Raw genomic sequence first — 72,089 nt, forward strand, 5'->3', positions numbered from 1 at the left:
GAACCAGACAATGTGCCCGATGATGATGATCTCTGCCGGGTCATTGTCGATGCAAGGACGCAATGCGAAAGTCAAAAGGAGAAGCTGAAGTTCGATCGCATGTTAGAGGACCACAAAAAAGGGTTGTACCCCAATTGCGAAGATGGCAACACAAAAGCTCGGTACCGTACTGGAATTGCTGCAGTGGAAGGCAGAGAATGTTGTGCCTGACAAAGGATTTGAGAAGCTACTGAAAATATTGAAGAAGAAGCTTCCAAAGGATAACGAATTGCCCAACAGTACATACGCAGCAAAGAAGGTCTGTGCCCTCTAGGATTGGAGGTGCAGAAGATACATGCATGCCCTAATGACTGCATCCTCTACCGCGGTGCGTACAAGGATCTGAACGCATGCCCGGTATGCGGTGCATTACGGTATAAGATCAGACGAGATGACCCTGGTGATGTTGACGGCGAGCCCCCCAGGAAGAGGGTTCTTGCGAAGGTGATGTGGTATGCTCCTATAATACCACGGTTGAAACGTCTGTTCAGAAACGCAGAGCATGCCAAGTTGATGTGATGGCACAGTGAGGACCGTAAGAAAGACGGGAAGTTGAGAGCACCTGGTGACGGGTCACAGTGGAGAAAAATCGAGAGAAAGTACTGGGATGAGTTTGCAAGTGACCCAAGGAACGTATGGTTTGCTTTAAGTGCGGATGGCATTAATCCTTTTGGGGAGCAGAGCAGCAATCACAGCACCTGGCCCATGACTCTATGTATGTATAACCTTCCTTCTTGGATGTGCATGAAGCGGAAGTTCATTATGATGCCAGTTCTCATCCAAGGCCCTAAGCAACCCGGCAACGACATTGATGTGTACCTAAGGCCATTAGTTGAAGAACTTTTACAGCTGTGGAATGGAAACGGTGTACGTACATGGGATGAGCACAAACAGGAAGAATTTCACCTAAAGGCGTTGCTGTTTGTGACCATCAACGATTGGCCCGCTCTCAGTAACCTTTCAGGACAGATAAACAAGGGATACCACGCATGCACGCACTTTTACTTGACACCGATAGTATATACCTGGGAAGCTGCAGGAAGAATGTGTACCTGGGCCATCGTCGATTTCTTCCGACCAACCATCAATGTCGAAAGAAAGGCAAGCATTTCAAAGGCGAGGCAGATCACCGGAGGAAGCCCGCCATGCGTACGGTGATCACGTACTTGCTATGGTCAATGATTTACACGTAATCTTTGGAAAGGGTCCCGACGGACTAGCTGTTCCGGGTGACGCTGGGGGACACGCACCCATGTGGAAGAAGAAATCTATATTTTGGGACCTACCCTACTGGAAAGACCTAGAGGTCCGCTCTTCGATCGACGTGATGCACGTGACGAAGAACCTTTGCATGAACCTTCTAGGCTTCTTGGGCGTGTATGGGAAGACAAAAGATACAGCTGAGGCACGGGAGGACCTGCAACGTTCGCACGAAAAAGACGGCATGCCTCCAAAGCAGTATGAAGGTCCTGCCAGCTATGCTCTTACCAAAGAAGAGAAGGAAATCTTCTTTGAATGCCTGCTTAGTATGAAGGTCCCGACTGGCTTCTCGTCGAATATAAAAGGAATAATAAATATGTCAGAGAAAAAGTTTCAGAACCTAAAGTCCCATGACTGCCACGTGATTATGACGCAACTGCTTCCGGTTGCATTGAGGGGGCTTCTACCGAAAAACGTTCGATTAGCCATTGTGAAGCTATGTGCATTCCTCAATGCAATCTCTCAAAAGGTGATCGATCCAGAAATCATACCAAGGCTAAGGAGTGATGTGGTGCAATGTCTTGTCAGTTTCGAGCTGGTGTTCCCACCATCCTTCTTCAATATCATGACGCACGTCCTAGGTCATCTTGTTGACGAGATTGTCATTCTGGGCCCCGTATTTCTACACAATATGTACCCCTTTGAGAGGTTCATGGGAGTCCTACAGAAATATGTCCGTAACCGCGCTAGGCCAGAAGGAAGCATCTCCATGGGCCATCAAACAGAGGATGTCATCGGGTTTTGTGTTGACTTCATTCCTGGCCTTAAGAAGATAGGTCTCCCTCAATCGCGGTATGAGGGGAGACTGATTGGAAAAGGCATGCTTGGGAGGGACTCAATAATATGCAGGGACGGATATTCTTGGTCTCAAGCACGCTACACAGTTCTACAGAACTCTACCTTGGTGACCCCGTATGTCGATGAACACAAGAATAGTCTGCGCTCCAAACACCCAGAGCAGTGCGACGACTGGATTACATGTGAACACATCAGGACTTTCAGCAGTTGGTTGGAAGCACGTCTCAGAGGTGACAACACTGTTTGTGATGAGCTGTACTTGTTGTCCAGGGGACCATCTTCGATTGTTACGATTTGGAAAGGATACGAGATAAATGGGAATACATTTTACACGATTGACCAAGATCAAAAGAGCACCAACCAAAACAGCGGTGTCCGCTTTGATGCAACAACCGAGAGGGGAAATGACACATATTATGGTTACATAGTGGACATATGGGAACTTGACTACGGACATGATTTTAAGGTCCCTTTGTTTAAGTGCAAATGGGTCAATCTGTCAGGAGGCGGGGTACAGGTAGACCCACAGTACGGAATGACAACAGTGGATCTGAAAAATCTTGGGTACACTGACGAACCGTTCGTCCTAGCCAATGATGTGGCACAGGTTATCTATGTGAAGGACATGTCTACCAGACCGAGAAAAAGAAAAGATAAGGAAGCGAATACATCATATGATGAGCCAAAGCGCCACATAGTTCTTTCAGGAAAAAGGGACATCGTGGGAGTGGAGGGCAAGACAGACATATCTGAAGATTATGAAAAGTTTCATGAAATTCCTCCCTTCAAAGTCAAGGCTGACCCCAGCATCCTGATAAGCGATGAACATTATCCATGGTTACGGCACAATAAGCAAATGACACAAGCGAAGAAAAAGTGAAGACTTTCTCCCACAACTATGATGATGATACCATGCCAACTTTGTAACACACGAGTATGATACCATTATCCGTTTTGTACATGCACATGCTATGTGGGTGAATTTATGATACCATGCCAACTTTCAACTTTTTCATAGTTCATTTGAAATGCTTTAATGTCTTATGGTTCGGCCCTCGTAATAATTAAAAATAGCAACAATAAGTATTTTGTTGTAAGTAGAAACAAAATAAAATAAATAAAGCAAGAAAGAAAACAAAAAAACAAAAAATGTTTTCAAATTTGAAAACTAATGGCACTAACAGAAAGTTTATAATTTTTCTAAAACTAAAAGAAAAAAGAATTAAAAAATACAGCAAAAAACAAAAGAAAATAAATAATGCAGAAAACAAAACAAAAAACAATTAAAAATAGCAACAATAAGTATTTTGTTGTAAGTACAAACAAAATAAAATAAATAAAGTAAGAAAGAAAACAAAAAAAACAAAAAAAGTGTTTTCAAATTTGAAAACTAATGGCACTAACAGAAAGTTTATAATTTTCCCAAAACTAAAAGCAAAAATAATTAAAAAATAAAGGAAAAAACAAAAAAAAAATAATGCAGAAAACAAAACAAAAAACTAGAAAATAGTTAAAAATAGCAACAATAAGTATTTTGTTGTAAGTAGAAACAAAATAAAATAAATAAAGCAAGAAAGAAAACAAAAAAAATTGCCTCCTACTTGGCCCCCACGGCCTGAATACGACTAGAAACCCTACCATGGGCCAGGATTCAGGCCCGCAGTAGGCCCAGCAGGCCCATCAGGCAAAGCAGTAGCAAATAGGCCCGCAAGCCTACCACTACTAGGGAAAACCCTAGCAGCAGCGCGGGTTTTGTGCTCACTAGTAGCGCGGGAGTGCGTGCTACTAATAAGGCGCTATAGCTATTGCTTAGCAGCAGCGCGTGCATGCCCGCGCTACTGCTAGGACGAATAGCTGCAGCGTTTGTTTGGTACCACGCTGCTGCTAAGGTAACTACTTGCAGCGTGTTTTCTGTCCATCGCTACTAGTACTTTTTTTTTCCATTTCTAGTGTATTTATGCGCCATCGTACAAATATTGATACAATACCAGTTATGAGGTTTACATCATTATGTCCATAACAGTGTGTCAAATGAAGGTGGATTAGGTTCAAGTGGAGGCAATATGTGGTGCATGTCAAAAGTATACTACTAATCCAAACTTGATCTAGTTTGGACTAGTAGTACTTTTGATGTGCACCACATGTTGCCTCCACTTGAATCTAATCCGCCAGCACAAGCTATTTAATCATCCTCATAGTCATTACCACCAACAGTATTTATTTTTGTCTAAAAAAAGTATTTATTTAATCACCACTAACACTAGCTAGTAATAATCATCATAGTAATATAGTGTAGCACATCATCATCCTGAAACTCATTTCTAGCTAGCTAATCACTCCTGCTGCTCTCTCTGAGGTAAAATAACATAAAACATGTATAGCTCTCCTCCTTGATCAAGCTGGAGCATGCATATGAACCTGTCTCCTAATCGTGGGTAGCACATCTGTTTGCTGCCCCCTAGTACTTCTCTGCGCTCCCCATCACATATTTGGTCCAGTCTTGCACTATTAAGCATCCGTCGCTAATCTTGAATGCACTAAAGTAATCTGTAGGATATCTTGGCCGTAAGCTGATAATACTCATGGTACCTTTAGTCTCGATCCCATAAGGCACAACATTCATCGGGAGTCCCTGTTGAAGAACATCGTATGTTAACATACTTAGCAATGAAGTTTAGTTTCAAAAATAATGTATGGAAAAGATGCACTGATGACAAATAGTAAAAATCTTACCATCCTTCCTAAATAGATGTGACCGTAGTTCATTACGAACACTATTGGTCGCACATTTTCAGTACTAACATTTCTAAATGCAGGAAGAAAATTTGTCTTGACAGTATCAAGATCCTCAAGCCATGAAACATAATGACTGAGCTCCTCGCAGTTGAGTTCAGCCCCAGGACAGTATATGGTCCTATCTACCAAGCGCTGGACATGTTTGCTTGCACTGAAATAAGCTGACAATACAAATTAGTTGTCAACTATTTTTGAATAAACAATATCGATCAAAGACATAAATATGGTTGAGAAACTTACATAATGGTATAACTGGAGGCGTCTGCACATCGACCCAGATGTCGGTATTACCTTCAATACCATCTTCCGGACGAATATCAAAGGTGATAACCATATCAGGCTCAAATGCATAAGTCTTGCATAGTGCTCGCCATGTTTTGCATCCAAAATAGGTGTAGTCGTCTGAATTGTACAATTTTGCATGGAAAATATAACCATGCTCGGTCTTCAAGTAAACTTTCTTTTCCTCCATACTATGACTGAAACCTATCTTATCCAATACAAAAACTCTTGCATGGAAGGGGATACGCTAGTAGAATAGTAAAAAAATATAAGTGGAAGCAAATGAAGCAGATGTCATGCTTGATTACGAAAAAAGACTTGTCGCTGTGACTTACTGTATCCACTTCGAAGTTCTCGTCCAGCTTGATGCTGAAGTGCCTATCATCAACTAGGAAGATTCCGTCGCACAGGCCGCGCTCGTCTTCGCAGTATTTGCAAATACCGAAATCCTTTTCGTCGTCAGACATTTCCTATGTTCATAGTTAAAACATTAATTGAAAATCGATTGAAGACAACTACCAAGATACTCAACACACAAATCCGGGGCACTCGATATTTCCTACATATTCTGGCACAAGCCATGCCAAAATTCACGGAAAAATCCGGCATGACCTTTGCTAAAATAGGACATATCGAGCGCCTGAAATTTGCCGGAACAGAAATGAATCAACACTCCGGCAAAACATAGGCCACTCGGAGGTGTAACCTGCAAACATGACGGGCCACTTGGATATTGAGCAACACAAGATATACATTTCAAAATATCTTATAGGACTCAAATTAGCATGCATTCAATAAGCAAAAGTAAATCATCTCATACGTTCGTACATCGTCGAATATTATCACTAATACATCACGAATAGTGTCATACATATAACATCACTAATACAACTAAAACCCTAGCACACGACGGGTATCGGCGCGGGCGGTGGACACCCACAGAGAAGGAACCATCACGGGATCATAGCTCCAGTGAGATCCCCGGAGAACCTGCCAGGTATTGGAGAACGGCCTGTGCTCCAACGCAAACAAGTAGCGACGGACGTGCGCGTCCTCCTCACTGACACGGTGACGCACCACCTCCGCGGAGTCCTCGAGCCTCTCGATCGTCACTGGCCCACGCGACCACCACCAAAGAAGGTTCGGGTCAACGACAGGCTGGCTCCTCACCAACCTGCACCCCTCGGTAGGTAGCGCCTCCCAGTACCACCCCGGCGGAGCCCAGTCCCGGACATGGCCGATCTGGTCAAGTAGGTGTCGTCCTCCGCCGACTCGATGACGAGGATGCGGGATAGGCATCGTCGACATCGAGGCGGGAAAAATTGCTTTAACTAAAAAATATAAACAAGTTCTTACTAACTAGTTCTATTAATTCAACTAGTTATTACTAAAAATAAACTTAATATAAATAAAAATATTCTACTACCTAATTAGTATCTAGTTCTTAATATGCAACTAAAATAAACTTACTATAAATAAAAATAAACTTAATATGCAACTAAAATATAAAGAAACCCTAGGCAGAGGTAGGGGAGAGGGAGGAGCGGGCGTGCTCACCTCGGGTGACTGCAACGAGGGAGGGGCAGGGCGGCGTCGAGGTCAGGGCGGCGTCCGGGACGGTGTTGAGGTCGGGGGCGGGGGCGGGGGCGGCGTCCGGGGCGGCGTCCGGGGCGGCGTTGAGGTCGGGGGCGGGGGCGGCGTTGAGGTCAGGGGTCGGGGCGGCGTAGAGGGTGCTGAGAGCGCGCGGCGGCCGACGGGCGACAGCGGCGGCGAGAGTGGAGAGAGTTGGATTTGGGGGAAAGTGGCATGGGGAAGGACGAACCCCGTGGTTAAGTCAGAAGTAGCAGTAGCGCGTTCCGGGAAAAGCGCTGCTGCTATCTTAGCTACATCGCGTTCTCTGATACACGCTACTGCTACTCCTTTATCTTCTTTCCCTTTTCCATTTAGTTTTCTTCACATTTTATTTGTTTCCTTTCACCTTATTCTATTTCTTTCATTTTCAATTACCTTTCCATTCTCTTTCCATTTAATTTTATAACCTTTAGCAGTAACGAGTTTATATTAAAACGCGCTGCTACAAACGACGTAGCGGTAGCGCGGTTCGTCATAGATCGCTACTACTATGTGTAGCCTATGGGCTAAGCCGTGGGAATTTTAGTAGTAACGTGTGTTCAGCAAGACGCGCTACTGCTAGATCTTTGTCTGCAGCGTGGTTTCCTCTGGCGCGCTACTGCTAATTAGCACCAACGTGCTTTTCTGACCCACGCTACTGCTAAAGTTCTGTGTATAGGGTTTTCCCTAGTAGTGTACGGTGAAGAGGAGCTCGAGAGGGGTGCGGTAGTGGGGCTTATAAACCACTATGCGCCCCTCTCAACTAGCGAGGTGGGACTAAACTTTGGCCCCGACGCTGGCAGCACAGGGTCCTTTGGTACCGGTTCGTGGAACCAACCGGTACCAATGCCCACCCTTTAGTCCCGGTTGGTGCCTCCAACCGGGACCAAAGGTCGCCGCTTCCCGCCCGTTGGGCTGCTGAAAAGTGGCCTTTGGTCTCGGTTGGTGGTACCAACCGGGACTAAAGGGGGTATTAGTCCCGGTTGGAGTCATGAACCGGGACCAATGCCCTTGCTATATATACAGCACTTAGGAAAATTTGACGAACACATCACCAGTTGCCCCCGGCCCGCTCGACGACGCCGAGCTCATCGACATCGCCAGGCTGCCCAGATCGACGCCGTCCGCTGCCCGCCGCCCAGACGCCGTCCATGCGCCGCCCCGACGCCGTCCGCGCGCCCCCGACGCCACCCGCCGCCCCGACGCCGTCCGCGACCCCCGTCGTCGCCCCTTCCCCGTCGCCGCCAGGCGCTGCCCCGACGCCGCCCGTCGGCCGCCCCCGCCGACGCCGTCGTCGTCGCCCGCGCCCGTCGTCGCCGTCACCGTCGCCGTTGTTGCCGGCCACGCCCCTGCCCCGGCCCGCCGTGGTCGTCGCCGACGCCCTTGCTGCCGCCGCCGTCGCCCTCGCCGGCCGCCCCCATTGTGAGCCGCCGCCGTCGAGGCTCTATGTTCAGTGCTTTTTTTTCATATATACATGTGTATTTTTTTGTTCATTGCATTTTTTTCATATATATAATTAATGTATATATGTATGTGGTAGCTATATGATGAATGGTTGTGGCTATATGTATGTATGAATATAATGTTCATAGCATTTTTTTGTTTATATATGTTTTTTCATATATGTATTAACTTTTTATTTAGGTTGTTAGTAGATATCGATTTTAGGTTAGTGCATTTTAATTAGGTTAGTGTAGAGGAAAAAGTAAAATAAGGAAAAGGAAGAAAAGAGGAAGAAGGAAGAAGGAAGAAGAAGAAGAAAAAGAATGAGAGGAAAAAGGAAAATAAGAAGAGGAAGAAAAGAGAAGAAGAGGAGAGGAAAAGAAGAGGAGAAATAAATAAGAAGAAGAAAAAAGAAGAGAAAGAAGAGGAGAAGAAGAAAAAATAGAAAAAAAATTATATTTTTTCTTCTTGTCCTCTATTCCTTTCTTCTTCTTCTTCTTCCTTCTCTTCCTTCTTCCTCTTTTATTCCTTTTCCTTAATTATTTTCCTTTCTCGAGGGAGAAGAAGAAAAAGAAGAGGAGAAGAAGAAAGAAAGGAATAGAGGAGAAATAAATAAGAAGAACAAAAAAGAAGAAAAGGAAGAGAAGAAGAAGAAAGGAATAGAGGAGAAGAAGAAAAAATAGAATTTTTCTATTTTTTCTTCTTCTCCTCTATTCCTTTCTTCTTCTCCTCTTTTTTTTCTTCTTTTTTTCTTCGATCTTCTCCTCTATTCCTTTCTTCTTCTCCTCTTTTTATCTCTTCTTCGTTTTCTTATGTTTTATCGGGTCTGTCGCCGTCAGGCTGCTCGCCTTCGCCCTCGCCGCCCCCTCGAGATAACTTCGACATGAGGGGCGGTCGATATATATACCCCCTCTCGACCGTGATAACCTATACAACGGCAGCACCCCCTCGGCCCTCTCGCTCGACCAAAACTCTTGAGGCCACCCAAATTTACCAAGTTAAAAGAGCGTTGTCGTTGAGGCCACCCCAAACCCTTGAAGCGTTGTGTCGAGGCGATCCCAAACCCTAGAGAAGCAGCGTCGAGGCCACTAACATGATTCCTTATTGTGATTAGCTAGCTAGTTCTACGTTTGCCACTAATATATATCCATCTGTACCATGTTTGAATAATAATTGACATGTTGTAAATATTTGCAGAAACTATGGAGCACTACCGAGACGAAGCAACAGAAGCGATGTTGGGGGAGATGATCGCAGAAGGAACTGATGTTGTTGCGTCATTTTTCATCGACGTCGTTGGTGAGGAAGGACTGGGTGAAGAAGAGGGCTATGTTCATGATGGCTCCGGCCCATTAATGCCGGTACAAGAAGAGGGCTATGTTCATGATGGCTCCGGTGATGACCCAATGGAGGTACAAGAAGGAGACCGTGCTGACTGCTCCGGTGACCGAACCGAGTCTGGCCAGGTATATATATATATATATATATATATATATATATATATATTAGTTAAGCCCGTGCTGACTAGTTAATTGATGCATTCATTGTTTTGGTATATGTACACATATTAATTGCTCTCGTCTTTCTTCCTTTTAATTTCTAGCCCTCCGGATCGAGCACAACTTCGGTAAGGAGACGAGGCCCGAAGAAAAAGTTGAGCTCGGATGAAAGGTTTGAGATCATAGAAATCGCGTCCGATGGCGAACCGATTGAACCCATCCGGACAAAGAACGCATTTTCTGCTCAGTGCGGGGTTCTTGTTAGGGACAAGATCCCGATCAGCATCCAGCAATGGTATAAGCCTAAGGACGACCCTGAGGTGTCTTATGTCAATGATATGCAGAAAGAAGATCTTTGGACTCAGCTGAAGGCAAATTTCACCCTACCGCCAGAGGAGGATCCGGAGAAGCCAGTTAAAGAGCAATTAATCAAGTCTTGTGCTCTTAAGAAGATGGCAACCCTATCCAGGAGGTGGAGGAAAGAGTTGAACCATTTTGTCGAAAAAAAAGACACCAAAATTCATCGGCAAATATGAGAAGATCAAAGATCACTGGACCGCATTTGTGGCCCACAAGACATCGGAAAAGAGTAAGAAGATGTCGGCGAAGAACAAGAAAAATGTTGCGAAGAAGAAGCTTCACCATCGCACGGGGTCAGGTGGCTACCTCAAAGCCCGGCCTAAGTGGTCCAAGGCTGAGAATGATCTTCTTGAAAAAGGGATCAAACCAGAGACAATGAGATGTCCAGATCGTTGCCGGACTTGGTTCTTCGGGGCTGGCGGAACCTTGGACCCTGTATCAGGGATGTGCCGTTGGACGGACGAGCAACTGGAAATATCAGTCAAGAACCTTCGACACTATATCAATGCAGCGTAGAAAGGGACGTTCGTACCAGACAGGGAGAAGGACGAGCTCACAATGGCCCTCGGGAATCCTGAGCACCCTGGACGGACACGAGGCACGCCAGGCTCCATTCCGTGGAAGGTTGGTTTTCCGGACGCAAGGGGTTGCAAAACCCATGAGAGGAGGAAGAAACTGGAGCAAGGCCAACTTCAGGCGCTGCACGAAAGGGTAATGGGGCTAGAGGAACGAGAAAGGAACGAGAAGCAGCAGATCGCAGCAAACGACCTGCCGAAGCTTCCCCCGAAGCTACCCCGCCATCTCAGCGGAGGAGCAGCGTGGCTTCCTCCGAGCTGCTTCAGCCGGAGCATGTCTTGACGGCTCCTGCCAGCTATCCTGTGGATGCTATCACGGAGTCTCAACATTGCCACATTATAGCACAATGGATGAATTTGAAGGTCAAGGCGGCTGTTGGCTCTGTTTATCCTAGTGGATTCGGAGCAACTTATCACTGCCGGCCGATTCCAGAAGGATATGCTAAGGTGATGGTGGATGAAATAACGGAGGGATTTGAGGACCTCGTGCTTCACCACCCTACCGGTGAAGGGGAGACTAGGATGGGTTCTGCTCTGAAGACTCCATGCCTATGGCGGAAGGAGCTCATCAACCTTCCGAACTGGACGCCTCCGCCTCCTCCTCCTCCTCCTCTGGTGAGTCAGGGCACTCCGCCTCCTCCACCGCCTCCTCCTCCGGTGAGTGACGATCAGGGCACGCGTGGCGGCACTCCGCCTCCTTCTCCGGCGCGTGGCGGCACTCCGCCTCCTTCTCCGCCTGCGCCGGCGCTCCCGAGCAGCCAACAACCTCCTCCTTCTCCGCCTCGCCAGCAAGGGCGGAAGAGACCCGCCGCTGCCCCGGCTGCTCCGGCGCGTCGTACTCCTTCTCCTCCGCCTCATAAGCAAGCACGAAAGAAGACAGACGCCGCAGCCGCTCCGTCTGCTCCGATGTCTAACAGCACAACCAGAGGCGGGAGGCAATACAGATAAGGTCCACCTCTCAAGCCTCTAGAGAAGTTACCGTACGAGAGGACCGAGGAGGAAAATGATACGATTGTGCGGACCCACGTGAAGGAGTTCTTTGAAGGAGTGAAAGCAAAGAGACATCCACCTCCGGAGGAGAAGGTAGATCCGGTGAAAGCAAAGCGCACTATCGATGCCCTGAGGAAACCACCAAAGTCTCCACTGAGAACCAACTATGAGCGCATTACTGAACAAACATATCTCAAAGCCCAGCGGTCGGGAACTACTGTTAGTGCTAAAAGGTTAAAAGAACGAGCAAAGGGGAAGAAAATTGCCCAGCTCGGCGAACAAGCACAGCAATCGTGCCCCCCGCTCAATGTGTCTAATGCTCCGGGGACGGTGGACGGTTATGGCAATCTTGCAGATTACCTGCCTGACGATCAAGATTTCTTGGAGGTGGACGAACACAGATACGAGTACGGGAAGCCTCTCGTCAAAGATGAAAAATCTCTGACAACAATGATGCGAAGATTCCATAATTGGTACATGGAAACCTGCAGAGAGTCTGGGGGTACGAATGCTTTGTATCTGAATATTAAAGAGGAGCATGACCTCGTTGCAAATGATCTGTTGACTGTTCCATTTGATGAGTTCTTCGCGTTCTTCAAATAAAAGGCCCTCGATAAACTAATGGTCTTTTGCTACTGTCTGTAAGTACTATTTCCGTCATTAAGTCTCTCTACATAGCTCGGCTCTTTCATTTCATGTATTTATAATTAATTATCCTCAATATATTATGCAGATTGAAAATCGTCGAGTGCAAAAAACAAGAAATTTATGATATTGGGTTCATTAACACAAATATCATAGATGAATTTCTGGTTAAAAAGGACGTCAAAGAGGCCGAGGACAACGTGCTACAATCGTTGATCAAAAATCAAAACAAAGATACCATACTCTTTCCTTACAACGGCAAGTGAGTGTTACTGTCGTGTGCATATTCGGTTTCCCTTATTACTCGAGCGAGGTTATAGTAATGTAATTGATGAGTTATGCATGCATGTGCAGGTACCACTATATTCTTCTGGAGATTAAGCTTGAGCGTGGACTAGTAACCGTCTTAACTCGAGATGGAAAGATCCCAAAACCTATGCGGACATGACTGAAATGCTCAGCAAGTAAGTTCAATCGATCATTATCGCACCATATCGGCAACTTTTTGTTCATTTCCTGATATCTCAAGTAATAATAATTATTTTCTTTGTCTTGCGGGGTTTGGAAACAGTTCACCGCACAAGCTCCGGGACTGCCGAAGGAGCTGCGATATACATACCCGAAAGTAAGTACTACTGGCTAGCTAGTTGCGCGCATCTCCCGTTGATTCTATAGCTATACTTTCATCAATGCCATTTCTAATGCTTCATTATCCATTTGATTGACCTCTATTTCTCGTAAAGTGCTTGTGGCAGGAAGAAGGGAATGATTTCTGTGGATACTACGTGTGCGAGTTCATCCACAACGCGACTTTGAAAAACAAGCGGGGCTACTCTCAAAGACAATATGAAGTGCGTAAGCAATAATATTCACAATTTCATTTTATTACACCATCATTTCTATTGAGTTTCATTCATATATATGTATTAATTAACCCCCTTCTTCAAATTAGACGTGGCAGATGCGGAATGAACTCCTAGAACCAGATCGCATGAAAGCAATTCAAGAGGAATTGGCGGGATTCTTTCTTGACCACGTCATCAATAAAGCCGGAGAATACCATGTGGAAATTGATTTCAATTGCTAGGGGGTTGTAATTAAGAGATCTTATACATATTGTACATGTATGTAGCCAGTAGCGTCGGATACATGATATACGAAAACTTATTGTTCGACCAATCTCTCGGACAAGGAGAGGTCGATCGATCACTTCTCTCGGTATGCATGACGAACTTCTGTACTCAATGGTTCTCTCGATCACTTATGTATATATAGTACGTAGCGTCGACCAAGCACGGACATAAGAGAGGACACTTCTCTCTATTAATTAGCTAGCTAACACAATATATGAAACACCTAAATTAACCCCCCAAAACCTCCAACCCCCCCTCCTTTCAAAAAAAAAACAAAAACCCCAGCCACTGGAAGGCTGATGCGTGGATGCGTTTTGGTCCCGGTTGGTACCACCAACCGGGACCAAAGGCCCCCTGACTGGGCTCGGCGCACAGGGCCACGTGGAGGCACATTGGTCCCGGTTCGTGTTTGAACCGGGACTAATGGGTGGAGGTATTAGTAATGACCCATTAGTCTCGGTTCATGAACCGGGACTAAAGGCCCTTACGAACCGAGACTATTAGGTGTTTTCTACTAGTCGTCATGTATTGGAGATGCTATTAGAATTCCACTCAGGTTAACGTTGTTCGTTGTCTCTCTTGTCCTGCTTCAGCCTCGGCATCGTACAACCCACCGGAGCTGCTCCAACGACGAAACCCTCCATAACAGCGGAGCAGTACCTCGGGCTCCATCTCCAGACGCCTAAGATCTTCTTGCCCTCCTCCGATAGCAAAGTCAGCCGGAGCATCCTCACCGGCCAACCCAATCACACTGAGATCGACATGGCTTCGCCAAAGAGGTTGTACACTTGTTGCATCTCTTTTTTACTCTACATGTTATATATATTGTCCACTGAGCAAACGGATTTGTTCCTTTAGTGTCTCCTTGAAAGAAAAAACATAGAGATTTTAATTTTCACTTGTCCTCCTTTTCAAATTCCTATTCATGAAGCACAAGACTAAGAGATAGTAGAATGATAGCATTATAACCGTACATTTTCTTGTGGTCTGACTTAATCTCACCATGCTTCTTTGCATCCTGTGATCTTCTAATTGTTGTGAATCAAACACCCAGATTGGCAGAAATCATGTGTTTTTAAATTCTCTGTTTTGCATGTGCATTCGTATCCTATTCCTGTCTATTTCCTATCCCTGCATTGTTGGAATCCTCCAATTCAAACGAGCCCTTACAGAATTACTTCTCTTACAAATAGTTGTCAAAGAAAACCTTGCATGGTTTGTCCCGGTCCTACTGCGCCATCGTCCACCCCAGCTCAGCTGCTCCAACGACAGAAGGGTCCAGCAGAGCAGGGATCCGGCCTCCAGACTGTCTTTCGCCGCTTCAGATCTTCTTCCCCGCCGTTGGCAGCCATGAAAACTGCATTACCATCATCAACCGAGAAGATGACCTCGAGGACTACACGGGTCCGCAAGAGAGGTCGCACTCTTTTGTGTCTGCTTATGTTATGCATCGCTTAATATTACATGCTACTTTATCGTCCTGTTCACCGATTAGACTCTGAGTTAGCTCCAAACTAATGGTCAAACTTGAGTTTTTAAATGGTTGTGGGGTACATATCGGGGCCGCTATCAATAGTATCTATCTACTATCTGGTTAATCTCCGGTGTCTACTATGAGTTTCATGTTGGGTGGGAAACAAACAGTAAAGAAGCCATTATCTGTATTTATTAACTGAAGCCATTATCTACCTGCTATTATTGGTTTTGGGTCTATCCACAGGTTGCTACCATCACTCTGGATTTCTGCATGCACTCCTTACATAATCTCACTATGTTTTATTCCTATGCATGACAGTTATTGTAAACAATGGAACTGAACATGTAGAGCAAAAGAGACGAGCCTTGCGTGGCAATATAATTTCATGCAGATGTCTCTCCATGGTAGGTGCAAAGGCAATCCCCCCTCCACGCATTTCGGATTGTAATCGAGAGGAAGATATCTGTTCTGAGGGGGATTCAGAAGGAGAAGATAACTCCTATTTACCCCCAGAGGTCTTCGCTCTAACTTGGCATGCTGATGTTGGTTATATCATGCATATGGTGTCTTGCATTGCTTACTTTATACATCAAATAAGTCATCTGCTTAGTTTAGACATCCTTTGTGCGAATGCCATCTGTTTAGTTTATTCATCGTTTATGTGAATTATGCAATGCCACCTTGTTTAGCCAGGCATCATATATGTGAATTTTGCAATGCCATCCTGCTTAGCCAGTCATCTTATATGTAAATTATATCAAGCCATCTTTTTTTTCGTTACAAATTACATTCGTCAACAATGTTAGTACATTCAACTGCTCTTCGTGTGCATCAGCCATTTGACACGGTGATGGCAAATTCTGGAGTGAAAATAAGGTCATCTGAGCAGACTATGCTATCTGACGAAGCACATATCTCACTGGTTACGGATAGCTCCTCAGAGGAGGATTTAGAGACAGATGACCAGTCCTATTCCCCCCCCCCCCCGAGGTGTATGCTCTAACTTGGCAGGGTTATGTTGCTCATATCGTGTGTATGGTGTCTCGCATTGCTATGCCATTTGATTAGTTTAGACATGCTTTGTGTGAATGCCACCTGTTCAGTGTCTAATTACCATATATGTGAATTATGCATTGCCAACTTGTTGCAAGACATTATATATGTGAATTATACAACGCTATCTTGTTGCAAAGGCATTATATATGTGAATTATGCAATGCCATGCTGTTTAGCCAATCATCATGTATGTGAATTATATCATGCTATCATTTTTTTGTATTACGTGTTCCATTTGTCGACAACGTTTGTATATTCAACTACTCTTCCTGTGCATCAGCCATTTGAAGCGGTGATGGAAGTATCTGGAGTGAAAACAAGGTATTCAGAGCAGACAATGCTACCTGCTGAAGCAGACATCTTGCTGGCTATAGAGAGCTCCTCAGAGGAGGATTCAGAGACTGATGGCCAGTCCTATTTCCCCCCTGAGGTCTATGCTCAAACTTGGCAGGGTTATATTACCCATGTCATGCATGTTGTCTTGCATTGCTTAGTTTTTACATCATATATAGATTGCCATCTGCTTACTTGCTTACTATATAAATCATATATTTGAATTATATCATGCCATCATGTTTACATAGTACATACACATCATCTATCTGAATTATGGCATGGCAACCCATTTAATAAAGACATCATATAGTTATATCATCTCATCCTGTTTAGTGTTTACAGTCATCATATTTAGAATTATGGCATTCTATCCATGAATGTATGTGAATTATGGCATGCCAACCCATTTAATAAACACATTATATAGTTATGTCATGTCATCCTGTTTACATAGTCTCATATTTTGAACTATGTCTTTCCATCTTTTTTAGTTAGCCATCATAATGTGAAATTGTGTCATGCTATCCTGTTTAGTTAGCCATCATATATGTGAAATTGTGTCATGCTATCCTGTTTGGTTAGACAACATAAATATGAATTATTTCATGCCCTCTTTTATTCCCCACTATCCATTGCACCTGTCTATCATACAATGTCTATACTTTCAATTACTTTTCTTGTTTATTAGCCATTTGAATTGGAGAGCGTGATGGCAGTATCTAAGGGAGTAACAACACGGTCTTCAGAAAAGATAGTGCTACCAGTTGATGCAGATAGAACCACGGTTGTACTTGCCCAAGGACCAGATCCACCACACATAACCCAGACTCTCGCAGATTGTACCCCTACCCAGTTGGACAGAGAACCAGCTACACCCCTTTTAACCCCAACCCCGGCAGATAGTAACCCAGTTCCAGTTGACACAACACCGTCTCCACCACAGAGCACCCAAACACGAGCGGTTAGTAAGGGAACTACAGTGCCCAAAGCATGAGGACCACCACTCCGAATCCCAACTCATTGCTTAAAGGAGAAGAAGATTTGTTCTCAGGTCAGGTTCTGTAGCTATGGTTCATACTCCTTTGCTCTTGCATTACTGTATTTACTCATACCAACTATTTTCAAATTTGAAGGATGGAATTGAAACTCCAATGGCGCAACAGGTATGTTTTAAACCTGTTTCTTTAACTGGTTTGCTGTTGTAAACTGCTCTATGTTGATTTCAGTTTCAATTGAAGAAACAGTTATGTTCTCATGTCATGCACATTACAAGTGTTGTTATTGCTCTATAGTTACCCACACTTATATTATGTCTATTTTGCTTTGTCTTGAACAAATATTATTTGAACCATGTCTCTATCTTGATTTGGCAACAAAAACTAGAATGATATAGACCATAAAGTGACCATGGCACATAGATAGATGTTTGTTTCATGCTGTTATCCTGTCCACTTTACTACTGAACTCATTTACCAAAATGAGTTTCATATACAACATGGTAAACATGTGATGTGTCTGCTTGTTTCTCTTTTAGGATGCGGACAAAATATTGGAGAACAGTACCGCGTTATCCAATGGTAAAGGAAGTAATGCAGATAAGGTTCAAGATAGTGAGACATCCCTGTTGGTCTCCAAGAAAGCTGATAAAAACTATCTTGACGACAGTGAGGGAACCCAAAAGTCTTGTCTTGATGTAGTGTTCGAGTTACTGGCCACTACTGCTAGCATAAGCTCTTCGAACTCGCTGCCTGAATCAGTTCATCTTCTTGAGTCTCAACTTCAAGTTGAAAGACATCGATCAGATGAGGACTGAGGAAGTCCTTGCAGAATTCAGATGCATATTTTCTGGTGCAACAGCAAGCGCTGGAGGATTTAAGCGCCAAACAAGAGAAAGTTAATAAGCTTGGTAAGCATCTTGCGAGCATTATGGGTGCCCAGGATATTGTTTCTTAAGATCTTCTGAAGTGGTTTTAGTTCTGGATTTGTTTTGCTGCGGCGTTTATTTGTGCTGGTCGCCAACTTTGACAACCAGTGTATATGCTATGTTGCTTTGTTCCCTATATTTGCACTGGTGGCGAACTTTGATGCCCAGTGGATGTAATGTGTGTAACAGCCGTGATAGCCTAGCATAAGTTGCTTGCTTATTTATTTCCTTGTTGTCTTGTTTATTTGTTTGCTTGTAGTCAGTGCAGTTCTTTTGAAAATTAGGCCACAATAACCATGGGCTAATATTTACTGTAGTGACACTGGGCCTCCTATGGGCCGTAGAAACAGTGGGCCTTCTGCGGGCCGTAGAAATAGTAGGCCTTCTACGGGCCGTAGAAACAATGGGCCTTCTACGGGCCGTAGAAACAATGGGCCTTCTACGGGCCGTAGAAACAATGGGCCTTCTACGGGCCGTAGAAACAATGGGCCTTCTACGGGCCGTAGAAACAATGGGCCTTCTACGGGCCGTAGAAACAATGGGCCTTCTACGGGCCGTATCATCAATGGGACTTATACGGGCCGTATGACCATAACGGGCCATCGTTAATAGGCCGTATTTGATGATGCTATGAAAACGGCCCAACGTATTAACGGACCGCAAACGGGCCGATGTAACCACGGGCTGAATTTGGCCCACAAGCAGAAAATGATAGTAACGGGCCGTAAGTAAACGAATGATGGAAATGAGCCCAAGAATGAATGGGCTCTGAGAAGGCCGAAAGATAACATTTGCTGGAAACGGCCCAACTGAATAACGGGCCCTTAATGGGTATAAAGTGATATACTATTCATTACGGGTCAGTTTCACCACGGGCCGTTAGTGGGTGTAAAGTGATACACTGTTCATTGCGGGCCAGTTTCACCATGGGCCGTTAATAGGCCAAGAGTTACATAGGGCCTCATATGGGTTGAAAGACGTCATGGGCCATACATGGGCCAGAAGTGAAAACGGGCTGGAATCATATTGGATGGCCCAGATGACGCTACTGGGCCTAATTCGGATAGGGCGTAACGGGCCTTGGGTTAGTGGGCTGTAAATGGGCTATATGCGAACATGCCGTTAACAGGCTTTCCATGGGCCGGCCCGCCACCTTTTGACCAAGTCAAACGGGCCGGCCTTTTCACAGGAATGGGTCTCTGTTGGGCCGTGCCATGTGTCGACATTTCATAGGCGCCTTCTGTCCAATGAGTGGATGACATCTGTCCCAACAGTGAGCCGACACGTGTTTCCTCCAGCCAATGATGATTTTACACGTGGAAAATCCCCATTGGTCGGGGCTGTTAACGGGTTATCGGATCCAAAACCCGACCAGATAGCTTAACGGTGTTCCGTTACGGTGGATGCCACGTGTCGGTCACCCTTGACGAAATCAGTTCTGTGACGCGCGATTTATCGTCATGGAAGTGGACACTTCCGTGATGATAACTTTGGTAATGTCATCGAACACTTCTACGACAGCACAAGTATGACTATCTTGATTCTGTCATAAATTTGTCATGGATGTACATGCATGACAAAAAACGCGACCTACTGTGACAAACATGTATCATCACGGAAGTGTATTTTTTTGTAGTGAAATAAAGTTACCGATGAACGAAGATGAAAGAGGGGATGCCATCTGGGACATCCCCAAGCTTAGGCTCTTGGTTATCCTTGAATATTACCTTGGGGTGCCTTGGGCATCCCCAAGCTTAGGCTCTTTCCACTCCTTATTCCATAATCCATCGAATCTTTACCCAAAACTTGAAGACTTCACAACACAAAACTTAACAGAAAACTCATAAGCTCCGTTAGCGAAAGAAAACAAAACACCACTTCAAGGTACTGCAATGAACTCATTCTTTATTTATATTGGTGTTAAACCTACTGTATTCCAACTTCTCTACGGTTTATAAACTATTTTACTAGCCATAGATTCATCAAAATAAGCAAACAACACAATGAAAACAGAATCTGTCAAAAACAGAACAGTCTGTAGTAATCTATAACTAACGCAAACTTATGGCACTCCAAAAATTCTAAAATAAATTGGTGGACCTGAGGAGTTTTCCTAGTAATCATCTTCAAAAAGAATCAACTAATGTCGGGGAAATTGATCCACGAACACCTATGGGGCCGGCGGACCGAGCCCCTTTCGGTTCGGCGGGGGGCGGAGATCGTACGAAGAGCAGATCGAGGCGAAGCACACGACAGTTTACCCAGCTTCGGAGCTCTCCGGAGAGATAACACTCCTACTACTGCTTGTCTGGTTGTATTATGTTTTTTGCTCGCGAGAGCTAAGCATTTTCTGGCTTACGAATGAGTCGAACCTCCTCTACGTTGCGCATGGGCCCCCTTTTATACGCTAAAGGGGTCACCGACAGGTGGCAACGCAGAGAAGGGTACAAATGTAAAAAGTGAGGTGGTTGGTACAGTTACTTGTACAGTGCACCCTACCTAACCCTGACGGCAGGGGACAAGGGCATTAAATGCCCGTCTGAGTCGCCCAAACAGTGCAGAAAAGGACCGTTAGGGGCGCCACCATTCGCCACGATGGCGATCTTGTCAGCTTCGCATGCCACTGCGCACCGCTGGCTGCACATCCTCCTGCCACACGCGCCTAGAGAGGCCCCCAGAGCGACACGTTGGTGGATGCGCTGGAGCGTGGGCACAGAGTGGCCGCCTGCCGCGGCAAGCGCCTTACCGCTGCCGTTATCTTGTCGGGTCCAGAAGCTTGTCGCTCACCGGGCCTCGAGGTACTTTGGTTGGTCTTCCCGGCAAGCTCCTCTTGCCGGGGCCTTGTTGCCTCGCCGGAGCGCGTGGCGCGTCGCGGCAAGTTCCTTGGAGTGCCTTGGTTGGCCTTCCCGGCAAGCTCCTCTTGCCGGGGCCTTGTCTCCTGAGCTTAAATACTTTGTTCTTGAATGGCTCCAAGGGAACCACAGAGGATCTTGGCGTTCGCCCGACAAGTCTTGCCGCGGGGTGCTGCAACTGCCCGTGCACAAGTTCGGGGTACTAGGGTACCCTTATTCTAGTACACCGACAGGAGCCCCCGGGCCTGGGCCAGACACGGTGCCGAGCGCTGTTGGGCCAGGCCCAAGACAGGGCACGGGCACACGCGGACCGGGCCACGCCGAATCTCGCTCCGTATCCACCGCGCTCTCCCCTAACGGCACGCGTTGAATGCGGCGTCGTGGGAGAGATCGTGGGTGGTTCTTCTTCTTCTGATTTTCTTCTCTTGGATTTTTGATTGATTTTTCTCCCTTCTTCGTTCTTCAGACCCATCTGCTGCTGAGCCAATGGAGACAGATGGCGCCGGCGAGGAAGGTGCGTATGGCAGCACTGACGATGCCGCCGCCAACGAAGAAAGGGCCGGTGCTGATGAGACCGCCGGCGAGGAGGCTGCCAAGGCTGCCGCAGAAGCCGGCGAGGGGTCGGGCGATCGCACTGACGACCCTGAGGCCGCAGGAGCGCCAGACGCTGCGCCGACTGCCGATCCCTCTGCCGCTGCTGCGGAGCCGGGCTCCGAGGAGCCCCAGCCCGGCGCCTACTTGAAGGCCGGCGACGATATCTTCATCAAGCTACCCTAGGCGTCGAGCTCCAGGGCGCCGGTCAAGGGGGAAACTTTCGATGGGGAGGTGCTCGCCTCTGCTGGACTGTCGTTGGTCGACGCGCCCAGCAGCAGCAGTGGCGAGCCAGAGGAGGAGCAGCTGCTGCGGAAGCTCCTGTCACTCTACCGCGCACGGCAAGCCAAGCTGGCTTCCCGGGAAGCGCTTGTCGCGAAGGCGGGAGTTGACATGGAGAAGCGCGCGGAGGAGCACCGGGGCCACAATCAAGAAGCCCTCCGGTCCCTGGCACAGGAGCGGGAGCGACTCGACGAGGAGTGCACGGCCTTCCTTCTCGAGAAGGCCGAAGCTGAGGAGGAACAAAGGCTGGCCGCCGAGAAGCAGTCCGCGCGAGAAGGCGAATTGGTGCAGCGGAAGGCCAACCTCGACAGCTACGAGGAGGAGCTCGCCGAGCGCGAGCAAGCACTTGGCGGGGCGCTCAAGGAGGCAAAGGACGCTGCCGCAATCGCAGAGGCTGCCAAGAAAGAGCTGGAGGAGAAGGTGGCGCAGCTGGAGCCCAACATCGGGAAGAGCGGCGAGGAGCTTGCCGCACTCAAGCGTGAGCGTGAGAAGGATGTTGTCGCCCACGGTGAGCTGCAAGGTCTTCTCGCTGAGAGGGGCAAGGAGCTCAGCGCCGCCAAGGATTCCAATGCAGACCTGGAGTTGAAGCTGGCCACACTGACGCAGACGCTGGAGGCCGTCAAGGAGCGGAAGAAGACCTTGTCGGAGAAGGTCAAGGCTGATAAGGCGCTGCTGGAGAGCATCGTAGTTACCCAGAACTCGTTCAGAGATACTGTGGAGCACTGGACCGAGGGTCTGGTGAATATTGCCGTAGTCATCGACGAGGAGCTGGCGCAACTGGGAATGGAGGACTTTGGGTATCCCTCCGACGAGAATCTCCAACCCAGCGCCAAGCTCAGCCTGTTCTTCAAAGGCGTGGCGACGACACTTCAGCGGCTCCGGGAGAGGATCCCAAAGCAGCTGGCCGACGAGTCACGCAAAATCTGCGCCGGGGTTCTCCAGAAGGTGCTGATGAAGGTGGCCTTCCGCAATCCAGGCCTCAGCTTCACCAACGTCCTCAAGTCCTTGCCACCAGACGCCGATCGGGACGCACTCAAGGCCCTTGTCGCACCCATTGTGGACAAGGTAAGCGAGATCAAGAGGGTTGAGGGCGATCGCGTAGACTAGGCCGCCCATTTCTTCTTTTCCCTTATCGCTGCTAATCACGTTATGAAAACAGTCTGTTAGAGCTGCGACAAGGTATCTTGTAATATAACTTTATTTCTGTTATCAATTTTCTATGTTATTTCCTCTACTAGATTCCTTCCTTTGTATGTTTTTACCCTACGCTTCTAGGGAACTTGTCGGCGCAGGCACCCGAGCCGCGAGCGCTGAGTGCGGAACGTCAGCAGCCTGCTGGCGGCGCTGCTTCCGACAAGAAACCTTGTCGCGACTAGATGCAGCACACTTAAGTTGTTGAGCGGACTCGAAACAAAGTAAGGGCGCAACTAGCCACGAGTTGGTTCCTCCGCGCACAGGTTTTCCATACAAAGCAGGGTCGTTCGAGGAAGATAACTCAAAATTTTAAAAACTGATTGCTCAAACTTTGGCAACTTAGCTTTTCTGTTGTTTGATTCCCGGCAAGGCAAAACTTTGCTTGAACGATGCCTGGTCCATACCACAATCTTCTTCCTTCCCCCCCGGCAAACTTGTGTGCGGGGGAACCTTCTTTTCCTTCGTTGAAAAAGAAGAAAGAAGAGAAAATAATGATATGGAGCCCTTCGGCTTGTTATTGCTTACCGGATGTAGGTGCTGCACAAAGTGTCAGATAACGCATGCAAGAAAGAAACTAATGCATGAAATGGACAAGTTGTGCGGAGCACATGGGGTTCTATTTATGCACGGGATTTGCGCCCGGCTTTGTACAAAGGATTACATGCAACAGCGGCAAGACTTGTACAAAGGTGGTTGCGGGAACGGGTTCCGGCAACCGCGCCTTATGAGAGAAACTTACGAAGATGTTCTATGTTCCAGGAGTTGCTCACCGGAATGCCATCTTCGGTCTCAAGGCGGACATCGCCGGGCCTTGTGACTCGTTTCACCCGATAAGGGCCTTCCCACTTCGGCGTCAACTTGTTGGAATTCTTGGCGGACTGAACGCGCCGAAGAACAAGGTCGCCTTTCTCGAAGCTTCTGGCCTTAACTTTGCGGCTATGGTAGCGGCGCAAAGCTTGCTGGTATCGAGCAGCTCGTACAGCAGCCCGAAGATGATCTTCCTCAAGGAGCAGCGCATCGTCTTGTCGCAGCTGTTCTTGCTCAAGCTCATCATAAGCGAGCACTCGAGGCGATCCATATACGAGTTCCGTGGGGAGAACTGCCTCTGCTCCATAGACTAGAGCTAAAGGCATCTGGCCAGTGGCTCGATTTGGCGTCATTCTGATCGACCAAAGAACCACCGGCAGCTCCTCGATCCAGTTTCTTCCGCACTTGCGCAGCCTGTCGAAAGTTCTGGTCTTGAGCCCGCGCAGCACTTCAGCATTTTCCCTCTCTGCTTGACCGTTGCTTCTTGGATGAGCAATAGAAGCGAAGCAGACCTTGGCGCCAAGGTCTTGGACGTACTGCATGAAGGTGCGGCTCGTGAATTGCATGCCGTTGTCGGTGATGATCCTGTTAGGGATCCCGAAACGGCAAACAATTGACTTGAAGAACTTGACTGCTGACTGTGCTGTCACCTTCCTCACTGGCTGCACTTCCGGCCACTTTGTGAACTTGTCAATTGCGACGTACAAGTACTCAAAGCCCCCGATAGCTCGGGGGAAAGGGCCGAGGATATCGAGCCCCCAGACCGAAAATGGCCAGGATAAAGGGATCGTCTGGAGAGTTTGAGCTGGCTGGTGTATCTGTTTGGAGTGGAACTGGCACGCTTCACACTTGGTTACTTGTGCAGTTGCATCCTGGAGGGCTGTCGGCCAAAAGAAACCTTGCCGGAAAGCTTTGCCGGCAAGTGCTCTCACGCCAACGTGGTGGCCACATATGCCTCCATGTATCTCTGCCAACAGGTTTTGTCCATCTTCCCGGCAAATACACTTCAATTTCACACCGTTGAGTCTTCTTCTGTACAGTATGCTATCGACAAACTGGTACATACTTGACTGCCGGGCTACTTTTTCTGCTTCTTCTTGCTCTTCGGGAAGTTCTCCTGTCTGAAGGAAATGGACAATCTGTTGTGCCCATGCTGGAGCTTGTGGCTCGACAACAAGGACTAAAGGCACATCTGCTGCTGCGGGAACATCCGCTTCTACGGCAAGGACTTGTGGCCCTGCCGGAGCTTGATGTTCCCCGGCAAGCTTGCTGGAGCAAAACTTGTCGGGAGCGTCTGCTTCAACGGAACAAACCATAAGGCTTGCCGGAGCAGACTGCCCCTCAGCATCCTTGGTGTTGATTTTGGGGACTTTCTTGGCGGCGGCTTCGAGGAGCTCTGCCGGAAAGTAGTCACCAGAAACCAACTTCCTCTTCTTGCTATGTCTAGTTGATGGTGTTACGGATGGTTGAGTCAGCTTGAGCACAAAGATCCCTGGTTCCACAGGTAACTATAGTGCGGCGCACTTTGATAGGCCATCAGCAATGTCATTCTGAGTTCTTGGGATATGTTCCATCTGTAGGCCGTCAAAGTGCTCTTCTAGCTTCCTCACTTCATCAACATATGCTTCCATCAATGGACTCTGGTAATTCTTGTTCACTTGGCGGACGACAAGTTGTGAGTCACCCCTGACAATGAGCTTCTTGATCCCAAGGTCTGCTGCGATTCTGAGACCGGCAAGCAATCCTTCATACTCTGCAGCATTGTTGGTTGCTTGCTCCTTGGGAAAGTGCATCTGGACTACGTACTTGAGGTGCTCTCCGGTGGGCGTGACAAGCAGCACGCCCGAACCGGCGCCTTGCAGCGAGAAGGCACCATCAAAGTACATCAGCCACTCTTTGCTTGCCTCTTTGACGGGGATGCTCGTCTCTGGAATTTCTTCATCTGGTGTTGGCGTCCATTCTGCTATGAACTCTGCCAATGCTCTGCTTTGGATAGTTGAAGTGCTCCCAAACTTGAGGCCAAAGCTTGATAGTTCCAGCGCCCACTCGACAATCCTGCCTGTCGCTTCTGGATTTTGCAGTATCCTCTTCAGCGGAAAGTGTGTGACGACTGTGATCTTATGTGCTTGGAAGTAATGGCGCAGCTTTCTTGAGGCCATGAGGAGGCCGAAAAGCAACTTCTGCACACCAGAGTACCTTGATCTAGCCCCCTGTAGAAGGGAACTGACAAAGTAAACTGGACGTTGCACCATTCTCTTCTGCATCTTATCATGCTCCTGCGCAGATCCATCTCTGTCGGGACCAGAGCTTGTCGGCGAAGCCCCCTGCTTGTCGCTGGATGCATCTGCCGTGGTTGCTGGCTCATCATCTGCCTCCCTCTCCGCCACTAACGCAGCACTAACCACTTGATTGGTTGCTGCTATATACAGCAGTAACTTCTCTTGCGGCTTAGGTGCGACAAGTGTTGGAGTGGAGGACATGTATCTCTTCAAGTCCTGCAGCGCAGCCTCCGCCTCCGGAGTCCATTTTATTGGACCTGCCTTTTTCAAAATTTTGAAAAATGGCAGGGCGCGCTCAGCAGATCTAGAGATAAACCTGCTGAGAGCAGCCACGCAACCGGCAAGCCTTCGTACATCCTTGACGCGCTTTGGTGCTTCGATCTGCTCAATGGCCTTAATCTTGTCGGGATTGGCTTCAATTCCCCGCTGAGACACGAAGAACCCGAGAAGCTTGCCGGAAGGGACTCCAAACACGCACTTCTTGGGGTTAAGCTTGAGTTTGATCTTGCGCAGATTTGTAAATGTCTCGTCTAAATCTTGAATCAGGGTCGCCCTGTTCTTGCTTTTGACCACTATGTCATCCATGTAGGCTTCCACATTTCTGTGCATCTGCGGCTCAAAAGCATGGTGGATACCCTTGCGAATGTTGAACTAGCATTCTTTAAACCGAAAGGCATCCGTATGAAGCAGTACGTGCCACACAGGGTGATAAATGTGGTTTTCTCTTCATCCTCTTCTGCCATGAAGATCTGATGGTATCCTGAGTATGCATCAAGAAATGAAAGCAAATCACATCCGGTTGTGGAGTCAACAATATGGTCAATGCGCGGCAAGGGAAATGGGTCTTTGGGACAAGCTTTATTAACATCAGTGAAATCAATACAAAGCCTCCATTTCCCGTTAGCCTTGCGCACGACAACAGGATTGGCCAACCATGTGGGATGGAGCACTCCTCTGACAGGGCCTGCTGCTTCCAACTTCTTGATTTCTTCTGCGATGAATTCTTGGCACTCCACTGCCTGTTTCCTGACTTTTTGCTTGACGGGCCGCGCATGAGGACAGACGGCAAGGTGGTGCTCAATTACTTTCCTGGGAACACCGGGGATATCAGACGGTTGCCACGCAAACACGTCGACATTCGCCCGCAGGAAAGCAACGAGCGCGCTTTCCTATTTGGGGTCAAGAGTGGCGCTGATGGTGAAGGTACCACCAGTGCCGTCCTCCTTGGCGGACACCTTCTTGGTCTCAGGTGGAGCTGCCATTGCCTTCTTATACTTGCCGGTGGAGCTCAATGGTGCGTCCTCGACGGTAGCGCAGCACTCCGAAGAGGTGCGCTTGCCGGAGTGGGCATCAGAGCTCTTGCCGGACTTGGTCTTCTTCTTCCCCCGGGAGCTTCAGCGGCAAGTGTCTTGCATTCTGCTGCGGCTGCTGCTTCTCGGTAGATCTTGTCGGCACAGATAAGAGCATCCTTCTTGTCGCCAGGGACAGAGATCACACTTATCGGGCCTGGCATTTTCAGTACGTTGTACGCATAGTGAGAGGCTGCCATGAACTTGGCAAATGCCGGACGGCCAAGGATTCCATTGTAAGGTAATGGAAAATCAGCAACATCAAACGTGACCCTCTCAGTCCTGAAGTTCAGCTCGCTGCCAAATGTTACCGGCAATGTGATCTTTCCCTTCGGCTTGCTCCTTCCCGGGTTGATTCCTTGAAATGTACCGGTCTCTTCGAGCTCGCTGTCAGGGATCTGGAGTTTCTGGAGCACCGTGGAGGAGATCAGGTTCAAGCCGGCCCCGCCGTCAACTAACATCTTAGTGACCTTGAGGTTGCAGATTGTTGGTGAAACCAACATCGGCAAGCACCCGACCGCAGTTATGCGATCAGGGTGGTCCTCAATATCAAAGATGATAGGCGTGCTGGACCATTTCAGAGGCTTGTGTGACTCGACGGGTGGTTCTGCTGCATTAATTTTCCGCACCCACTGCTTGAGCTGACGGTGCGAGGTATGCAGAGAAGCACCACCATCAACGCACAGGACCTCTGTGGCTTTCTGGAACTCCTGCTCATCAGTCTCCTCATCATCCATGTCTTCATCGTCGTCGTCATCTTCATCCTTGTCGCGGCCGCGAGGAGGTCTGTCTCCTTGCCACTGCTTGGCCTTGCCGCGGCGTCCTCCTCGGCCGGGACGTTTCTTGCCGGATTCCCCAGCACCTTCCTGGGCCTTCTCCTTGTCGCCCCGCTCGTATTCAGCTTTCTGTTGCTCAACAAGCTGCTCGACTTTTCTGCAGCTCTGGAGATCATGGCCCTTGGTGCGGTGGATCTTGCAATACTGCTTGTTGGTGCCGTCCTGCTTGTCGGCGACCGCCACCTCCGCGGCGACCTCCTTGCCGGAGTCACCAGCTTTGGCTTTCTTGGCGCCACCACCGTTGCCGGACTGCTCAACAACTAGCACCTCTTTGCCTTTCCTCTTCCTGTTGTTCCGCCCCGGTTTTTCCTTGCCGGGGCAGCATCTTCACTGTCAGATCCTCCCGCTCCTACATTCTCTCCGGGGAGTCTCCTCCCTTCCTCAGCACGTGCACACTTGTCGGCCAATGCATATAATTCACTGACGTCCCTGATCTTGCGCATCGCCATTTCCTCCCGCATCCTGCGGTTTCGCACGTTCTGATGGAACGCGCTGATCACCGCGGCTGGGTGGACGTCTGGGATGTTGTGCTGCACACTGCTGAATCTTTGAATGTACTTGCGCAGGGGCTCTCCTTCCTTCTGGGCGAGTAGATGAAGATCACTCTCCTGGCCATGAGGCTTGTGTCCGCCTGTGAAGGCGCCGACAAACTGATGGCACAGATCAGCCCAAGAGGATATGGAGTTGTCCGGCAAGTGCATGAGCCAGGACCTGACGTTGGGCTTGAGCACCAGCGGGAAGTAGTTGGCAAGGATCTTGTCATCCCGTCCCCCGGCAGCCTGCACCACAATGGTGTAGATGCTGAGTAACTCCGACGGATGCATCTTGCCGTCGTACTTCTCCGGTACGTCTGGCTTGAAGTTCTTCGTGCTGGGCCACTGGACTTGCCGCAGCTCACGAGTGAACGCAGGGCAACCTACCGCGTACGGCAGATCGCCTGGTTCCCCTGGCGCATGCATGTCAACAAAGGTCCCAGCACGCTTGTCGGATTGACGTCGCACTTCTCTTTGGCGCTCGATGCGAGTTCGAGCGTCTTCTTGTTGTCGATCATGAAGAACTTGGCGCTGATCGCGATGAGCTTGTGGATTTGACGATGCGGTGGAGTCGCTGTCGAGGTGGATCCGGTGAGTCGGCGATCTTGGCCTTCGGGGTGGTGATTGCATGGTAGTTGCACCTCCACCCGTTTCGTCGCCACTGGCTCGCGCCCGGCAACTCTGCCGTGGTGGCGACGCGCTCGGGCGCCGTGGAGTGTCGCCGTTGGCGTAGCCGATGAGACTCTGAATGGTGGCCCTCCATTCGTCGATCTTGTCCGACGTCGGAGGGTAATCTAGGAGCAGTTGAGCTCGCGCCAAAGCTTTTGCTGGAGTGGTGGGTGGCAGTGGCGGACGGCGCGAGGAGCAGGACGTGCTCGGACTTCTAAAGATGTTAGAAGGAGCAGTATCCCGTCCAGGCGACCGTGCCCCGCTCGTGTCAGCACGCTGGCGTGCATGCTGGTCTTGAGCGCCCCGAGATTCACGAGCTTGGTCTTGGCCTACCATGCATATGGCACTACGAGTGCCATGACGCTGTTGGTCTTGCGCCTCCTGAGAGTGGCGCGGAACATGTACAGTCGTCGAGGTTTGTGCAGCCTTGTCCTTGGACCTGGCAGCATCATAAGCTTCCTCGTCGACATCCATTCTTCTGCCAGCGTCCATTCCACCACCCGTTTGCTCCAACGGTGGCGGAAGTGACGTGTACGGAGCGGCTGCCGCCGAAGTCTTCTTCTTCGGTGGCATGTTGATGAAGGGACTGAAGATCTAGCTCGTGTGAACGCCGGATCAGGTTCACACAATCTCGATGCCCCCTACCTGGCATGCCAGAGATGTCGGGGAAATTGATCCACGAACACCTATGGGGCCGGCGGACCGAGCCCCTTTCGGTTCGGCGAGGGGCGGAGATCGTACAAAGAGCACATCGAGGCGAAGCACACGAGCAGTTTACCCAGCTTCGGAGCTCTCCGGAGAGATAACACTCCTACTGCTGCTTGTCTGGTTGTATTATGTTTTTTGCTCGCGAGAGTTAAGCGTTTTCTGGCTTACGAATGAGTCGAACCTCCTCTACGTTGCGCATGGGCCTCCTTTTATACGCTAAAGGGGTCACCGACAGGTGGCAACGCAGAGAAGGGTACAAATGTAAAAAGTGAGGTGGTTGGTACAGTTACTTGTACAGTGCACCCTACCTAACCCTGACGGCAGGGGACAAGGGCATTAAATGCCCGTCTGAGTCGCCCAAACAGTGCTGAAAAGGACCGTTAGGGGCGCCACCGTTCGCCACGATGGCGATCTTGTCAGCTTCGCATGCCACTACGCACCGCTGGCTGCACAGCCTCCTTCCACGCGCGCCTGGAGAGGCCCCCAGAGCGACACGTTGGTGGATGCGCTGGAGCGTGGGCACAAAGTGGCCGCCTGCCGCGGCAAGCGCCTTGCCGATGCCATTATCTTGTCGGGTCCGGAAGCTTGTCGCTCACCGGGCCTCGAGGTACTTTGGTTGGTCTTCCCAGCAAGCTCCTCTTGCCGGGGCCTTGTTGCCTCGCCGGAGCGCGTGGCGCGTCGCGGCAAGTTCCTTGGAGTGCCTTGGTTGGCCTTCCCGGCAAGCTCCTCTTGCCGGGGCCTTGTCTCCTGAGCTTAAATACTTTGTTCTTGAATGGCTCCAAGGGAACCACGGAGGATCTTGGCGTTCGCCCGGCAAGTCTTGCCGCGGGGTGCTGCAACTGCCTGTGCACAAGTTCGGGGTACTAGGGTACCCTTATTCTAGTACACTGACAACTAAATAGCACTTTCCAGTAAAAAGTTACAGCTAATCTCGTGAAAGCTAAAGTTTCTGTTTTTTGCAGCATTATCATAAAGACTTCACCCAAGTCTTCCCAAAGGTTCTACTTGGCACAAACACTAACTAAAACACAAAACCACATTGAAACAGAAGCTATATGGATTATTTATTCCTAAACAGAACCAAAAAGCAATAAACTAAAGTAAAATTGGGTTGCCTCCCAACAAGCACTATCGTTTAACGCCCCTAGCTAGGCATGATGATTTCAATGATGCTCACATGAAAGATAAGAATTGAAACATAAAGAGAGCATCATAAAGAATATGACTAGCACATTTAAGTCTAACCCACTTCCTATGCATAGGGATTTTGTGAGCAAACAACTTATGGAAACAAGAATCAGCTTGCATAGGAAGGTAAAACAAGGATAACTTTAAAACTTTAAGCACATAGAGAGGAAACTTGATATTATTGCAATTCCTACAAGCATATGTTCCTCCCTCATAATAATTTTTGGTAGCATCATGAATGAATTCAACAATATAACCAGCACCTAAAGCATTCTTTTCATGATCTACAAGCATAGAAATTTTACTACTCTCCATATAAGCAAAATTCTTCTCATTCGGAATAGTGGGAGTATCATAAGAGACTTGAATACTATAAATTGTTTCCACATTAAAAGAGTAATATTCAGAAAAAGGGTAATCATCATCATAAGTAGCAATTTTGTTCTCATCATAATCGATTGAAACCTCTTCCAAGATAGTGGAATCATTACTAAGTAAAGTCATGACCTCTCCAAATCCACTTTCATAAATATTATAAGATTCAAAATCCTCCAAAATTGTGGGATCACTACTTCCTAAAGTTGACACTCTTCCAAACCCACTTTCATCAATAAAATCATCATAGGTAGATGGCATGCTATCATAATAACAACTTTGCATATCGAAACTTGAGAGGCTAAAAATATCATCATTATTAAATATAGCATCCCCAAGCTTGGGAAAAACATTAATTGCAGCAAATATATTCTCAAATATGTCATCGTCATTAAACATAGCTTCCCCAAGCTTGGGCCTTTTCATATCATAAGCATAATCACTCTCATCATTAATAGTATGAATAGCACCAATCGTATAACAATTGTCATATTCCAAGCAAGTACCAAAAAGATTTTCAAGATCATAAGAAGTATCATTATCTTCCCAATCATAATCATCACAACAAGCAATAGGCATAACGAGATCATCATCAAGTGCATCATCTTCCACAATTATTTTTGATTCATTTTCATGAGGCACAACAATAATAGGAGCAACTTTATTTGGGAGAGATACCTTTTTACCTCTCTTCCTTTTTCTTTTCTTGTTCTTCACCACATCATGTGTGGGTTCAATCCTCTTTTTGGAGATCCTTATTAATGAGATTGGTTGAGTAGAAGGCTCCTCCTCGTTACCTGATTCATCACAAGAAATAATAGGAGGATATTGGGAAGTCTCTTCCCTTTCATTAGTAGTCTCTTCATGATCTATTTGTTTTCTTTTCTTTATGTAATTGGCAATATAAGGATTTTCAATGCAATTCACCGCACAATACATATAAATTTCTTCTAGATTAAAATGAAGAACTTTATCAAGGGCAAATTTTGGAATATCCTTAATTATAGGTTTTAGTTCTTCATAACCCAAGAGCAAACTAAGTTCATTATGATGTGCAAGAGAAATAAAGTCATCACAATTTTTGGACACGATACGATCATGAAACAATTGGCATTTGGTACTGAAATGATCACGTTCATTGCAAAGTTCACAAGTATGGCTAAGAAAAAATAAATTTTCAGCACAAGCATCTAGCCTTTCTTGCAACAATTTGGTTTCTAAGTACTTATGCCTCTTGCAATACCTATCTTACCTATTTGGTGTGTACTTACAAACCCAATGCACTCCACAAAAATTGACATGTTTATAGGAGGCATTTTCATCATAGTAAATTTGCTCATCAAAGCTTGGGGAACAAAAAATATCATCTTCATCAAACATAGCTTCCCCAAGCTTGTGGCTTTGCATATCACTAGCATCATGGATATTCAAGGAATTCATACCAACAACATTGCAATCATGCTCATCATTCAAATATTTAGTGCCAAACATTTTAATGCATTCTTCTTCTAACACTTTGGCACAATTTTCCTTCCCATCATACTCACAAAAGATATTAAAAAGATGAAGCCTATGAGGTAAACTCAATTCCATTTTTGTAATTTTCTTTTATAAACTAAACTAGTGCTAAAACAAGAAACTAAAAGATTAGATTGCAAGATCTAAAGATATACCTTCAAGCACTAACCTCCCCGGCAACGGCGCCAGAAAAGAGCTTAGTTGACGGGGTGTGAGTGCCGCTTACCTAGCCTCCCCGGCAACGACGCCAGAAAAGAGCTTGATGTCTACTACGCAACCTTCTTCTTGTAGACGTTGTTGGGCCTCCAAGTGCAGAGGTTTGTAGGACAGTAGCAAATTTCCCTCAAGTGGATGACCTAAGGTTTATCAATCCGTGGGAGGCGTAGGATGAAGATGGTCTCTCTCAAGCAACCTTGCAACCAAATAACAAAGAGTCTCTTGTGTCCCCAACCACCCAATACAATTGTAAATTGTATAGGTGCACTAGTTCAGCGAAGAGATGGTGATACAAGTGCAATACGGATGGTAGATATAGGTTTTTGTAATCTGAAAAATATAAAAATAGCAAGGTAACAAGTGGTAAAAGTGAGCGTAAACGGTATTGCAATGCTAGGAAACAAGGCCTAGGGTTCATACTTTCACTAGTGCAAGTTCTCTCAACAATAATAACATAATTGGATCATATAACTATCCCTCAACATGCAACAAAGAATCACTCCAAAGTCACTAATAGCGGAGAACAAACAAAGAGATTACGGTAGGATACGAAACCACCTCAAAGTTTTCTTTCCAATCAATCCGTTGGGCTATTCCTATAAGTGTCACAAACAACCCTAGAGTTCGTACTAGAATAACACCTTAAGACACAAATCAACCAAAACCCTAATGTCACCTAGATACTCCAATGTCACCTCAAGTATCCATGGGTATGATTATACGATATGCATCACACAATCTCAGATTCATCTATTCAACCAACACATAGAACCTCAAAGAGTGCCCCAAAGTTTCTACCGAAGAATCAAGACGAAACCGTGTGCCAACCCCTATTCATAGGTTCATGGGCGGAACCCGCAAGTTGATCACCAAAACATATATCAAGTGAATCACGTGATATCCCATTGTCACCACAGATACGCATGGCACGACATACATCAAGTGTTCTCAAGTCATTAAATACTGAATCTGATAAGATTACTTCAAAGGGAAAACTCAATCCATTACAAAAGAGTAGAGGGGGAGAAGAAACATAAGATTCAACTATAATAGCAAGGCTCGCGATACATCAAGATCGTGCCAAATCAAGAACACGAGAGAGAGAGAGAGAGAGAGATCAAACACATAGCTACTGGTACATACCCTCAGCCCTGAGGGTGAACTACTCCCTCCTCATCATGGAGAGCGCCGGGATGATGAAGATGGCCACCGGTGAGGGTTTCCCCCTCCGGAAGGGTGCCGGAACAGGGTCCCGATTGGTTTTTGGTGGCTACAGAGGCTTGCGGTGGCGGAACTCCCGATCTATTCGCCGTTCTGGAAGTTCTAGGATACGTAGGTATATATGGGTGCAGGAAGTACGTCGGTGGAGCTTCGGTGGCCCCACGAGGCAGGGGGCACACCCTAGGGGGGTGGGCGCGCCCCCCACCCTCGTGGGCACCTCCCTTCTCTCCTGACGTGGGGTCCAAGTCCATCCGGTAGCTTTCCTTCCAAAAATAACTTCTCCAGTTGATTTCATTCCGTTTTGACTCCGTTTGATATTCCTTTTCTTCGAAATACTGAAATAGGCAAAAAAACAACAAATCTGGGCTGGGCCTCCAGTTAATATGTTAGTCCCAAAAGTAATATAAAAGTGGGTAATAAAGCCCAATATTGCCCAAAACAGTAGATAACATAGCATGGAGCAATCAAAAATTATAGATACGTTGGAGACGTATCAATCATCCACAGAGGGGAATCAGAGGATACATCAGAATCTGGTGGTGAAACCGTCGTTTATTCCAGCGACGAGTCACCGACCGGAGAGACCGAGTCATTATATCAGTTGCAAGATGGCCGGATTGAGGGCTGTTCCGATGGCGACAGTTTTCTGGACCCCTTTGATCCGCTGAATCGGGTTGCGATCTTCATGGCCGGTACACAACCAGCGCTCCCCTCTTCGACCGCAGCGGTGATGATTTCCGGATCAGCAGCAGCGACAGCGGCCGGGGCAGGAGGCCCTGCGCGACCATCGGCTCAGGTTCTATCTGAGTTATTCGACGCTTTGGCGACACTGATGGCGGAGGTTAACCCGGCGGATCAGGAGGCACACAATGCGGAAATCGCGAAGGTGAAAGATCAGATCACCCAGGCCAAAGCCGACTTGGCAGCTGAGGATGCCAAGATGGCTGCAGAGCGGGCCGCATTGGATGCACAGGCTTACCGGCTTATGCTGGATCAGAGTGCGTCGAACGATATCCTGAAGAGGAGGAACAGATCTCGCCTGCTGCCGGTTTATGAAGCTAGGAACCTCTTTAACACCCCAAGAGCAGGGACCAGTAATCCGCCAGTGGTAAACCGGGCGGAGGCACCTGGAGTGGGGGCGCTGGTTCAACCACGTTTGGTGAATCCACCTCGCCAGAATAACATCGTGACGCAGCATGTCCCAACACCACCAGGTCATTACTCTAACCCGATGGACAACATTGTCGCTGCTGCTTCAGGGTGGCAGTCGAAATGCGTCGGGTTAGGGAGCTTCTTCAGACAGCTTTGGTTCAGCAGGAGGCTTATTCATATAGTCGCGATAGGATCCATTCCACTACCCACCCAAGCCAGAGTTACAGTAGGCGTATGGATGAACCGATAGTGTCAAGCAACGCGCAAAACCGTGATCCGCCCTGTGGCAATACCCCAGCGGGTGGCGCTGGCGATGCTCAGGAGGTAGTGGACCGGGCTCGGGCATGTAGAGAGGCCGAGTTGGCGGCGCAGCATGAAGCCCGTCAACTTACTCCGGTTCGTCCAACCACGTCAGTGGAACCAGGAGTTACTTCTAGTTCTTTGGGAGTACCGTGTCTCGTCCCAGCGCTGCGCAACATGCGCCTGCCCAAGGATTTCAAAGGCTCATGCAAGGTGCCGAATTACACCGCCGATTTGTCCCCCGAGACATGGGTCGAAAGCTATGAGATGGCAATGGAGATGCTGGATGTGGATGATGCGGCGTGTGCTAAATACTTCACCATGATGCTAGAGGGGACGACCTGCACTTGGCTGAAGAGCTTACCAGCTAATTCTATTAGGTCGTGGGCCGAGTTGAGAGCCCGGTTTATCTAGAATTACATGGATACATGCAAGCAGCCCATGTCAATTGTGGACTTAGCTGCCTGTGTCCAGGAGGAAGGAGAATCAACCCGTTGGGTGCACCGGGTTTCGGAGATTTTGCATTCATCGGACCGCATCAACACTGATACCGCAGTTTTAACATTGGAAGGTAATTGCCGGTTTGAACCCCTGAAGTTGAAATTGGGACGGCTCAAACGTCATTGTAATGACATGGGAACTGTCATGGCCGCTCTGGTGAAGTATGCCGACTCTGATAGTACCGAGGATCCCGAGTCTGACGATAATAAGACAGGGAAGGGAAAGAGGAGCGACAACTCTTAGGGGCAGCAGCATAACTCGGCGGGTCATGGAAACGGCGGCAAGCGTAAGGAGGACCACAGTTTAGACTTTGTGGCTAATACCAACACACATGACAAGGGCCAGAGGCATAAGGGTAAACCGCCCCAGCGTGGTGGAGGGCCAAGTCCCAACCCGGACCGCTTGTCTTATCTGTTGAACCAGCCTTGCCCAAAACACAGAACGAAGGAGACACCATGCACGCACCTTTGGAAGGATGGTTATATCATGCAGGAATTCAAGAATTCTGATCTCTTTCGGTATGATCATGGACCGGGTGGCGGTTCAGGCCCCGGATCTCATGGGCCAGGTTATGGTGGAGGTAATTCCGGTTCAGGCTTCCACGGTAATCAGGGTGGACACAACAATCAAGGTAATCAGTGCAACCAAGGTGGTTATAATCATCAGGGCAATCAGCAGCAACAATAGTAGTCGGGTTATCAGAGCAACCCAAAGTAGTTGAATTGTGGGCAGTATCATGTCTTCACCACTAGCTTGTGCAAGCACGATTAGAAGCTTCATAAGAGGGCAGTGAACTCTGTTGAACCGGCGGTGCCCCGTTACTTGCACTGGTCTGAGCAGCCGATCGTGTGGAGTATAGAGGATCATCCACCCCGGGTTGACAATCCGGGTCATCTCGAATTGGTGGTGGCACCTCAGGTGGGAGGTTATAAGTTCACTAAGGTACTCATGGATGGGGGGAGTAGTATCAATATCATTTATTATGAAACTTTTTGTCGCATGGGGTTAACAGATAAAAATCTTAAACCGTCCAATACGATGTTCCATGGTGTGGTGCCCGATAAATCGGCATATCCTGTTGGTAAAATAGCTCTGGAGGTGGCTTTCGGAGATGAGCATGACTCGAGATCAGAAACATTAACCTTTGAAGTGGTGAAAATCAAAAGCCCGTATCATGCCCTATTTGGACGACCAGCTTATGCTAAGTTTATGGCACGGCCTTGTTATGTCTATCTGCAGCTCAAGATGCCGGGTCACAAGGGAACTATAACAGTACATGGGAGCCACAAGATCGCTTTGGAGTGTGAAGAGGGTGATGCAGCTTGTGCTGAGTCGGTTTGTGCAACAGAAGAGTTGAAGTTTTACAAAGACAATGTTGATCCGGTAGATATGACTTCATTGAAGAAACCAACTACAGAGCATGATCTGGCCCTGAAGTTTAAATCGGCTGATGAGACAAAGCTTGTTGATTTCATGCCTGGCGATTCATCCAAACAGTTTAGCATCAGCGCTAACTTGGATCTGAAATAGGAAAGCACGCTCATCGAGTTCAACCATGAGAATCGGGACATCTTTGCGTGGAAGCCTTCTGACATGCCAGGTGTACCGAGAGAACTCGCTGAGCACACCCTCAATGTTGATCCCAAGTATAAACCGGTCAAACAATTTCTTCGCCAGTTCAATGAAGAAAGACGCAAGGCTATTGGAGAAGAAGTTGCCAGGCTCTTGGCGGCTGGGTTCATCGTCGAAGTGTTTCATCCTGAGTGGTTGGCTAATCCGGTGCTAGTACTTAAGAAGAATGGCACTTGGCATATGTGTGTGGACTATATAGATCTCAACAAGGCTTGCCCAACAGATCCTTTTGCTCTCCCGCATATTGATCAAATCATTGATGCTACGGCGGGTTGTGAGTGTTTGAGCTTTCTGGATGCATATTCTGGTTATCATCAGATCAAAATGGCAGTTAAGGACCAGGATAAGACGGCCTTCATAACTCCTTTTGGAGCCTTCTGTTATGTGTCTATGCCCTTTGGGCTCAAGAGTGCCCAGGCGACTTATCAGCGGTGTGTGCAGAATTGTCTTCATAATCAGATCGGCCGCAATGTTCATGCTTATGTGGATGATATTGTGGTAAAATCTAGACAGAAGGAGACGTTGATAGATGACTTGAAGGAGACCTTCGATAACCTCTGGGTTTATAAAATGATGCTTAATCCGGCCAAGTGTGTTTTTGGTGTACCGGCAGGCAAGCTCTTGGGCTTTTTGGTGTCTAACAGGGGCATTGAAGCTAATCTGGAAAAGATCAAAGCCATCACCTCTTTGGCCAAACCAAAGTGTATCAATGATGTTCAATGCCTGGCAGGGCGGATTTCCGTGTTGAGCCGGTTTATCAGTCGCCTTGGCGAGAAGGCCATCCCTTTGTATCAGATGCTGAAGGAAATTGATAACTTCGTCTGGAGTGACGCCGCTAATGAAGCATTTGAGGACTTAAAGCGGCAGCTGGCTAATCCGCCGATTCTCGCTGCTCCGGTTGACAAAGGATCATTGTTGCTATATGTGGCAGCTAACGCTCGGGCTGTTAGCGTGGCTATTGTGGTGGAGCGCAAGGAAGCCGGAAAGGAATATCCGGTTTAGCGGCCGGTTTACTATATCAGTGAGGTACTTATTGAGTCTAAGCAGAGGTACCCGCATTGGCAAAAATTGGTGTATGGAGTTTTCATGGCAAGCCGGAGGCTTAAGCAGTATTTCCAAGGTCATCCCATCACAGTGGTCAGCTCCGCTCCTTTGGGGGATATAATCCAGAACAGGGAAGCAACTGGTCGGATTGCTAAATGGGCTATCGAGCTCGGACCTCACGGGTTGAAATATATACCCCGAACGGCGATCAAATCTCAGGCACTTGTTGATTTCATTAATGATTGGACATAACTACAAGCGCCATAAGAGAAGCCGGATCATACTTATTGGACTATTCATTTTGATGGGTCCAGGCAATTGGAGGGCTCATGGGCTGGAGTCGTGTTAACTTCCCCACGAGGTGATAAGTTTTGTTATGTTCTCCGTTTAATGTTCTCTTGTACTAACAATGCAGCTGAATATGAGGCCTTGCTCCATGGTCTTCGGATGGCTAAGGAGATGAAGCTAAGCCGAGTTAAGTGCTTCGGGGACTCGGATCTGGTGGCTCAGCAAGTGTCCGGCACTTGGGATTCCAAGGACCCACTCATGGTAGCATATCGTCGTGAGGTCGATATTGTTACAGGTCACTTCAAAGGTTATCAGGTGGATCATGTGGACCGGCGAAAGAATGAAGCGGCGGACGCTTTAAGCCGTTTGGGTTCCCAACGAAAACTGGTTCCACCTAATGTCTTCCTGGATGTGCTGCATAACCCGTACGTTAAGCTCCCTGGTGAAGAGGATTTGGCTATTCCTGATCCGGAAGCTCAGTTGGTGGCAGCTCTTCATGTCATTCCGGATTGGACGGTTCCATATTTGGCATATATGAACCAAGGCGAGTTACCAGAAGACAAAACTTCAGCCAGGCAGATTATCCGGCGGTCCAGGTCCATGAAAATCATCAAGGGAGAGTTACATCATTGCAGTGTAACAGGGGCGTTTCAACCCTGTGTATCCCCTGAAGAAGGCCGTGAAATTTTGCGTGAGATCAACGAAGGAGATTGTGGTCACCACGCCGGTTCAAAATCGCTGGTGGCCAAGGAGTTTCGTCACGGTTTCTATTGGTTGACGGCTCATGCTGATGCCGAGGATTTAGTCAAAAGGTGTGATGGCTGTCAAAAGTTCTCACGACGGGCTCATGTACCGGCTCAAGAGTTGAGGATGATTCCAATTGCTTGGCCGTTTGCAACTTGGGGGCTGGATATGGTTGGGTCCTTCAAGAGATCCAAGGACAAGAAGACCCACCTTTTGGTGGCGGTTGATAATTTCACTAAATGGGTGGAGGCAGAGCCAGTCAGTAAGTGTGATGCAGCTACGGCTATTCAATTCATCAAGAAGGTGATCTTCCGGTTTGGCTTTCCACACATCATTATAACAGATAATGGTACCAATCTATCCAAGGGTGCCATGAAGGACTTCTGTCAACGTGAGCACATCCGGCTTGACGTATCATCAGTGGCTCAACCCCAGTCCAATGGTCAAGCAGAGAGAGCCAATCAAGAGATCTTGAGAGGCATTAAACCCCGGCTTATGGTTCCTTTGCAACGGACGCCGGGTTGTTGGGTTGAGGAGTTGCCTTCTGTGCTATGTTGCATTAATACCACACCCAACAGATCAACGGGATACACACTTTTTTCATGGTTTATGGAGCGGAGGCGGTTCTCCCTAGCGATATCCGTCATGATTCGCCTCGTGTGGCGGCATACGTCGAAGCTGACAATGAGAAGGCACGGCAAGAGGCACTTGACCTATTAGATGAAGAGCGAGACATGGCGGCAGCCCGTTCAGCGATTTATCAGCAAGATTTGCGGCGTTATCACAGCCGCTGGGTTAGAACCAGAACTTTTCAGGAAGGCGATGTGGTGCTCCGACTCATCCAGGATCAGACGGATATGCACAAGTTATCCCCCTTGGGAAGGACCTTTTGTGGTCAGCAAGAATCTGCACAACGGGTCATATTACCTCATCGATGTTCGAGAGCACAAAGACTCACGTAAATCGGAGGAGGAGACCCACCGGCCATGGAATATCGCTCATCGTCGGCCCTACTATACTTGAGCCATAGGCTCTGCTTATGTACATAGTTATGACAATGTATATATTATGATCAATATAATAAAACGGAACCTTAGCTAAAGCGGGGTATCTGTTGCTTTTCTTACATCATGTGTGGTTACATGGAGCTTCTGTTTATAAAGTGGCGCCCGGTTTACCCCTTGATTCAGCTTATCAAGCTTTACACAACATCACTTGGGGGCTTGGTCGCATCCGAACCATAGTCACACCTCTTGATCGGCTCAAAGCCAAATCAATCTGGGGCCAAAGAGAGTGTTGCAGAATAACAACTCAAACATAGGCACCGGCTGAGCACAACTCAAAATGTTACTTGGGGATTCTTTGCTGTAGAAATGAACAAAGAATCTACACTCGTGACAGGCTATCAAGCCATGGCTTGGAAGCCTGGTGTGTACACTTAAAACCCCGGTTTAGCCTGCCTATTTAAGTAAGTCACTCCGCCCAGGTAAACCTAGTATGACCCTTTGAACTTTGACAAGTTACTCTAAATAAAGACCCTGAACTTGTCAAGTTAAAACGATGATTGGTTAAGGATTGAGGACCATCTTAAAAGGCTTTGTGAAATGGTTTAACTCAATGGCCTGGCAACCCATGAAAAGCCTCGAATTTGGGCCTGGCAGCCCGTGAAAAGCCTCGGCTACAAGTTTTCATTTGCTTTTTGCCAAAATTTTCTCGTAAGACTTATGATGTTTTCTCTAAACCGGTGCTCATCAACCTGGCTAGGCTGTCAACTACAAGTTATCAATACATAATTATTTATAATCCCGAGACTATCAGCCCGGTCTGGTTTGACTCAAAGTCACCAGTATGGAATAAACCGGTGTTTATCACAACCCGGAACAGTTTTATTGTAAACCGGCATCATGTAACAGGAGTTACTTGCACTCCGAATTAGGGTTATTACCTTCACTACAAAGTTGGTCAGCCAACATTATGTCTCAAGGTAACAGGTATCACATATTTCCATATTTGGTTATCTTTTTATAACCTTGGTTATAAGCCTTGATTATATATTTATATTTGGGTATTGTGACCTTCTAGGTGGTAAACCGCCCGGGCACTTTAAGTTTCTTATCTGCAGGGATAGCTTGAATAAACGGCTATGGATTATAAACATCATATCTTAAACATGGCGGATTAGCAAGTATCAGTCGTAGATAAATATGCACGAAGGCATAATAGACCAAATGTTTTAACTAGCCTATTACAAGGCGTTTCAGTGCCCAAAAGGATAAATTGTTTCTTAATCAAATGTTGCAACGCGTGGAAGACTAAACCGGCATTCGTATTATGATTGGTCACCAGCTTAACCTGACGGCTGCGGATCGTTTTGCACCGGTTCATCCTCTTCGTCTCTAACCAGCGGCTGGAAGTCAACAGTTGTCCAGTCGATCCCAGTTAATGCTTGGAGCACAGCTTCGTCGCTTATAAGGGTGGATGGTTCAATATTAGGGGCATAAGTGTGCTTACGGATTGGAGGAATCAGGTTTTGAGCTTCAAGAATTGGCACAACAACCCGTTTGTTATTGATATCATACCTCGTCTGGTAAAATGAAAGACCAGCTTCTTCAGCAAGTTGACAAGCCAGTGGACGAACTTCCCGGTTTATGGCGCGGAGATCTTCAGTGCCAAATTCTGATCCGTCTTCTTTTAAGCTTGGGTAGCCTTTAATGACATCCCCCGGATCAAAATCAGGCACCCATGCTTTTGCCCGGGTCAGTGCAGTCAAAGCGCCAGCCCTTGCAGCAGATCTCTTTAGCTCTTCTACCCAGGCAGGCAACATAGATAGCTTGTTTAAGGTATCCTTGATTAACGTCGGGGGCGGTTTGTTGTGAGAAGCGGTGCAGATGATTCGTTGCGCACCGGTATACAATTGTTCTATCAGCGTGTAAGCAGCCTTCAGCTTCTTTTGCACATCAGAGCCCAGATGACTAATGCGAGTTCCTGCAGCGTTACAAACTTCAGTACATCGCAACGCATGGAAATATATGTTGAAAATATAAGGCAAGGGTGCTTACCGAACACAGCAGCAGTCATAGCATGTATCTGCCGCTTTACGTCAGTCAGCTCATCTACTACTGGTTTGAGAGTCGCTTCTGCATCCTTGGTTTTTTTCTGCAAAGTGGATTTTTCTGTGTTCCAATCTGCACGTTCTTTGTTGAAGCTCTCCTTTAGCTTTTCCATAGTGGCTAAAGCGCTATTCAGCTCATCCTTTGCCCTGGCGGTTTCGGCTTGCTGGGATTTTAGGTTCTCTTGCAGATCAGCGGTTTGAGTTTCCTTTTTGCTAAGATCAGCCTATAACCGACAGAAGTATAATGAGTTGATGCTACATCTTGGAAGTACCATGCACATAACAAGTTATGCACTTGATACTTGGGGGCTAATGCATATTTGCTTGTTCTCGAATTTTTTTGCATGTCCCAAGCACAATACCGGTATTACTCTTGGCACTTGGGGGCTAATGTATGTTTGTTCAAAAGTATTGAGTGGGAAGTCCTTTAACAGTCCTGGTTCATCTTTACAAAGTTAAACCGGGCATTGGGGGCTACACCAGTGAAAGATATACTATTGTCATTCTACAATACCGGTTCATCGCAAAGAGATAGCCCGGACAATGCAGGTTAAGCTTGATAAGTTGGTTATTAAGTCCCGTTTCAGATTGGCATCATAAACCGTCACTTGGGGGCTACTAGAGTTGATATTTGGAATTTACAAGGGAGACAATTAAGTAGAGTTGAGCATTAGTTACCTCATATCGCTCTTTCATCATATTTACCAAACCGGCTTCATAGTCACGACTGGTGTACAGACGGTTCAAGAAGCTAGAGTGAAGGTCTTGAGCATTGAGATGGGCATAGTTTGACAAATCGGTGTTCCATTTTCCTTTGCCAATAGTAGAGAGCTCGTCCTTAGCAGTATGCTTTGATAAAGCAACAGGATTGCCAGGAGTAGTATGGCCAATACCAGTAATCATGACATCATCCTCCTTATCATCAGCAGCGTTCACGGAAGTTGGCGGTTTGTCGGTATCCTTAGCTGGACTGGTCGATTTATCCTCAGGACGGACCGGGCTGGTCGGTTTGTCAGCATGGCTTGTAGTGTCAATTTCTACTTGTTCAATGAAAAAGTCATGGTCTTGAGGCGGTGGATCATTAAGCATGGCGTCAATGTCGGTTTCTTCGAGATCTGGAGTTTTTTCCGTTTCAGCAACCACGTTATCATCAGCCGGTTTATTCAACCGAGCCTTCTTGCTGGGCCTGGGCTTGGCGCTGAGAAAAATAAAGGTGAGGATCAGTACAGTATATACAAATAACACATCAAGGACAAAAACAAGTGTATGGCTTACCCAAGAACTGTCTTGAGGGGGAGGAGCTTTGTGGCTGATGATTTGCCAGACGATGAGAGGGAAGTACCCTGATAATTTGAATCAGACGGGTTAATAGGCTAACGGAAACAACCCGCTTTGGGGCATGAAGTGTCAAGGGTATAAGAGACCTCTGATTGGAGTTTCCGAACTGTAGTGTTCGGTAAACCGGCGGAGGTAACTACCTAGCCGCTGTGTCGGATTGTGCGGCGAACCTCGTGCTGCTGCGTCTTCAAAAGAAAGTTTGGGTCCAAGTAAGCATGGGGGTGAGAAAATTTTACTTTCCGGTTTACTCGACGAATTTTTGATGTTGGCAGATGTAACATCCCAAATTTTCAATTTGGAATGTTATACATAGGTCATCATTTGCATATCATATTTTAATGCATTTTGGCCCAATCCTAAAATTTCACGCAACTCAAGGACCCACGGAGAGTGTTGGAGATCTCGTTATTTTCATATTTGAGTTTTCTCAAATTTTGAAAATTGGATCATTTGGTTTTATTTATTTTATCTCCAATTATTTCTATCAATCAAAATATGAGAGAGGGAATAAAATGACTTTCCCAAAATAAAGAAATATTGAAAATTTAATAAAAAATCAAATAAGATTTTATTTGGAGTTTATCGCTAATTTATTTGAATTTAGGAAAAGTGCGAGTTTTTCAAAATTGCATTTAGGCCCCAAATAAATGTTCATCTTGCCCGGCATGATTTTAGAAGCCGGCAAAAATTTATTTCGGGATTTGTGGAGTCCGCTTAGTATTCCTTTCGTTTGTTTTTCTGCGCGAATTATTTAAAAAAAAAGAACCGACCTAACCGGGCCGTGTCCGCTTGGGACTCTAGGCCCGGCCGGCCTTATAAGCCGGGGAGGCCGACCCCGCAGCCCACCCGAGCCGCCCCCGCCGCCCCAAACCCTAGCGCCGTCGCGCCGGAGCCCCGCGCCGCCGCCGCGTTTCGCCGCCGCCGCCCGAACCCCGCCGTCCGACGCCGCCGCACCCCGCCGCCGCGCGGCCCCTCGCCGCCGCCGCCCGCGCCGCCTCGCCGGAAGCCCCACCGCCGACCGCCCCGCCGTCGCCGACCCCTCGTCGGAGGTAGCCACCGCCCGCGCCGTCGGCGGTTTTCTTCGAGAAAACCGTCCGGTTTTCGTTCGGTTTTTCCGTCGTTTTTTCGTCGGTTTTTAGATCCGTTTTTTTTATTAGATCGGTTTTTTCGGTTTAGGTTAATTAGCGAGTGTTCGCTCGTTCGTTCGTTTTAACGAACACGTTCTTCGTTTAGATCCAGATAACGAACGTTCGTTCGTTAATCTATTCGTCTGTTTTTCTTTTTCTCGGATTTTCCGCGATTATTCCAGATCGCGATTTCTGATCCGATTTTCAATCTAGTATAACTTTTCGCTCGTTTATCAGAATCAGGCGATTCAATCGCCTAGAGTTTCTTCTGGAAACCCTCTTTCCGAATAATCAACTCAAACAAGTTTTTGCTTCTGCGAAATTTGACTTTGGTCCAGATTAGTAAACGAAGCTTGTTTCTTTCGCCGTTTGACTTTCGTTGTTTCGTTCGAGTTGATTCTTTTTGCAAACAGGAGTTCTTAAGTTGAACTTTCTGGTTAGATCTTTTATTTGAGTTTTAGCTGTGCATTAGATGAGTACTTATTGTATGCTTGTTTGTTTGCGATAGAGTATCCGGAGTGCGCCGCTTGCTACTTCGAATATCTAGGTTTCGCGGATCATCAGCAAGGCAAGTAACACTTTGATCATATCTTTTTTCATACCCAGTTTTTATGCATTAGATCAATCCTCAAACATTGCATGATTAGGATCTAATTAAATTGTGGGTTTTGGGAAGTAGATGAGGTTGTACCTATTACCTGTTTTATTATCAAACCCTTGGGAGATACTTCTACGTTTGCTTATTATGCCATGCTATACTAGTAGACGTGGATTGGGTGAGTGTATCCATGACAGATGTGAGATTGTTAATTAATGGTTTATTTAAGGTGGCAACTTAAACACACATCTGGGTGGATTGAGGTACCTGGGTATTCCAGGATTTCCTGTTTTTCTTTATGGACCGCCACCCAGGCTCAAAGGGATCATGAGATTATTCATGCTAGAAACTTCCGTGTGCAGCCACAAGCTACTATGGGCTCTAGCATAGTTGACTAAGTCGTGCGAACTCTTACAGTGGTAGACTAGCAGATGTAGGGGATGTAGGTTGGTACTGTCTACCCGTTCGTAAGGTGCTAGCGCTTCTGAAAGGATATGTCTCGGTCATCCGTTTCTCAAACACCATGTAGTGCGAGAATCCCAACGGAGGAGATCGAGTCTTGTGGGGAAAAGTGCACAAACCTCTGCATAGTGTATCAAACTAATCATGGTTAGCCGTGTCCCCGGTTATGGACATCTTGAGTATCTAGTACTTGGATATCATGTGAATCTCATCATGTTACTTTAATTAATATTGTTGTGTTTTAATGATGATATTTTTAATTGGGATTGAGAATGCTGTCAACCATTCTCAATGTTTAACAACCACCAAGATAGTTAAATAAAATTTATTCCTTTGCAGTAGGGAAAAATTGGCTATACGCAAAACTGTAACCATAGAGCTTTCCACCAGCCATATATGCATGTAGTATAGCATTACTCTTTCATATTACTCTCTATGTGTTACATTGCCAGCATATTCCATGTGCTGACCCGTTTTCGGGCTGCAACGTTCATGTTGCAGACTTTTCAGATGACGAGTAAGGTGCCTTAGGTCGTGGTTCTATACTCAGTGATGCCATTGGAGTTGATGGACTCGCTTATCTTCCAAGCCTTCCGCTGTTATCGTTATTAGATGGCCTTAAGCCATATTATTTGTATTAAGTTCTCTTTTGAGACATTCATTGTAATAAGTGTGTGATTGCTACTCTGTTATAAATCCTGCAAGTACTGTGCGTGTCAGCATTACTGATCCAGGGATGACACTGATGCACAGAGGTCAGACTGTTTGAGGTATGGTCGCTACAAGATGGTATCAGAGCACACGCTGACTGTAGGACACAAGCACTAAGCTAAAGCCCTAGAACTCTACTCTTTCTTCTCATTTCTGACTCCTCATCTTTTCTACTCTTTTAGGATGGCGGATGCAAGGAACAAGTTCATGCAACCGGATGATGATACACCCTTTGGACGTCACTTGAAGGAAGTCACTAGATACCTGAACATCGGAGTATCAAGCTTCACCGGGACCTACGACACCACTTCACCCGAAGAGGAGCGCTGGATGATTCAAGTTCAAGTTCCAGGAAGGACGTTCACGCCAGTCATGGAGCCCATAGAGTTTTCCTTTGATGCACCAACCTGGAATCTAGGAAAGAGCATGGCAGCTCACATCACCATGGGACATATTGGAGAAGTTTACCGCAATGATATCAAGGATACTATCTACCAGATTTGTGGGCGCCGAGATGAGCAATGGGAGATGATCAGCACCAGGAAGGATAGATCAATCACAACTTTTTTCCAGGAGTTAAACCAGCATATCCGACGCCAGGAGAACCAGATGTGCGCAGGCATGATGGATATGCAGAAGGCCTTGACCAAGATCACGGAACTAGAAGAAGAACTCAAGGCTACACGTGAAGATTATATGGAGGAAATTGAAGTGCTAGTTGAGAAGAATGACGACTTAACCAGGAAGCTAGGAGTTTTCATGGGATACCCCGCACCAGGAAGAGAAGATGATGATTCCACTTTCCCGAATAACTATATCATCATCGACGACACCGACTCGGACCCCGACGACAGGGTTGATGACTATGTTGATGAAGCTGGAGTGGATATCATGGAGTCTTCATCGAAGCAGTTTTTCTAGTTGACCACCATAACAGTAGTAGTATTTCCCCCATGTATCTAGTATAGTCCGAGCACTTTTGTAACGATAGATAGACCGTTGTATATATTTGTTTGAATTGATTGGAGTGATATTGTTTGCGTTTGTCTCATGTACATATGGGTAGTGTTTTCTCACTAGACATCATTCTATTCTATATTCTCATCTTCTCTAACACCCTCAGATGCCTCCGAGACGCGACACCGGATTTGTTTTCCCACCGAAGATCACTCAGTTGATTCAGCAGCAGAATGCTTCGATGCAAGCACTAGTACAGAACCAAGGCAACAACAACAACGACAACAACAACAACAACAACAAACCACCACCACCACCCCCTGTTGACCATTTGACTCGTTTCTTGAGGCTAAATCCGCCGGTGTTTTCCAGTAGCACCGAGCCAATTGTTGCAGATGATTGGCTCCGCAAGGTTTGAAGGGAGCTGGCCACTGCAGGATGCACAGATGCGGAGAGAGTGTGTTTTGCCGCACATCAGCTTGATGGACCCGCAGCATCATGGTGGGAGAATTACACAACCACACACCCTATTGACACTGTCACATGGGATCAGTTTCAGCAAGCTTTCTGCACTGCCCACGTTTCAGCAGGAGCTATGGCCATGAAGAAGCATGGGTTTCGCAACTTACGCCAAGGAGGACGCACTGTAAGCCAGTATGTGGAGGACTTTAGTAAGTTAGCATGTTATGCCCTGGATGACGTTGCTATGGATGCAACTAAGCAAGAGAAGTTTCTCGAAGGAGTGAATGATGAGCTCAGCATGCAGTTGATGGTAGCAACTTTCAACAACTACCAGGAGTTGGTAGATCGTGCTCTTATGATTGAAGGGAAGCAACAACAGATTGAAAACCGCAAGCAGAAGTATGGTCAAGGGAAGTACAATTCTGGAGCTCAGCAAAAGCTACGCTTTACCCCGAAACCGGGAGGACAGTTTCAGCATACCCATGGAGGAGGTAGCTTGCACAATCATAATGGTTCCAAGAATGGTAACGGGAATGGAGGAAGAAACGGACAAAACCGCACCAACCCGTCAACCCCAGGCAAGAGAGACCCGAGCCAAGTCACTTGCTTTAAGTGTCAGAAGACTGGACATTATGCAAATGAATGTCCCAAAGCCCAGAATGGAAATGGCAATGGAAGCTCAGGGAAGAATCCGAACCCTTTCAACAGGGGATAGGTGAACCACGTTAATGTGGAGCAGGTTGAAGCTCAGCCAGATGCAGTAATAGGTAAGTTTTTGGTTAAGACATTTACTGCAGTCGTTCTTTTCGATATGGGTGCATCGCATTCGTACGTATCAAGGGGATTTGTGGATAAATATAAATTGCCAACCCAAGCCCTTAGGTGACCCATGTTAGTAACCTCGCCTGGAGCAAAATATATGGCTAGTCTATGGTGTGATCTGTTACCATTAAGGACTGGTAACTACGTGTTTCCCTCAGACCTAATAGTATTGGAATCGCAAGGATTGGATGTGATATTAGGCATGGATTGGTTATCGAAGTATGGAGGGAACATTGAATGCGCCAGTAAGACGATTTTGCTTACGACACCAGAAGGAAGAAGGATCAAGTATGTATCCCGACACGTACCGAAGAGGACTCAAGTAAATTCCTTATCAAAAGTTGTGCAGGAGGAAGTACCAGTGGTGAAGGATTCCCCTGACGTATTTCCAGAGGATTTGCCAGGCATGCCACCGGATAGAGACATTGAGTTTTTGATTGAGCTTTTGCCAGGCACAGGGCCAATATCTAAGAGACCGTACCGGATGCCTGCACAAGATTTGGAGGAAATTAAGAAGCAGATTAAAGAGTTACTTGATAAAGGTTTTATTCGCCCAAGTTCTTCGCCTTGGGGATCACTAGTACTTCTAGTGGAGAAGAAGGATGGATCATTGAGGATGGTTGTTCATTATCAAGGATTGAATGAAGTGACAATTATGAACAAGTACCCGTTGCCGATGATCAACGATTTGTTTGACCAATTGCAAGGAGCTAAGGTATTTTCCAAGATTGATTTTCGATCAGGATACCATCTGTTAAAGATTCGGGAGCAGGATATACCCAAGACGGCTTTTACCACCAGGTATGGACTGTATGAGTATACCGTTATGTCATTTTTGCTGACTAATGCACCTGCCTATTTCATGAACATGATGAACAAGGTGTTTATGGAGTTTTTGGATAAGTTCTTCGTGGTGCTCATTGATGATATTTTCGTTTATTCAAAGAATGAAGAAGAGCATAAGGAGCATTTGCGTTTAGTACTTGAGAAGCTAAGAGAACATCGGTTATATGCCAAGTTCAGCAAATCTGAGTTTTGGTTGAAGGAAGTTGGATTCGTCGGACACGTTATATCTGGAGAAGGTATAGCAGTAGATCCCACCAAAGTTGTCACTGTGACAAACTGGGAAGCACCAACGACTGTTGGAGAGATCCGGAGTTTCCTTGGACTGGCAGGGTACTACCGGAGATTCATTGAGAATTTCTCGAAGATTGTGAAGCCTATGACGGAGTTATTAAAGAAGGATACCAAGTTCAATTGGACTGGGGAATGTGAGGCTAGTTTCCAAGAGTTGAAGAAACGTTTGGTTACATCACTAGTGTTGATTCTTCTAGATCAGCGCAAGGATTATGAGGTGTATTGCGACGCTTCAGGTCGAGGACTGGGAGTAGTACTTATGCAGGAGGGAAGAGTTGTTTCATATGCTTCACGACAACTTAAGCCCCATGAGTTGAATTATGCTACACATGATTTGGAGTTAGTAGCCGTAGTACACACATCAATACTTGGAGACATTTTCTCATTGGAAACCACTGTGAGGTGTACACGGATCACAAGAGTTTGAAATACATCTTCACGCAGAAGGAGTTGAATCTCAGGCAAAGGAGATGGTTGGATCTCATCAAGGATTATGATATGAGATTGCATTATCACCCCAGAAAGGCTAACGTAGTAGCAGATGCGTTGAGCCGCAAGAGCCATGTCAACACACTAATGACCGGAGGTTTACCAAAGGAGTTAGCCGAGGAATTTCGAGAGCTATGTTTGGAGATAGTTCCGAGAGGCTATGTAGCAGCATTGGAGATATAGTCTACTTTGATGGATAAGATCAGAGAAGCTCGGGCAACTGACAAGGAGATTGCCTCTGTTAAGGAGAAACTGAGCAAGGGAAAAGCTGAAGGACCACCCTCACCTATTTTCTATCGAGGGCGAGATTCATCTTAAGGGGGGTAGGTTTGTAACATCCCAAATTTTCAATTTGGAATGGTATACATAGGTCATCATTTGCCTATCATATTTTAATGCATTTTGGCTTGATCCTAGAAATTTCACGCAACTCAAGGACCCACGGAGAGAGTTGGAGATTTCGTTATTTTCATATTTGAGTTTTCTCAAATTTTGAAAATAGGATCATTTGGTTTTATTTATTTTATCTCCAATTATTTCTATCAATCAAAATATGAGAGAGGGAATAAAATGACTTTCCCAAAATAAATAAATATTGAAGATTTAATAAAAAAATCAAATAAGATTTTATTTGGAGTTTATCGCTATTTTATTTGAATTTAGGAAAAGTGCATGTTTTTCAAAATTGCATTTAGGCCCCAAATAAATGTGCATCTTGTCCGGCTTGATTTTAGAAGCCGGGGAAAATTTATTTTGGAATTTTTGGAGTCCCTTTATTATTTCTTTCGTTTGTTTTTCTACGCGATTTCTTTTTTTAGAAAAACCGAACCGACCTAACCGGGCCGTGTCCGCCTGGGACTCTAGGCCTGGCCGGCCTTATAAGCCGGGGAGGCCGACCCCGCAGCCCACCCGAGCCGCCCCCGCCGCCCCAAACCCCAGTGCCGCCCATCGCCGCCGCCCGCGCCGCCGCCAGCCGCCGCAGCGCCGGAGCCCCGCGCCGCCGCCGCGTTTCGCCGCCGCCGCCCGAGCCCCGCCGCCCAACGCCGCCGCACCCCACCGCCGTGCCGCCCCTCGCTATTTCGTTCGGTTTTTCCGTCGGTATTTCGTCGGTTTTTTAGATCCGTTTTTTTATTAGACAGGTTTTTTCGGTTTAGGTTAATTAGTGAGCGTTCGCTCGTTCGTTCGTTTTAACGAACGCGTTCTTCGTTTAGATCCAGATAACGAACGTTCGTTCATTAATTTGTTCGTCCGTTTTTCTTTTTCTCGGATTTTCCGCGATTATTCCAGATCGCGATTTCTGATCCGATTTTCAATCTAGTATAACTTTTCGCTCGTTTGTCGGAATCAGGCGATTCAAGCGCCTAGAGTTTCGTCTCAAAACCCTCTTTCCGAATAATCAACTCAAACAAGTTTTTGCTTTTGTAAAATTTGACTTAGGTCCAGATTAGTAAATGAAGCTTGTTTCTTTCGCCGTTTGACTTTCGTTGCTTCGTTCGAGTTGATTCTTTTTGCAAACCGGAGTTCTTAAGTTGAACTTTATGGTTAGATCTTTTATTTGAGTTTTACCTGTGCATTAGATGAGTACTTATTGTATGCTTTTTTGTTTGTGATAGAGTATCCGGAGTGCGCCGCTTGCTACTTCGAATATCTAGGTTTCGCGGATCATCTGCAAGGCAAGTAACACTTTGATCATATCCCTTTTCATACCCAGTTTTTATGCATTAGATCAATCCTCAAACATTGCATGATTAGGATCTAATTAAATTGTGGGTTTTGGGAAGTAGATGAGGTAGTACCTATTACCTCTTTTATTATCAAACCCTTGGTAGTTACTTCTACATTTGCTTAGTATGCCATGCTATGCTAGTAGACGTGGATTGGCTGAGTGTATCCATGGAAGATGTGAGATTGTTAATTAATGTTTTATTTAAGGTGGCAACTTAAACACACATCTGGATGGATTGAGGTACTTGGGTATTCCAGGATTTCCTTTTTTTCTTTATGGACCGCCACCCAGGCTCAAAGAGATCATGAGATTATTCATGCTAGAAACTTCCGTGTGCAGCCACAAGCTACTATGGGCTCTAGCATAGTTGACTAAGTCGTGCGAACTCTTACAGTGGTAGACTAGCAGATGTAGGGGATGTAGGTTGGTACTGTCTACCCGTTCGTAAGGTGCTAGCGCTTCTGAAAGGCTATGTCTCGGTCATCCGTTTCTCAAACACCATGTAGTGCGAGAATCCCAACGGAGGAGATCGAGTCTTGTGGGGAGAAGTGCACAAACCTCTGCAGAGTGTATCAAACTAATCATGGTTAGCCGTGTCCCGGTTATGGACATCTTGAGTATCTAGTACTTGGATATCATGTGAATCTCATCATGTTACTTTAATTAATATTGTTGTGTTTTAATGATGATATTTTTAATTGGGATTGAGAATGATGCCAACCATTCTCAATGTTTAACAACCACCAAGATAGTTAAATAAAATTTATTCCTTTGCAGTAGGGAAAAATTGGCTTTACGCAAAACTGTAACCATAGAGCTTTCCACCAGCCATATATGCATGTAGTATAGCATTACTCTTTCATATTACTCTCTATGTGTTACATTGCGAGCATATTCCATGTGCTGACCTGTTTTCTGGCTGCAACGTTCATGTTGCAGACATTTCAGACGACGAGTAAGGTGCCTTAGGTCGTGGTTCTATACTCAGTGATGTCGTTGGAGTTGATGGACTCGCTTATCTTCCAAGCCTTCCGCTGTTATCGTTATTAGATGGCCTTAAGCCATATTATTTGTATTAAGTTCTCTTTTGAGACATTCGTTGTAATAAGTGTATGTGATTGCTACTCTGTTATAAATCCTTCAAGTACTATGTATGTCAGCATTACTGATCCAGGGATGACACTGATGCATAGAGGTCAGACTGTTTGAGGTCTGGTCGCTACAACAGAGGTTCTGAATCAGAGGAAAGAATGATTACCTCTACGTCATCAGCTGGACTGCCTTCAGCGTCGTCCTGATAAAAGTCATTGTCAATGAGGTGTATAAAAAATGAACCAAGAGAGTCAAGTTCTACCTCTGATTCCGGGTTACCCACATCGTCATCAACATTTAGCTCGGAGGATGCAGTGGTCCTTTTCTTGGCAGTTTTCTTAACAACCTTAGTCTTTGGGCGAAGAGGCTTTGCCGATTTGTCTTGGGGTTTCTTATTCCAGAACGGATCATTACTCTGTCAGAAAATAATCAAACTTTCAGAGAATATTTGGACAGAAGCAACTTAAGATAACAAGGTTATATGATGTTTACAACTGGCGATTTGTTGAAGGTGCAGAAAGGGAGTAGTCTGGTCTGGCCACAGACAGCCTCCGGTTCATTCAGCATCTTCTTTACAACTTCAGTAACTTCTGCATCTGTAAGCTGAATATCAATGTGTCGTTGAGCATCCTTCAAACTCCCTATGTACTCACACATCAAACCGGGGCACCGGCTTAAGGGCAGAATACTCCAGCTTATCCAACAACGAGCAAGGTCAACACCTGTTAAACCGTTCATCATGAAGGCTCTAAGCTTTGATAGTTGAGGGGCATAGGTGGCCCTTTCTCTTGCAGTCAACCTCTGAGGAAAAGGATGTCTATTACTAAGGTGGTGAGGGCGGTAACCCGGCAAGGGGTTCTCATCAATTGGAGATGTATCTTTGCAGTAAAATCAAGTATGGTTCCACTCTTTGGGGTGACTGTGGAGTTTGGGATGAGGGAAGGTAGCTTCCTTCCTTTTTTGAACCACCATTCCGCCCAATTCTGTATTGGGTCCATCCGTGAACTCTGTGCGATGGTTTAAGTGAAAGAAATCTCTAAACATTTCAACTGTAGGTTCCTCTTGCAGATAAGCTTCACAGAAGACTTGGAAGTGGCAGATGTTGGTCACAGAATTGGGACCGATGTCTTGAGGGTGAAGTTGAAAACTGGCTAGTACATCTCGGAAAAAAATTGAACTAGGAGGGCTAAAACCTCGATTCAGGTGATCAACAAACACAACTACCTCTCCGTCCTTGGGTGTAGGAGGATTTTCCGAGCCAGGGACCCTCCAGTGGATGACATTTTTCTTGGCTAAAGCGCCCATTGCAACACAGTTGTTTAACTGATCTTCGGTTACTCGAGAAGGAACCCAGTTGCATTCATACACTTGCTTGGCCATGGCAATGAAAATCTGAAACATGATTATTGTCGGTTTAAGATTTATAATGGACAAGGATAAAGTGATGCAAATTAAAGCAGAGATGTACACATATTAGTAAACCGGAGTCTGATATGGTTAAACCGAAATCAGACATGGGATATGCGCAAAGATAAAGCGGCTTGGCGGTTCACCAGGGGACTAATGGTATCTACTGGGTCATCATTTTATCTATGGGATTAAATTGCCTAGTCTGGTATTGAAGATACAAGTTTAAAGATGTGTAAGTAAAGGAAAAACAAGTTTCACAGATTGGTACGGTAATTTCAGATCTGCCGTACGGTGGAAAATCAAAATATATTCTAACCTAGTTCCAAGTGCTCAAAGGGTTCAGTGAAGTCAGATGAGTTTGACATAAAGCAGATCTATTAAGAAAGGAAAAGGGAGTTTAAATTACAAGGGTACTGGAAGAATCAGATCTAACTAGCCATCGATATTACTAAAGAGGAACAAGGAAGAACAGCTTCAAGAACTTTGAAAAGCTATGAGGAACACCGAACCCTAATGGTGGATCTAGGGTAAGGAAAAAAGGAACTTACTGGTGCTGAGGGAGCAGCGGAGGATCGCATCGTTTCTCTGGTACGGTCAGGATGATGCAGCGGCCGTCGTTGAGGTAGAGGCGAAGGATGACGACGGCGGTAGAGCTCAAAGGTCGGTCAGCGCGAGGAAGAAGACGACGCGAAGAGGCACGAGGGGAAAAGTGAAAGGGACCCCTCGGCTTATTTATAAGGTGAATGGATAAAGGCAGGCGCGAGAATCGAGGAGCCCAAAAAAATGGGATATGTGACAGCTCTGTTGCCTCGATTGTCGGAGGCCCACTAATGAAGGTGGGTTATATACAGTTTTTAATAATAGATGACATCATACCGATTTATCATGGTCCTGGAAGGTGACGTCACGGCAGTTTACAAGACTATGTGAAGGTGCTGGGGAAGAAATTTTCTTAAGTATTGAGGATTGACATGAACCAGTTCAAATCAATCTGGGTCCTAATGTTGGGGATATTACCAATGGGTGTAAACTGGACAGGAGAGGACGGGTTAACCCCATAGTGGTTCACTATACCAGAAGCCCATGAAGATAAAGACGGTGACGCTTTATGAAGGCCCAGGGCCCAAAGCCGGTTTATGGCTTGTAGACATAAATTGGTATGGATATGTAAACTTGTGTTGTAAGATAGAAAGAGCAGAGGCCGAGCCGGACACGTTTATGAGCCGGCCTCGGGATTCTGTAAACCGACGGGCGTCAACCCGTGTATATAAGGGGACGACCCGGCGGCGGTTCAGGACAAGAGACGACAACTCGAGACTCAGGCAAAGCGTATTCACTCCCTGGTCATCGAAACCCAAGCAATCCCACAACAACTGGATCGTAGGCTTTTACCTTCATCGCAAGGGGCCGAACTAGTATAAACTCTTTGCATCCCTGGTCCGCTTTAATCCCTTTAACTTAACCCGTAGTGATGGCTCCACGACTAAGTCCTTTTTCTAGGACATCTACCGTGACAAAACCACGACAGGGCCTTTTCCGGCGATCTGCCGGAGGGGGAATCGATCATGGAGGGCTTCTACATCAACACCACTGCCTCTCCGATGAAGCGTGATTAGTTTACCGCAGACCTTCGGGTCCATAGTTATTAGCTAGATGGCTTCTTCTTTCTCTTTGATTCTCAATACAAAGTTCTCCTCAATGTTCTTGGAGATCTATTCGATGTAATACTCTTTTGCGGTGTGTTTGCTGAGATCCGATGAATTGTGGATTTATGAACAATATTATCTATGAATATTATTTGGTTCTTCTCTGAATTTTTATATGCATGATTTGATATCTTTGCAAGTCTCTTTGAATTATCGGTTTAATTTGGCCTAGTAGATTGATCTTTCTTGCAATGAGAGAAGTGCTTAGCTTTGGGTTCAATCTTGCGGTGTCCTTTCCCAGTGACAGTAGGGACAGCAAGGCATGTATTGTATTGTTGCCATCGAGGATAAAAAGATGGGGTTTATATCATATTGCTTGAGTTTATCCCTATACATCATGTCATCTTGCTTAAAGCGTTACTCTTTTCTTATGAACTTAATACTCTAGATGCATGCTGGATAGCGGTCGATGTGTGGAGTAATAGTAGTAGATGCATAATCGTTTCGATCTACTTGACACGGACGTGATGCCTATATTCATTATCATTGCCTTAGATATCTTCATAACTATGCGCTTTTCTATCAATTGCTCGACAATAATTTGTTCACGCACCGTAATACATGCTATCTTGAGAGAAGCCACTAGTCAAACCTATGGCCCCTGGGTCTCTTTCTTATTATATTGCATCTCTTTTATTTACATCGCATCTCGTTTACTATTTTGCAATCTTTACTTTCCAATCTATACAACAAAAATACCAAAAATATTTACCTTACTATCTTTATTAGATCTCGCTTTTGCGAGTGACTGTGAAGGGATTGACAACCCCTTTATCGCGTTGGTTGCAAGGTTCTTGATTGTTTGTGCAGGTACTAGGTGACTTGTGCGTTGTCTCCTACTGGATTGATACCTTGGTTCTCAAAACTAAGGGAAATATTTACGCTACTTTGCTGCATCACCCTTTCCTCTTCAAGGGAAAACCAACGCATGCTCAAGAGGTAGCAAGAAGGATTTCTGGCGCCGTTGCCTGGGAGATCTACGCCAAGTCAAGACATACCTAGTACCCAGCATAAACTCTTCTCCCTCGCATTACATTATTTGTCATTCGCCTCTCATTTTTCTCTCTCCCCCACTTCTAAAACGATTTTCGAAAACCTTTGCCTTTTCTTCGCCTTCTTCCCTTATGTATCTTTGTTTGTGTTTCCATGTGCCTTCTATTTGCTTGCATCTTCGCTTGCTAAAAATCTATTGATATGGATCCTCATCCACTTGCTAATCTTTTCAAGAGATCCGATTATGTTGAACCAATTGCTAGTGAGTTGAGTGCATTAGATTATCTTTATGAAGTTTTGCTTGAAATTCGTGAATCTGAAAATTGTGATGAAGAAATTTATGAAGTGATTCATGATAGCTCCTTGAATGAAAAGCATGATTGCAATGATTTTACTATAAATTCTATTAATGTGAATTGTGCTAATAATATGCAAAACCCCAAGCTTGGGGATGCTAATTTTGCTATGTCCACTACTTGTTGCAATGATCATGATTGGGGTGATGATTCTTATGATCTTGAAAATTTATTTATGCCTCATGATTAATACGTTTGCAATAATATTAAAAGTGGGTTTGGAAGAGTGTCAACTTTAGCTAAAAATAATCCCACATATTTGGAGAGTGTTCAATCTTATAATTTTTTTATGAAAGTGGTTTTGGAGAGGTCATGACTTTATTTCATAATAATCCCACTATTTTGGAAGAGTGTCAACTTTGCATGCACGTGGATCATAAAGAGAAAATTCTATATGATAGTTATATTATTGAATTTGATTATGATCCTACATATAATTACTATGAGAGAAGAAAATATGGTTGTAGAAATTTTCATGTTATTAAATTTCCTCTTGTTGCATTGAGATTGTCAATGTCTTACTCCTCGCCTTTACATATGCTAGATGTTTCTTGTCTTGATAGTTTCTTTTCCTATAAAATTCCTATGCATAGGAAGTATGTTAGACTTAAATGTGTTTGTCATATGTTTCATGGTGCTCTCTTTGTATTTCGATTATTATCTGTTGTGTGAGCATCCTTGAAACATTATGCCTAGCTAGGGGCGTTAAACGATAGCGCTTGTTGGGAGGCAACCCAATTTTATTTTTATTCTTTGCTTTTTGCTCCTGTTTAGTAATAAATAATTCATCTAGCTTCTGTTTATATGTGGTTTTATGTTTTAGTTAGTGTTTGTGCCAAGTAGAACCTTTGGGAAGACTTGGGTGAAGTCTTTGCGATCTTGCTGTAAAAAAACAGAAACATTTGCGCTCACGATATTAGCTGTCATTTTTTACTGGAGAGTGCTATTAGGTTGATTCTTTTTGCAGATGATTAATAGACAAATTACTCACGTCCAACAATTTATTTCAGAATTTTTGTAGTTCCATAAGTATTCTAACAAGTCAGATTACTACAGACTGTTTTGTTTTTGACAAATTCTGTTTTTCGTGTGTTGTTTGCTTGTTTTGATGAATCTATGAGTAGTATCGGAGGGTATGAACCATAGAGAAGTTGGAATACAGTAGGTTTAGCACCAATATAAATAAATAATGAGTTCATTACAGTACCTTAAAGTGGTGGTTTATATTCTTATACTAGCGGAGCTCATGAGATTTTCTATTGAAGTTTTGTGTTGTGAAGTTTTCAAGTTTTTGGGTAAAGATTTGATGGATGAATAAGGAGTGGCAAGAGCCTAAGCTTGGGTATGCCCAAGTCACCCCAAGGTAAAATTCAAGGTCAACCAAAAGCCTAAGCTTGGGGATGCCCCGGAAGGCATCCCCTCTTTCGTCTTCGTCTATCGGTAACTTTATTTGAGGCTATATTTTTATTCACCACATGATATGTGTTTTGCTTGGAGCGTCTTGTATGATTTGAGTCTTTACTTTTTAGTTTACCACAATCATCCTTGCTATACACACCTTTTTGAGAGACACGCATGAATCGGAATTTATTAGAATACTCTATGTGCTTCACTTATATCTTTTGAGCTAGATAATTTTGCTCTGGTGCTTCACTTATATCTTTTTAGAGCATGGTGGTGGTTTTATTTTATAAAAATTATTGATCTCTCATGCTTCACTTATATTATTTTTAGAGTCTTTTAGGACATCATGGTAATTTGCTTTGGTTATAAAATTAGTCCTAATATGATGGGCATCCAAGATGGGTATAATAAAAAAATTCATATAAAGTGCGTTGAATACTATGAGAAGTTTGATGCTTGATGATTGTTTTGATACATGAGGATGGTGATATTAGAGTCATGCTAGTAGATTAATTGTGAATTTGAGAAATACTTGTGTTGATGTTTGCAAGTCCTGTAGCATGCACGTATGGTAATCGTTGTGAAACAAATTTCAAGCATGAGGTATTTCTTTGATTGTCTTCCTTTGAGTGGCGCTCGGGTACGAGCGATGGTCTTTTTCTAACAATTTATCCCCCTAGGAGCATGCGCGTAGTGCTTGGTTTTGATGACTTGTAGATTTTTGCAATAAGTATGTGAGTTCTTTATGACTAATGTTGAGTCCATGGATAATACGCACTCTCACCCTTCCACCGTTGCTAGCCTCTCTAGTACCACGCAACTTTCGCCGGTACCATAAACCCACCATTTACCTTCCTCAAAACAGCCACCATACCTACCTATTATGGCTTTTCCATAGCCATTCCGAGATATATTGCCATGCAACTTTCCACCGTTCCATTTATTATGACACACTTCATCATTGTCATATTGCCTTGCATGATCATGTAGTTGACATCGTGTTTGTGGCATAGCCACCATTCATAATTTTTTCATACATGTCACTCTTGATTCATTGCAAATCCCGGTACACCGCCGGAGGCACGCATATAGAGTGATATTTTGTTCTACGTATCGAGTTGTAATCCTTGAGTTGTAAATAAATAGAAGTGGGATGATCATCATTATTAGAGCATTGTCCCGTGTGAGGAAAAAAAGAGAGAGAGGCCAAAGAAGCCAATGAAAATAGGGGGGAAGGCCAAAGAAGCCAAACAAAAAAAGAGAGAAAAAGAGAGAAGGGACAATGCTACTATCCTTTTTCCACACTTGATCTTCATGATGAGAGTCTCTTATTTTGTCACTTTCATATACTAGTGGGAATTTTCGTTATAGAACTTGGCTTGTATATTCCAATAATGGGCTTCCTCAAAATGCCCTTGGTCTTTGTGAGCAAGCAAGTTGGATGCACACCCACTTAGTTTCTTTTGTTGAGCTTTCATACATTTATAGCTCTAGTGCATCCGTTGCATGGCAATCCCTACTCACTCACATTGATATCTATTGATGGGCATCTCCATATCCCATTAATACGCCTAATTGATGTGAGACCATCTTCCTCCTTTTTGTCTTCTCCACAACCACCATTCTATTCCACCTATAGTGCTATGTCCATGGCTCACACTCATGTATTCCATGAAAGTTGAAAAAGTTTGAAAATTGTGAAGTTTGAAACAATTGCTTGGCTTGTCATCGGGGTTGTGCATGATTTGAATATTTTATGTGACGAAGATGGAGCATAGCCAAACTATATGATTTTGTAGGGATGAACTTTCTTTGGCGATGTTATTTTGAGAAGACATGATTACTTTGTTAGTATGCTTGAAGTATTATTATTTTTATGTCAATATTAAACTTTTGTCTTGAATCTTTCAGATCTGAACATTCATGCCACAATAAAGAAAATTACATTGATAATTATTTAGGTAGCATTCCACATCAAAAATTCCGTTTTTATCATTTACCTACTCGAGGACGAGCAGGAATTAAGCTTGGGGATGCTTGATACGTCTCTAACGTATCTATAATTTTTTATTGTTCCATGCTATTATATTATCTGTTTTGGATGTTTAATGGGCTTTAATATGCTCTTTTATATTATTTTTGGGACTAACCTATTAACCGGAGGCCCAGTGCTAGTTTCTGTTTTTTTGCCTATTTTAGAGTTTCGCAGAAAAGGAATACCAAACGGAGTCCAAACGGAATGAAACCTTCGTGATAATCTTTCTTGGACCGAAAGCAATCCAGAAGACTTGTAGTTGAAGTCTGGGACTCTACGAGGCGGCCACGAGGCAGGAGGGTGCGCCCAGGGGGTAGGCACGCCCCCACCCTCGTGGGCCCCTCGTAGCTCCACCAACGTTCTTCTTTTGCCTATATATACTCTTATACCCTAGATCGATCAGAGGGAGCCACAAAACCACTTTTCCACCGCCGCAACCTTCTGTACCCGTGAGATCCCATCTCTGGGCCTTTTCCGGTGATCTGCCGGAGGGGGAATCGATCATGGAGGGCTTCTACATCAACACCATTGCCTCTCCGATGAAGTGTAAGTAGTTTACCGCAGACCTTCGGGTCCATAGTTATTAGCTAGATGGCTTCTTCTTTCTTTTTGATTCTCAATACAAAGTTCTCCTCGATGTTCTTGGAGATCTATTCAATGTAATACTCTATTGCGGTGTGTTTGCCGAGATCCGATGAATTGTGGATTTATGAACAAGATTATCTATGAATATTATTTGTTCTTCTCTGAATTCTTATATGCATGATTTGATATCTTTGCAAGTCTCTTCGAATTATCGGTTTAGTTTGGCCTACTAGATTGATCTTTCTTGCAATGAGAGAAGTGCTTAGCTTTGGGTTCAATCTTGCGGTGTCCTTTCCCAGTGACAATAGGGGCAGCAAGGCACGTATTGTATTGTTGCCATTGAGGATAAAAAGATGGGGTTTATATCAGATTGCTTGAGTTTATCCCTCTACATCATGTCATCTTGCTTAAAGTGTTACTCTGTTCTTATGAACTTAATACTATAGATGCATGTCGGATAGCGGTCGATATGTGGAGTAATAGTAGTAGATGCATAATCGCTTCAATCTACTTGACACGGACGTGATGCCTATATTCATTATCATTGCCTTATATATCTTCATAACTATGCGCTTTTCTATCAATTGCTCGACAATAATTTGTTCACCCACCATAATACATGCTATCTTGAGAGAAGCCACTAGTCAAACCTATGGCCCCCGGGTCTCTTTCTTATTATATTGCATCTCTTTTATTTACATCGCATCTTGTTTACTATTTTGCAATCTTTACTTTCCAATCTATACAACAAAAATACCAAAAATATTTACCTTACTTCTTTATTAGATCTCGCTTTTGCGAGTGACCGTGAAGGGATTGACAACCCCTTTATCGCATTGGTTGCAAGTTTCTTGATTGTTTGTGCAGGTACTAGGTGACTTGTGCGTTGTCTCCTACTGGATTGATACCTTAGTTCTCAAAACTAAGGGAAATACTTACGCTACTTTGCTGCATCACCATTTTCTCTTCAGGGGAAAACCAACGCATGCTTAAGAAGTAGCACCGGCCATCACCCCGCTGTAAGGCCACCCACTGCCGCGCCGACCCTCACACACACAGAGGACACACACACACATAGACACATTTTTCTTAATTATTTTATGTTTTCTATTTTTTAGTTTTTTATACTTTTAGTTTATATGAGCATTGTTAGATGATTCTATATATATATATATATATATATATATATATATATATATAAAATGTTAGATATTAATGTCAAATGTTATATGAATTAGATAGAAATGTTAGATATTAATGTCAAACGTTAGATGAATTAGCTAGATATTAATGTTAGATGAGTTAGTTTTTTATACTTTTAATTATATATGAATTAGATATATTAATGTTAGATGAATTAGATATATTAAATTTAGGTATATGAGATTTGATCATCCAATTAAAATTTTACTATATAGAACTAGCTACTTTATTTTTAGTAAGAAAATTAATGGAACTAGTTTATTTTTAGTAAGTACTAAGTTGAATTAGTTGAATTAATAGAACTAGTTGAATTAGCTGAATTAATAGAACTAGTAAGTGTTTATCAATTAATGTTTCAACTATGAATATAGGAAATGTCTGACGACGAAAAGGATTTCGGTATGTGTGAATATTGCGAAGACGAGCGCGGCCTATGCGAAAGAAATTTCCTAGTTGATGATAGGCGCTTCAGCATCAAGCTGGATGAGACTTTCGAAGTGGATACAGTAAGTCACAAGGACAAGTGTTTTTTCGTAATTAAGCATGACTTATGCTTCATTTGCTTCAACTTATAATTATAATTTTTTACTATTCTACTAGCGTATACCCTGCCATGCAAGAATTTTTGTCTTGGATAAGATAGGTTTCAGTCCTAAGAAAACTATGGAGGTAAAGAGGGTTTATTTGAAGACCGAGCATGGTTATACTTTCGACGTTAAATTATACAATGCAGACACCTACACCTATTTTGAATGCAAAACTTGACAAGCACTATGCAAGGCTTATGCATTTGAGCCTGATATGGTTATCACCTTTGATACTCGTCCAAAAGATGATATTGAAGGTAATAGAGACATTTGGATCGATGTGCAGACGCCTCCAGTTCTACCATTATGTGAGTTTCTCAACCATATTTATGTCTTCGATATTTTTTATTAAAAAATAGTTTATAACTAATTTCTATTGACAGCTTATTTCCATTCAAGCAAACATGTCCGGCGCTTGGTAGACAGGACCGTCCACTGTCCCGGGCCTGAACTAAACTGCGATGAGATAAGTCATTATGTTTCATGCCTTGAGGATCTTGATGCTGTCAAGAGAAATTATTTTCCTAGATTTGAAAAACTTAGTACTCAAAATGTGCGACCAATAGTGTTCGTATTGAACTACAGTCACATCTATTTAGGAAAGATGGTAAGATTTTTACTATTTGTCCTTAGTGCATCTTTTGCATACATTATTTTTCAAGCTAAACTTCATTGCTAAGTATGTTACTATATGATGTTCTTCAACAGGGACTCCCGATGATAGTTGTGCCTTAGTGGATCGAGACTAAAAGTCGCATGTCAATGATTAGCTTACGACCAATACATCCTACATTGCACATGAGTGCATTCGGGATTTCTAAAACCGAGGAATGCTTAATAGTGAAAGATTTGGGCAAAATTGTGAATGATCGCAGAGAAGTACTAGGGGGCAGCAATCAGAAACGCAGCCCACGTTTAGGAGACAGGTTCATCTGTTTGCTCCAATATGATGAACTAGGAGAGCTATACATGTTCCATGCTATTTTACCCGAGAGAGAGCAGCAGGAGTGATTAGCTAGTTCCTGCTCTTAGTACTTGTCCTCTCATGTCCATGTTCTTCAAACTTAATCTATCTCAAATTGATTTGCTTTTGTGGTCTTATGAACACTAATAATCTCATGACCATGTTGAACTTGATGATATCTTTGCTTTTGGTACAAGTGAATGTTTTTTTAAGCTAGTGTTGGTGGTGTAGCGGTAATGACTATATGATGATTAAATAGTGGTAATGACTATGATGATTATTAGCTAGTGTTGTTGGTGATGATATGGTGCAAGAGTTTTTATATTAATATGATGATGATGAGTTATTATATCAATTATGAAAGAACCGTAGATTAGTTTCAACTAGATGGATCCTAGCTAAGTGATCAAGTAATATGGATTATTAATAATCCATATTACTTGATCACTTATAGGATCCATCCACTTAAAACTAATCCGCGGTTCTTTCACCTAGTGATTTAATAACTCATTATAATGTAAAAACAATCTCTAAATTAAATGGAAAACACAAAACTAAAGGAAAAATAAAGAATAAAACAAAAACCCTCAAACCTTTTAGTACCGGTTGGTGTTACCAACCGGTACTAAAGGTCTCCTTGCCCCCGGCGCTGGCTCGTGCCACGTGGTGGCCCTTTAGTGGTGGTTCGTGTTGAACCGGTACTAAAGGGGGTGGGGGACCTTTAGTCAAAGGTCCCCACCCTTTAATGTCGGTTATGGAACAGCACTAAAGGGCCTTACGAACTGGTGATACTGCCCTATTCTGCAATAGTGTTCATTGAGAGTTTTGATTTTGGATCGTCGAAGGATCGATGGCTCGCCTAGTCATCTACGATGGCATCCGCACCAGGGACATCTTTGTTCCCGGCCAGATCTTTGCGTTTGGTAGTATCGTGTTGCACGCTAATCTGACCGGCCGCCTCGGCCAGATCGGAAGTTTTGCCCCCGATTGGGAGATCAGGTTTGGGAACCTAGAGTTCGTCGCCGACTCCCTGGAAGATCTTATTCTGACAAAATCTTCAGCGCCCCTGGAAGAGCTTGCGCATCCCGACGCTTTAACTTTGGAAGTAGTAAATCTCAACGGGGCTATTGTCACCCTGGGTTCTGCTTAAAGCCCGACCCTGTCGATACGTCTGGAGTAGCTCCGGCCGAATACCGCCCGGGCGCGACTTCGAACGCCCCTGGAACAGCGATACTACCGCCCCCAAGGCCAACAGATCACGAGCTACCACCTAAATTCGGCGCCCGACCACGGAGATCACCGAAAAATCAGGAGGCGAGACCGTGAGAGCTCTAGCGGCGGCGGCGGAGGGGGAGTGAGTAGGAAGGACTGCCTGGATCGGGGAGCGTGGTGAGGAGGAGGAGCGCGCAGGAGAGCGCCCACTTGTGCATCGTCACCGGCGATCTCGGCCCCGCTTCACTCTGCAAGACTGGGTGAGCTCGTCACCTTCATCTCAGCTCGGGGCCGAGGAGATGCACAACACATTTAAACGGGTGAGGAGCACGCCCGGTCCACGCGGGCGGGATGGCGCCACGCGGACGAGCGGACGGTCGCGATGTGGCTCCGGCCACGTGGCGGGCCGTCAGTGGATGGCGAGGGGGAGCTCGACGTGGAGCGCATGCCCTGGCCGTCCGTCGGGACCAGCTGGAGGATCGGACGGGCGCGGGGCTCGTGGGATCCGGCTTGCCTGCTTCCTTCCCGTGCTCCCATCCGTGCTCCCACTTCATCCTACGGCTGTCGTTTTTCCCATTTCCTTTCTAATATAATCATCTCCCCCCTGATTTTAAGGGGATGAGACCGGGCCTTATTTTGTTCCAATCAAATCATGCCACGTATGCAGAAGCACGGATGGGCGCACGCGGAGGGAGCAGGCAAGTCTCGTCCGGGCTCGTGGGTGTAGGGAAGGGTCGGACACGTCGGGCTGGGATTGGTGCCGGATGGGTCGTCGACGTCGACGAGACGCCATGCGCTAGAAAGTTCGCCGCGGCTCAGTGGAGTGGATATAATTCGTTCTGGGGTGGACTCGTGGTGGGCCAAGGGCTGTGATGGGTGCGTTTGGGCTGGCCTGGTCAGTCGGTCAACGGGGTGTTGACTCGTCGCCGTTCGTTGGACGGCAGCAGACAGAAATTTGCTGGGCTTTTCGGGCTGTCCGGGCTACCAGGATTGGTCCAGTCCAGCGAGAACCGTGCGTCTGTTTTCTTTTTCAAGAAACCATGCGTCTTTTCCTAAAAAAAATTAAGTTTTTTTATTTTCTTTTTGAAGATAGTATAGACGCAGACACTCATACATACGCACACCCTATCCTTATGAGCATCTACGAGGGACCAAGCCGTCACATCATTTTAGGATTGATGAAGTCATCACAGACGCCTTCATAGTCGATGAAAAATCTCCTCCCACTCGGATGGCCTTTGTTTGAGCTTCTGCTACGGATTATGGGATTATACTCCTCTAAAAACCTACGATCGTAAACAAAACAGCCTGTTACCCACCTTGGATTGTTAGGAATCGATTCTGAGGATTCTGAGAATAGTAAAGTACACTTGAGGTCATAAAAGTATTTAAAGTGTGTCAAGTAGGCCTTCAAAGTTGAAATTGTTCACCGTGAGTCCTAGATGTTTGTAATTTGTTCACCGCGGGTCCTAAAAGTATCCCAAGTGTGTCAAGTAGATCTTAAATTCACGGATAAACACACACGTATAGGACCCGTGGTGAAAGATTTCAAACTTTAGGACCTGCTTGACACACTTGGAATACTCTTAGGACCGTCAGTGTATTTTACTCTTTTGAAAATTGCACTATGAGGTAGCACGAACCAGAAGCTGCAGTTTCTGTGATTCCCGAGCATCCGCATATTCAACTTCTAGACTACCCAGATTTTTCACCGTTATTACAGACGAAATGCCACCCTCCCAACAGATATTACAACACCATAGTATTCTTCTCCTAGGCCCTTCCGGCGGCTACACCAGCGCCATCCTGGCTACTGGGCACGCGGGTCCGCCTTGGGTCACCTCCACCTCTGCCCGAACTCCACCCAACCTCTGTTACCCGCCGCCCCCAAGCTCCACCCAAGCCGCCGGATCTGAGCGCCTCCGCCCCTCCCTGACCTTCGGCCACCACGGTCTGTCCCTCCCCTACCTCCAGGTTGTTACCCGCTGCTCTCGAACTTTGACTACACCACCATCTCTGACCTCCCCCTACGCCTCATGGAAGGTCCAGCTGGGCTGTCACCACATCCACATGTGCGGCGCTGGAGGTCTAGCCGCACGGCCCCAAACTCAACTAGCGGATGCGCCAAAGAGATCCATGATCTGGCCAGTAGCATAAAAGATCTATTTGTTCATTTGCAAACTCAACTTTGAGAGACATTATAGACATTTCAAAACATTTACGGTTCCTACGGATGTCTAGTAGTAGAGTAAACAAACAACCAACTTCTGATTTTTCCGAATCCACGGCCACAAATTGATTTCGAGGAATCCACAGGTAAAGTGATTTTTGGGAATCTGTAGCTCAAACAAGGGGGCCTGAATGCACGTCATCAAAAGGCATGAAATAAATCAAGGAAAATACGAGCACCAATGTCAAGTATAGGACTTGAAAACTGTGAGGATCACATTGTCCTCCTAACCATCCAACCACAGAGTGGTTCACATTAAGTGTCGAATTGCCGGCCTCACACACAAGGGAGCACTCTACTAGGCCAGCCCATCACTGCAATGCAGTTGCTTTGCTGTTGCAGTGGCCCTTCTTTAAGGGTTTTTTTTCCATTCAGTTTATCGGAAAACATGAAATGTTGTTACTTTTTTTAGAACACAAACAATTTTAGAAAAGAGCAAAAATAACTGATTTGAATATTTTCTGAAATACGAACATTAACATTTTTTCAAACAATTGAACATTTTTTAAACAAAAACTTCAAATTTATGAACATAGTTTGAAAAACATGATTTTTTTCAAAATGCCAAACAATCCTGGATTCTGAATAAATTTTTAAAACGGGACATTTTTTGACTTGTCAATTAATTTTGAAAAATTGATCACTTTTGGAAACCCCGAACAATATTTGAAAACACAATTATTTTTTGAAGATACTGAACATTTTCTTGAAAACACGAACACCTTTTGGAATTTACAAACATTTTTTCCTTAAAAAGGGAACTTTTAAATTAGAAACAAAAAACCTATTAAAGAAACAACAGGAATAGAAAAAAGAAAAACGGGACCTGAACGGCTGGCCCAGGTTGATCGCATCTGTGCAACGCGACGGCTACTTTGATGCAGTATGTGCCATATAGCATTTGCCGTGAAGTAATGCTCCAGGGATAGAGCTACAACTTGCAGTTGCAGTTTCAGAAGATGGAATGTTTCTGGCACTCATTTACCCATGAATCAAATAACGAAGCATCCAACAAAAACGTGTGATTGAATCCGGTTGAGATCATGAAAGAACCAACAAATCCGTTTCGAAAAAAATATACTGTATGAAAGAACCAACAAGCAGCCCAAAGTTTGGACAGAACCTGATTATTACAGATAATTAGTGACACTTTGTACGGCCGGTTTACATTTTCTACACGGATGCAGTTTTTGTTTTCCTTTCTGTTTTTTTTTTGTTGAGAAAAAGGGTCGATCATTCCCTCCTGACCACATATCTATACTACTATTAAACAATCAAACAATAACTTCTTTAAGCACACCGCACAAAGCGTAGACAGATTCAATACCACCGCACGATTAGGCTCACTAAAATCAATCTAACGATTAGCCTTAACCTAAACCATTTTCTGTGTGCACTTAACAATATACATTGACTGACCGTACTCCACCGTGCAGGAAAATATGAAACTCCACGCCTGGGCAATTACGAAACTAATAATCACAGGTGCATCATATTTTAGGAAACTAAATCAGAGTGCATCCATCCTATTAGGAAACTAATCTCAGACAAATCCATCCTATTAAAAAAACTTATCTCGGACGCATCCATCCTATTAGGAAGCTAATCGCGAGCCGCCTGACGCCATCATGCACGCTAGCCACGATGGGGGAAGTGCGAGGAGCTTCGTCTTCCTCCGGGAACACACGTGCTGTCGCCGCCATCGTCTTCTACCTGGAGGCCAGGTGCTCTTCTTCTATGCTACTATTAAACAATCAAACAAGAACTTCTTTAAGCACACCCCACAAAGCATACACAGATCCAATACCACCGCACGATTAGGCCCAATTAAATCAATCTAACGGTTAGCCTTAACCTAAACCATTTTCTGTGTGCACTTAACAATTTACATTGACTGACCGTACTCCACCGTGGAGGAAAATATGAAACTCCACGCCTGGGCAATTAGGAAAGTAATAATCACAGGTGCATCATATTCTAGGAAATTAAATCAGAGTGCATCCATTCTATTAGGAAACTAATCTCAGACAAATCCATCCTATTAAAAAAACTTATCTCGGACGCATCCATCCTATTAGGAAGCTAATCGTGAGCCGCCTGACACCATCATGCACGCTAGCCACGATGGGGGAAGTGCGAGGGGCTTCGTCTTTCTCCGGGAACACACGTGTTGTCGCCGCCATCATCTTCTACCTGGAGGCCAGGCGCTCTTCTTCTATACTACTATTAAACAATAAAATAAGAACTTCTTTAAGCACACCCCACAAAGCGTACACAGATTCAATACCACCGCATGATTAGGCCCACTAAAATCAATCTAACGGTTAGCCTTAACCTAAATCATTTTCTATGTGCACTTAACAATTTACATTGACTGACCGTACTCCACCATGGAGGAAAATATGAAACTCCACGCCTGGGCAATTACGAAACTAATAATCACAGGTGCATCATATTCTAGGAACTAAATCTATACTACTATTAAACAATCAAACAAGAACTTCTTTAAGCACACCCCACAAAGCGTACACAGATCTAATACCACCGCACGATTAGGCCCACTAAAATCAATCTAACGGTTAGCCTTAACCTAAACCATTTTTTGTGTGCACTTAACAATTTACATTGACAGACCATACTCCACCGTGGAGGAAATATGAAACTCCACGCCTAGGCAATTACGAAACTAATAATCACAGGTGCATCATATTCTAGGAAATTAAATCAGAGTGCATCCATCCTATTAGGGAACTAATCTCAGACAAATCCATCCTATTAAAAAATTTATCTCGGATGCATCCATCCTATTAGGAAGCTAATCGCGAGCCGACTGGCACCATCATGCACGCTAACCACGATGGGGGAAGT

This window comes from Triticum aestivum, chromosome 7A (genome assembly GCF_018294505.1).
Source record: "Triticum aestivum cultivar Chinese Spring chromosome 7A, IWGSC CS RefSeq v2.1, whole genome shotgun sequence".
Classification (NCBI taxonomy): Eukaryota; Viridiplantae; Streptophyta; class Magnoliopsida; order Poales; family Poaceae; genus Triticum; species Triticum aestivum.